The sequence below is a fragment of the Bidens hawaiensis genome, unplaced genomic scaffold (genome assembly GCF_021521415.1).
Source record: "Bidens hawaiensis isolate Kalapana, Puna unplaced genomic scaffold, B.hawaiensis_p1.1 tig00021674_1, whole genome shotgun sequence".
NCBI lineage: Eukaryota > Viridiplantae > Streptophyta > Magnoliopsida > Asterales > Asteraceae > Bidens > Bidens hawaiensis.
Genome location: NW_027493365.1, coordinates 33,545 through 105,633, shown reverse-complemented (window position 1 = coordinate 105,633; position 72,089 = coordinate 33,545). Strand labels below are relative to the sequence as shown.

At 35.3% G+C, this 72,089-nt stretch overlaps 6 protein-coding genes, 4 non-coding genes and 1 pseudogene across 10 annotated transcripts; 9 read left to right on the top strand and 2 right to left on the bottom strand.

Moving 5' to 3' along the window:
- The first annotated feature begins 8,584 nt into the window (after positions 1-8,584).
- Positions 8,585-9,028, top strand: LOC143563951 (uncharacterized). The gene has a single exon (XM_077051366.1). The coding sequence runs from the start codon at positions 8,585-8,587 to the stop codon at positions 9,026-9,028; it is 444 nt and encodes a 147-aa protein (XP_076907481.1).
- Positions 9,029-17,052: 8,024 nt separating this feature from the next.
- Positions 17,053-21,294, top strand: LOC143563958 (protein HLB1-like). Its single transcript, XM_077051373.1, has 12 exons — positions 17,053-17,355; positions 18,386-18,505; positions 18,742-18,811; positions 19,066-19,179; positions 19,255-19,338; positions 19,413-19,493; positions 19,580-19,642; positions 20,244-20,309; positions 20,401-20,553; positions 20,640-20,759; positions 20,830-20,961; positions 21,028-21,294. The coding sequence occupies exons 1-12, from the start codon at positions 17,093-17,095 to the stop codon at positions 21,136-21,138; spliced, it is 1,377 nt and encodes a 458-aa protein (XP_076907488.1). The 5' UTR covers positions 17,053-17,092; the 3' UTR covers positions 21,139-21,294.
- Positions 21,295-38,503: 17,209 nt separating this feature from the next.
- On the top strand, positions 38,504-39,216 carry LOC143563950 (uncharacterized; annotated as a pseudogene).
- A 2,799-nt stretch (positions 39,217-42,015) lies between these two features.
- LOC143563957 (early nodulin-like protein 8) lies at positions 42,016-43,292 on the top strand. Its single transcript, XM_077051372.1, has 2 exons — positions 42,016-42,258; positions 42,809-43,292. Exons 1-2 carry the CDS (start codon positions 42,084-42,086, stop codon positions 43,213-43,215), a joined length of 582 nt encoding a protein of 193 aa, XP_076907487.1. The 5' UTR covers positions 42,016-42,083; the 3' UTR covers positions 43,216-43,292.
- Positions 43,293-44,191: 899 nt separating this feature from the next.
- TRNAV-AAC (transfer RNA valine (anticodon AAC)) lies at positions 44,192-44,265 on the top strand. Its single transcript has one exon. It is a non-coding gene; the product is annotated as a tRNA-Val (tRNA).
- Positions 44,266-45,380: 1,115 nt separating this feature from the next.
- On the top strand, positions 45,381-45,454 carry TRNAV-AAC (transfer RNA valine (anticodon AAC)). Its single transcript has one exon. It is a non-coding gene; the product is annotated as a tRNA-Val (tRNA).
- A 1,607-nt stretch (positions 45,455-47,061) lies between these two features.
- On the top strand, positions 47,062-47,135 carry TRNAV-AAC (transfer RNA valine (anticodon AAC)). Its single transcript has one exon. It is a non-coding gene; the product is annotated as a tRNA-Val (tRNA).
- A 497-nt stretch (positions 47,136-47,632) lies between these two features.
- Positions 47,633-49,295, bottom strand: LOC143563955 (protein LEAD-SENSITIVE 1-like). Its single transcript, XM_077051368.1, has 2 exons — positions 49,202-49,295; positions 47,633-48,360 (listed from the first exon to the last, which is right to left on the bottom strand). Exons 1-2 carry the CDS (start codon positions 49,293-49,295, stop codon positions 47,651-47,653), a joined length of 804 nt encoding a protein of 267 aa, XP_076907483.1. The 3' UTR covers positions 47,633-47,650.
- A 2,381-nt stretch (positions 49,296-51,676) lies between these two features.
- On the top strand, positions 51,677-51,750 carry TRNAV-AAC (transfer RNA valine (anticodon AAC)). Its single transcript has one exon. It is a non-coding gene; the product is annotated as a tRNA-Val (tRNA).
- Positions 51,751-51,954: 204 nt separating this feature from the next.
- LOC143563956 (protein LEAD-SENSITIVE 1-like) lies at positions 51,955-53,655 on the bottom strand. Its single transcript, XM_077051369.1, has 2 exons — positions 53,551-53,655; positions 51,955-52,708 (listed from the first exon to the last, which is right to left on the bottom strand). Exons 1-2 carry the CDS (start codon positions 53,642-53,644, stop codon positions 52,005-52,007), a joined length of 798 nt encoding a protein of 265 aa, XP_076907484.1. The 5' UTR covers positions 53,645-53,655; the 3' UTR covers positions 51,955-52,004.
- Positions 53,656-61,804: 8,149 nt separating this feature from the next.
- On the top strand, positions 61,805-62,616 carry LOC143563949 (protein LEAD-SENSITIVE 1-like). Its single transcript, XM_077051365.1, has 2 exons — positions 61,805-61,910; positions 61,982-62,616. The coding sequence occupies exons 1-2, from the start codon at positions 61,805-61,807 to the stop codon at positions 62,614-62,616; spliced, it is 741 nt and encodes a 246-aa protein (XP_076907480.1).
- Positions 62,617-72,089: the final 9,473 nt, after the last annotated feature.

Here is a 72,089-nt window from a genome sequence, read left to right as displayed (position 1 = left end):
TTGAAATCAATATAATTAAATACTCTCTAACAAAATACTCTCTAGTTATGACACGAACATCTAGATATAACAAGATCAAATCACTCAAATAAATCATATTAGAGTCATGTGTTTTCAGAGCAAAGTGTCATTTTGGTTCTTAAAATTTGATATGCTATGTAACTTTAGTATAAACATTATACTTTTTATAGTTGACCCTTTGGGTTTTATAGTCTTGTCATTTTTGTCCATTTCATTAACCCTATTAATTGTTTAATGTTAAGGTATGCCCTTTAACCAATTTAGATGAAATAATCAATTGTGACCATTCCTGACAAATCTCACAAATAATAAAGCTATTGAAAGCTATTGAAAGAGTTTGTGAAGGGTAACTAGGATGCATACAGATCCCCAACACCAGTAACAAACATTTTACAAACCACTAGACCTAAAAAAACTTTTGAATGACATCCAACATGAAATCCATGGATAAATATGTATGTAAAACCACTTTTTATTTTAAACTAAACGATCGTAGGAACGTATGTATGAACTGCTTTATCAACAACATGCGTTTCTATAAAACAAACCGCACAAACAAACATGCAACCTACACGCCCCGCAGTAACGCGCGGGTACGGTTCCTTGTTATTTATTATATTTCAAGTTATCTTATTCAAAATAAAGAATAAAAACTTAATTTACGTCAGTTTCAGGCAAAAACGTATCTATATATAAACTATCAAATAAGTATTAGTATTAATAAAATCTTTTAACATAACAATTTCTAGCCATGATGCTCACGGGCAAAGTTGCAGGAAGTGCGTTCCTTAATTCAGTCATTTTTACCAAAACGTTAAACTGGTAACATTTAACCAAATCATAATATTATATAAATACTAACAAACACACCCCCTTATATCCACCTTTATGATCGTTTTATGGGAATTGAACCCGCTCACTTTGGTGGAAATAAACACATGATGATACTATATGCAAGTAGACAAAAATATGTAGTGTAGAAGCATCTCTCAACTTACAAATTGTTTTCCACTATTGTTTTCCACCTACGCGTTGGGACACATGGATTTTTTACGTGTTTTTTCATGGTTCATTGCCTTTTGTTGTCTAAATTGATTTCTGCATTGAATGATACAATGTAATGTATTCCTAATTTGGTTAATGAAAATAATGGAATCAGTTTTAATCTTGGTCTACTTTTTTTAACATGTCGCTACGATCCTTACTATCCCCCAACGGCTCGTTTTCTCTCTTTAGATGGTGGCGGTGATTGCTTGGTCTTTCTCTCTGTAAATGATGATGGTGATCGCAATGGCACGCACACCAACAACATGTGGTTTTGCAATGACTTGACTTTCTCCGAATGATTAATAATCTATAATATATATAAACGAAAACCTTAAAATCTTATGTGTCGCAATGTGGTCGCCCCCCCCCCCCCCCTCTTTATGGAAGCCACCAGATTGCTTGATTTTTAAATGAATGCCTCTCATTGATTTAACCCAAATTCAAGGGTATGGGTCTTACCAAAACCAAATAGCTCTTAAACGAGTTATAACATCTCATTAAATTAAAAATTAATCTTACCAATTATTTGATATGAAAATTCTATAAAATAGGGATATACTAAAATTTAATATCTAATTTAAAAAGAAAAAAATATTATTTATAATTAATAAACAATTTTATAGTAAAAAACATAAGCAGGTCATGGGTCACCAAATCTAAATAGCTTTTAAACGGATTATAACATATTATTTATTTATGACACCCTTTCATCATCAAACCCTAAATATATTATTGACTTTCTTACAATAAAAAAAATTAAAATCCAAAAAATAAATATTAAAAAACGAAAAATGTAAAACAACCAATCTCTCAAGCTATCAGATTGTTTTATTTGTAAATGAAGGCTTCTCAAGCATTTGACCCGAATTCACGGGTAAAGGTCTCACCAAACCTAAATAGCTCTTAAACGGGCTATAACATCTCATTATATTAAAAATTAATCTTATCAAATATTTGATATGAAAATCCTATAAAATAGGGATACTAAAAATTAATATCCTATTTTATTTAAAAAAAAGATATTATTATAAACATTTTATAATAAAGAAAATAAATGGGTATCACCAAACCCAGATAACTTTTAAACCGGATTATAACATATCATTTATTTGTGAATCCATTTCATCATCAAACCTCAAGTATATTAATTATTAACTTTCTTATAATAAATAAAATTAAAATCCAAATATACATATATATAAATATTAAAAACGAATAATGTAAAATAACCTTCGTAATACGAGGGATAAAATCTAGTAATTAGATAAAGAAAAGTATTAAATTGTAATTAGATAAAGCAAAAAAAAAAAAGAATGGGTCCGTTTCGTCGCCAACGATGGAGTCTACTGTCAAAACTATTTTATGAACATGAAAACAAGGTGAAAATTAGATAAATGGCCCACTCAGCATCACCCATTGGAATCAAGCAATAAGTTATGATTTTGTTTTGCTTTGTTTTTTTCAATTATTGCCGGCCCATGGAATTCTTTTGCAATTATACGAAAATTAAGAAAATCTATTATTACATAATCTAAAAAGTAAAGTTCTTTTTTCAGTTATTCTTTTACTAACCATGTCTATTTTGTTAATGTAATCTTGCTTAAGCGTGGGACCAGTTGTCGTACTTACAAGGCTAGGGGTTTTTTGAATTAATTTTTCTTCTATTCTTGTGTAATAAGGAATTGTATAGTTATAAATAAGGGTTATTTGTAATCAAGTAATCAAATGTCAAAAAATGAATGGAGTCAAGGTTTGAGATGATCAGTGACCTCGGGTTGTTAGCATTACTATCTTGGAATCGAAGTTAAACAAAACGATCATGCAATAATGTTAAAGCAAAGCGGTTATGCAACAAAGATCCTAAAAGAAGCAAATCTTTGGGAAGGTAACTCGACTCAGTTTCCAATGGAACCGGGCTTAAAGTTGTCAAGGGAATATGAGAATCCGAAGGTAGATCCGACCAGTTATAGAAATATAATCGGAAGCTTACGATGTTTAACTCATACGAGACTTGATTTGAGCTACTCGGTTGGTTATGCTAGTTGGTTCATGAAATCTACAACTCATGCTCATGCTTAAGCGATTAATATATTCTTCGATATCTAAGAGGTTCACTTAACCTCGGTATTACTTAATCGAGAGGCGGAAACGGTATATTACGCGGGTACAGTGACAGTAGTCACGCGGTGGATATTGATAATGGTTGAAGTACCTCGGGTCTGATTTTCTACTATGGTATATCACTTATATCATCGGTTTCTCATAAACAAGGAGCAGTGGCGTTATCATCGTGTGAAGCTGAATTTATGGCAGCTACATCGGCTACATGTCAACCCTTATGGCTTCGGCGTTTGTTGTCAAAGATGACATGAGAAAATGAGGAAATCGTGACGTTGAAGGTGGATAATTCATCGGCTTTCGCCTTGATGAAGAACCCGTTTTTTCATAAGAGAAGTAAGCACATCAACATGCGGTACTATTTCATTCGGGGGTGCATCGAAAGAGAATAAATCAAGGTGGGTTATGTTAGCGGGGATTTACAAAGAGCATACATCCTTACAAAAGTGTTGCCACGGTTGAAGTTCAACAAGATGTGAAGTTTCATAAGTGCCACAAGATTATGGGTGATTGTTAGTGTAATCTTGCGTAAGTTGGGGACTTAGTCGTCTTACTTACAAACATAGGGTTTTTTTAGTTAGTTTTTCTCATATTCTTGTCTAACAAGGAATTATATGGTTATAATAAATATTATTTATAATCAAGTAATCATAATAATCAATAGGGTCTGGTTATTTTACAAACAAGGACAAAAATGAGAATGATTTGTAACAACAAAAAAAACCTCTAGAAATTAATTAAAAAATCATAACTCAAAATTTAATAAAAAAACTGAAAAAAGTAAAAACACAAGAATGTTTTCACCGTATTCCTCGTTCTAAACACACAATTTTAGTGAAAAAAGATCATTGTGCCTTTTATTTATCATTGTGTTTTTGTTTATTTCCGTTATTAATTGTGTCTTTTTTCTTTGACCTTGTGTCTTTTTTTCTTGATATTGTGTTATATTTTGTTTGACATTGTGTCATATTTTGCGATCTATTGTGTTTTTTTTTACTTATAATTGTGTCTTCTATTAATTTCCATGCCCACAAATACTTCTCACACTTCTTATTTGCGCCTCCCTTTATATTTTAACTTTGCCCATAATCTTTAATACAATGAGGTTTAGAATTGAAATTCGATTGTTTTTGAGGTAAATAAGATGGAAAACAAATTTATAGTTATTGTTTTATTTAAAATGTATCTAATTATCAATTCCTTATGTGTTTTTTTATTTCATATAACGATGTTGGAAGTCTCAAGCTCACCAATAATGGTATAATAGGGTCGGTCGCGGTCTCTATCTAGATGGTGTGCCCCTTCTTTATACTGGGTTATCAGAATTCAGTATGTCGGGATAGCAAGTAGCTTTTATATGTTTCATACGGTTTAATAAAACAAACATATAATATTAACTTATGGAAAAAAAATCTGTGATATAAAAAATATAGTTTTTGATGACATGCATTCCGTGCCGTTAAAGGTACGTTTTTTAGTAGTGGTTTTCCAAATAAGCCAAAGATACACCATAATTATCGCTCACTCTCCTTTTTCCATTCCAATGTGTTTTTTTACCTGATATTCCAAGCTTTCTTGCATTGTGTTACAACTTAGAGCTTACAACCAACCATATGAGGCAGGTTCACCCATGATATATATTACAAGAGACCGTAGCATATCCAAGTAGTAGCAATTAATTAACCAGCTGATGTTTAAGTTCTAAATGAGGGTTGGAATGATAATATAACCTAGATATTTTTGTTGAAGTAGTTATGTTTCCCTAATGATTAAATTATGTAAACTTCCATTAAAGATGAAAATGTGTGAGTGCATGTTAAGATCTTGAAGTTTATATCTGAATTGTTGGTATGAATTCAGGAATTATGAATGTACGATGAAGTAGGTAAACTCTTAAGGCCTTATTTTGTGTTATGACTGTTGGTTATGTTTCTAAATTTTGCATTGAGTCAATATATAGAAGAATAAGATACGTAACCTAATTGGAAACTTGAGGCTTTTAAATAATGAATAATATTGGTAGAAACCATCTTTGAAATGCATAATTTGTTGAACTTGTTCATGTATGATGTGAATTAATATGTAAGGATCCCATTTAGTTAAATAAAAACTAGAAGTGGGGAGTTTGTATGGCCACATTGACACATTGTGATGATTCCGTGACACTATGATGACCCCGTAGCCTACGTTGGGTCTGGTTAAACTTCCAAAATAGACAAACTTCAATTCAGACTTGGTATATCTTATTTATATGCAATCTTAGATATTGGTAATACAAATTTATGGCGTTGTAATGTCTTAGTGAAGTTCACGAGTGGAATTGGAAAGTTGAAGATCAAGTACTCAATATTGGACATCAACACCCATCTTCAAGTTAAATTTTCGATTTTGTAAAATTGTTGGTTATGTTGGATTGTTGGTCAAATATTATTGGTTTTCAAAATTCAGACTCGGTATATTCTTATTTATATGCAATCTTTTATATTGGTAATACTAATTTATGGTGTTGTAGTGCCTTAGTGAAGTTAACGGGTGGAATTAGAAAGTTGAAAATCAAGTAATCACGATTGAACATCAACACTCATCTTCAAGTTTAGTTATCATTTTTGTAAAATTGTTGGTTATGTTGGTTTTCAATTTTCATTGACAAATATAATTGGTTTTGATTGGGTCGGGTTTCCTCGTGGGCCGCATACTCATCCAGATATGCTAAGAAACTATTCTGTAGAATGGATCATGGACTCATGGAGTCATGGGGATGTTTTCTGCCGGGAACCGAAGCCATAAAATCATTGTTTGGAAGTTACAAATATATGAAATAAATGTTCCTTTTTCACTGAATTTTAACAAATTTTGCCATAACAAATTCATTTTTATCAATAAATATCAAATCAATTCATTTTGATTAGATTGTTATGTTAATGGGACATTCTGGGAACATTCACAACGGGTGCTATGTGAATGGATTTGCTATAGCGTAGGGAGTGGTTGTGAGTGGAGTAAAAAGAAAATAATGTTAATGAATAAATTTTAAGAAATAATTTTCATAATCATTTTTTTAATATTTGTTGAGAGTGATTGTGAATGGAGTTAAGATAAAATGTAATAATAAATATATAAAAAACATTAATTTGAAAATGACAAAAAAGAAATATTGATTTTTATTGTACTTGCTAGGAATAAAGCATTTACACTAAAAAGCATTATATTTTCTTTTTTTTTTCAATTAAATAATATTTTTTATATTTTCATTATTACATTTTTCCTCTCCTCTATTACAATCACTTTCATAAAATATTAAAAAAATTATAAAGTGAATATTATTTCCGCAAATTTACTCATGAAATTTTCTTTTTCCTCCATTCATAATACTCTAAAAATTAGTAAACATGCTCACAATAATTTGGAGGAACTGCTAGAAATACTCTGAGTAAGTTAATTAAATGGAGGATGCCCACTTTGTTTAATAGACAGTCTTGATAGTTGATAAGGAGTTTGGGAATTTCAGTTAAAGGAATGCAAATGATCCCTACCTTTTCTAAACTTTTGGTTATCTTTAATACAAATAAATATCTTTAATAATAAAAATTGTAATGTAAAAAGAACATTTCTTTTTAACTATCAACAAAAGAATATTATTAAACCACTAGCAAGTAGCTAGCCAAAAACATAAAACCACCAACAAAACATCCACCCAATAACAACAAACGGGAACGAAAAAACATCAGAAAAAACGGACCCTAGACCCCCAAAACCTAACCTACCACCACTACACCCTAAAACCGCTCCACTCCTCCCAAGAGATCCCTCGCCTTCTCAATCTACTTTTTATCCAAAAAAATAACTTAAAACTTTTATTTTCACCAACAAACTAGCAACATGAATTGGCTTCCCACTATGTACCAAAGTTTTCCTCTTCTTCCACAAGCATCAGGCTTCCATAAGACAAACAAACATTTCATTAATTAAAAAACAAACATAAACAAAAGCCGAGCATGTTGGGTGGTGTTCCTTGCCGGCTTCCATAATTCCATGCCACAACACCCCTCCCCGCTCTGTTCCCAAAGCCACACCCACTACCCTAAAATGTTGTGTTAAAACATAGATCTAACAAGAGGCGTTTACTAACAATCATGCACGACCAAATGGTTTCGTGTGTTTTTATAAACAATCTTCCTATCTTCTTATATAATAAAAAATGAATAGGATTTTCATGAAATTTCTCCAAAATGACACATGACACTCATAATTATCTCCTTTGTTCACATGGTATTATTACTATTTTAGTTATAATTTAATTAAAAGTCTATTACTTATTTTGATGGGACTAACGAATATTTAGGAATTCTTATACCTAACAAATGTTACTTTAATTTTGGAATTTGGTTGGATTTTTATTCTTTTTAAAATTTTGGCAACTTAAATCATTATATTATATATACATATAATTAAACAACTATCATTTTTTTCACAAGATGCTTATCGAATTTTGCTCTATGCCATTTTTTAAAACTTTTAAATACCTATCATTTTTATAAATATTTATAACGTTACAATTTTCTATTATATATTAAAATCTTTCATAACTGCATTTGTTCTAACAAATCATTTCGCAAAACTATAAGCATTATTGCAATGTTATGTATGCAACACAATATTTGTTTTTTTAATAGGTTGGTGAAATAATTAGAGGAAGCCAAAGAAAAAAAATTACAAGAGATCATCAAAGAAAATTTTAAGAAGCAAACATTTCTCTCTAATTTTCTCTTTAAATGGATAATCGAAACTAAAAATTTGTTACGATGTTCATAAACAAAAGTTAAGGAAATATTTAGAGAATATTGTTTGTCTTTACTATTACATGTTGTTGCATCTTTTGAGATGAGGAGACATTTTAATGAGATGGTACAACTTTTTTTTACATGTTTGCATCTTTAGTTGAATTGTATAATTGCTTCTCTCTTGTGAACCCATTTATGTATCTTATTATCTATATTAGTAATTTCTTTTTATTTTGTTCTATTATAGTTTTTGACGAACCCGTGTATCACACGAATTCTAACCTAGTTATATATATATACGTAGTCCATTCATATCGACATATCCAAAACAAGTCACATGACTCACATCTAACAAAAATATGTCGGCTAGTAAATGTAACCACTTTTATTGCTTTTATTATTTTGAGTAAACATCTTATAAACACCATGAGTGTAAAACATAAATGTAGGTGGCTCACCACCCACGAACCATTACATAATTAGGTGAACAACCATCCCAACCTAACCACATTTAACCCCAACCCCTGCCCACCAACCCTTTTGGTCTATATAACACAATGCTCTTTCACTCTCTATAATTCAATTCCAAAACCAAGTCACACAAACAATTACAAAAAATGGCAGACGAAAGAGCCGGGGCCGAGATCGTGTATGGAGCCGAAGACTGCCTTCGTAGCTCCATCGAGCTTCTAGACGAGCTCGGTTTCCCTAGAGGTGTCCTTCCCCTAAAGGATCTTGTGGAGTGTGGGCGGGTTCGAGCCACGGGGTTTGTTTGGATGAAACAAAAGGGTCCATATGAGCACTTTTTCGAGGCAACTAACACGCGAGTGAGTTATGCTACGGAAGTGACCGCGTATATTGAAAAGTGTAAGATGAAGAAAATGACTGGGGTTAAAAGTAAACAATTGTTGATGTGGGTACCGATCGTGGAGATGAGTATGGAAAATGAAAATAGTTCGAAAATCTACTTCAAGGTCCCGGTCGGGATCGGGAAGTCGTTCCCGGTGACGGCTTTCATGACCGAGGAAGAAAAGAAGAAGTACATCGAACGATCTAAGTGAATGATCAAGTTAATATGAGTTATTGAAATTGTTATGTTATAACTTATAATAATGTATTTGTATGTTTCTTGGTTTCATGTTTTTCTTTTCATTTCGGGGATTTTAATATTTGTAATGTTTGCTTTGAAGAATTTATGATTAGTTTAAGATCAAGTGAGATTCAAATTGAGCCTTTTGTGTTATTAATTAGGAAAAAAATGGTTCATTTATATAATGGCAAAAGATATGCCTAAGTATGAGATTAAAATATCTACCTCTATCTATTCTAATAAAGTAAAATAAATGGAGACACTTGTCATGTTTTGGTTAATTCTCAATTTTTTTCCCTTCAAAACTAATATAGCCTAATATATGTAATAAATCAATAATTATTCACTTTCCTTTTACACTATATTTATATAATATCTATATATTTTTATAAATATAAATATTAACATATTATTTTACTATATATTTCAAAATACTTGGTGAATTCCAAATATCAACAGCAAATCATGTTTCTTAAATGAAAATTTTTTTGGGTTTTTTGTGGAAGTTAAATTTGATTTTATGGATCAAAAGTTAGAAAATAGATTGTTTGGTACAAGTTAACTACATTTAGGTCATATTTTGTTACGAGTCAAAAATGAAAATTTTGAGTATTTTTAAAATTTTGAGAATGCAAAATAGATTTAACATCAAATTTGTTATGGGTTCAAAGTGTCGACTTTAAAATGTCAAAAGTATGAAAGTTAGAATTTTAAATATGATTCGGGTTTCAAGTTTATTTTTAAGGGCATTTTTTGAAATAATCAAAAGGTTCGAGATTTGGCAAATTGACTATTTTTCCCTAATCTATTAAAACTTAAGAAAAGATTGCGAACACTTTCGACATGCCACCCCGATGCCTATCGATGCTTCCAACTTTTATCAAATTTCAAATATTTATGTAAACATTAATTTTTCCTTCAATGATGATCAGAACGTTGTATGGGAAGCATGTCATGCAAAACTATGCTCAAATGAAACAAAATATTCACAAAATTGAATGGGTTAACATGTTATTTTTTATGTTGTCATTATGACAAAGTCGATAAGCCCTCTGAAACTTATCAAAATCTTTTTTATAGTGTAGCTTAGAAAATCATAGTTCTTGAAGAACATCCATTGTTACAATTTAATATCATACTTTTTTTTTGATGGGTAGTAAATTGATAAATATATCAATAAAGGTAATGTCTCTTTTGTATTTATGTTGAGTGGTTAGAACTACTATCGTATGAGAAGTCTTATTTTCGAAATTGGTTCATAACCAAAATTCTTTCAATTATACATATATGACACCGAGAATGAATTTTTCAATAGAAAGAAGCATTCTCGAGTACGATTTTGCACGGACATTTTTTTATTAAGTTCATTTAAAAAAACCATTTTTTGATATAAATAAAATCAATTTATGTACACATTGTATAGATACAAGCATAGATGTAATACATTTTTTTTTCATATATGCCATGTAATTATTTGTTTTACTTAAAATTTTATAATTTGAATTATCTCGTGTGTAACACGGGCTCTAAAATTAGTAGTTTATATAAAGCAAAATTGCTGGAGAAGATGATAAAAGCAAACATGTATAATTTGTGGGTTAGATATATATTTATTGCAATAAAGTTGGAATGGTCTACCCATATAATTCTTAAATAATAGAGTATTTAAATAATAAAATATTGATTTGCCTATTATAAACTTTGTGATTTTAGAAATTACCCTAATTCATTTCGGTGATAAAGTATAGTTAAGGATAAATGAGGAATCTAACAATTTAAAAAAGAGAAAATTAGTGTTTTAGTCCTCGTAGTTTTTAGACGGAGTCACTTTGCGTCTCTGAAAAAATAAATAAACTGCTTGCATCCTCATGGTTTAAAAATTGAATCATATTAGTCCCTCAAACTAACATCTGTTAACTTTAAGTTTAAAATCATATATATGTAATATGGCACCTTACTCATATTACCCTAGAATTAAATAACCGGTCAAAAAAACCAACCCTTCATCTACAGCCGGCCACTTCAACCAGCAGCACGGCTCATCCTCGCCGCTCACAAACCCGTTCACCCTCGGCCTTCGCGACACTCATAGGCGTGACGGAATTTTACATTCTTTCGATGACCCGTGGAGTGTGGAGGATACATCTTCGCGACACAGTTAAGGTCAAAACAAATTTGATTTCATTCACAAAACTGATTTGAAAGACTTACACAACACAAGAATCGTCGGCCGGGGTTAGCATCCGTCCAGGATATACGATAGCACGCACCTGCACCGCATGAGCAAAACAAATCTGATGCACCGACACCCTGTGACCTCGATTTCACCGAAGAAGAGGAGGAGAATTGAGACATTTTGACTCCAATCAAAGATGATAGTTACCTAGGGCTCCAATCAAATCAAAGAGGAAGAAGAAGAAGAATCAGTCAATTACCGCTCCATATTACAAAGAAAGGAAGAAGATGATGTGATGTAGGGATTGTATACTTGTACCTGTTCGATGTGTTTGCTATGAATTAGGGTTCACTGGTTTCTCAACATATGTTATAATATATGAGGGTAAAAGAGTAAATGCAAATATTTTTGGATGGAAAAGATAACGTTAAACTAACATAAGGACGCATATGGTTCAAATTTTAAACCACGAGAATGCAAACAGTTCATTTATTTTTTCAGGGACGTAAAGTGACTCCGCCTAAAAACCACAGGGATTGAAACAGTAATTTTCTCTTTAAAAAAAATATAATAAATATTAAGATATGTGTTACTGTTAGGGGTAAATTTGGTAAGCAAGAAAGGTAATTTATAATAACTTTCTTTTTACGGAGTTCAAATACACTTTTACAATTTCATGTTTTAAGTAGGGGTGTTCCGGTTTAAAATCGCGAAACCGTCCAAGCCGGTCATCGGTTTGGCTTCGTGGTCGGTTTTTTTTTTTACATTCGGTCGGTCGGCTTCAAAATTTTCAAGCCGTAGTGAATGATTTGGCTTGCGGTTTTTATTGAAAACCGGCCGTAAAAAACCGGACCGGACTGTAGGATTTATTTATATATAAATTTTATATTAATTTATATTAGATTTATATAATTATTTATAATATCTCATATGTTTTAAAAATTGGGCTTCTTGTCTTAGCCCACTATAAAATGTTAGTGTGTAATTTAGCCAAACTTTACTAAAAATGCTAGTGTGTAATTATTTATAATATCTCATACGTAGTTTGTTTTGGACAACTTGTATTAAGCTTTTGTGTATTTTAACCACATGTTCCAGGCTTAAATTCTGGACAATATGATTAATTATGGGGAACTTGCCTTTTGGTTATTTTATTTTTGGACATCTTGAAATCTGAACTTGTGAATTAGAGATTAAGTTTTTGACAACAGCATATTAAAGCCTAAACCGTGAAACTGGCCGGAGCCAAACCGTTAGTAACGGTTCGGTTCAGTTTGATTTTTATTTTCAACGGTTTGGCTTCGGTTTTTGATTAGCAAAAACCGTACTAACGGTTTGGCTTACGATTTGACCCAAAACCGTCAAAACCGGACCGTGAACACCCCTAGTTTTATAATCAAATTTTTAAATGGCATGTTAAATTGCACGATTCCCTGACACTATAATAACTTTGTACCAAGTTTAATTTTTAATCATTTATCACTTGGTAACTTTTTAAGATTATATAATTTATTGTTTTGAGTATCGGAGTTTTAAATTTGATGCTAAATTGAATTATTTTGTTTGCAGAGTTTGCATAATAGCTTAATGGTTATACCATACAAAAAATAAATGAAAACTAACATACTCCTTTCTTCTCCGAAAACTTTAACGTTAAAGTTCATCAATGTATTATATATGAAAAATGGTGATTGGTTAAAAACATGTACTTAATACAGTGTGATTTTTCTTAAACCAATTCTTTTTACCGGCAACATTCATTCGTTGAGCATTATATTGTTCGAAATTAAAGTTGTGATGTCTTTGGTTGATTTCAGAGACATGCTTTCATAGCAGAAGACACATACTCGGTTTTGAATTTTCATGCATTGTCTGATTTAGATTTTAAACACCAACAAATAACTTAAATGTTCAAATTATTTACGTGATTTAAAAAGATTATCTATGAGCCTTCACTACTATGACACTTACCTTATACTTTTCATAATTCGGTTTAGCAAGTTAAATCCGTAAGTCAAATTTTCAATCATGTCATCAACGTGTCAACCTATGACCCGAACCTGTTTACTGCAAACCAACTTGCTTCACTTCATGCTAAGTCATGTTGTGTAAATGCGCTATCTTATAAATCACCAATACATGCTCCACTCGCTTTTGTAATATTTAATACAACTTTGTTATATTAAAACTTAAAAGAATATGGGGATTACGGGCCAATAATAAAACAAGAATCCTTTTGAAACCGACCAAACCGGCTATGAAAATCAAATTATGTATATATATCTCTTAAAGGCAAAGCATCTACTTTAACTTTTTAGGATTTAGCCACAAAATTTTTAAATAACTATATCTTAATCTCCTAACTTTAATTACAAACTTTAATCGTTACGCTTTTACCACATGAATTTCGCACATATACTTTTTGGTCACTCGTCTTTAATTTCACGTATTTACCTTTTCACCTCTTAACTTTTGTAATGAAACTTTTGTCACAAAACTTTTACCATAACGAATGGAACTGATACCAACCGACTTTTTGCTGAAACGCATGATGGCTTTTGAGCATATAATACATTTAACCCACTCTACTGCAACGTGAGGGAAAAAAAATACTTAGTGTTGTTGTATCTATGCTATAAGAGGCTTTTTTTAATAGTTTTACAATATTTTATTCATATGGTAAAATATTCAATGCATTTGCTTAAAGTAATTACAACTTTTTAAATGCGCAAAATTATTTTTTAATCACTAGTCCAATCATTCAATTAGGGGCGTCCATCATGACGGGTTGACGAGTTGATAGGTTTCGGGTTGACGAGTTGGCGGGTTAGCGTGTTGAAATTCTTCAACCCGAACCAAACCCATATTTTTAATTCGTGTCGTGTTGTGTCAACCCACTTAAATTTGTGTCGTGTTCGGGTTGTGTTTCGAGTCAACCTATTTTACTATGAGTAATACCTAGGGGTGTTCACGGTCCGGTTTTCGCGGTTTTTAGGTTAAACCGTTGCTAACGGTTTTTATTTTTGTAAACCAAAACCAAACCGTAGAAATCTTAAACCGAACCGAACCAAACCGTTGGTAACGGTTTGGTTTCACGGTTTGGATACTTTGGGATTTTATACAAGATGTCCAAATAAACGGTTTTGATAGAACTATCAACAGATTCTAGATACATAAGGGAATTCAAAAGGAACGTATATGATGTCAACATTAGTCACATGAAACAAAATATACGGGCATAAACACTTTGTAAGGATTTTATAACTTGAACATATGAGATTTGTTTTGTTGGAAACCTGCAAATTAGAAAGCACATTGAAGATATCTATTTACTATTGAGAATTGAAAAATAAGAAAATAGGTTTGCTTACTCTTAATTAACTTTAACTTACATAGAGTTAACACAATTTTAGTCTTAATTATGTCTAATATATATTTATATGTGAAATATTTCAAAACTTTAATATAATAATTTCTTACAGTTCGGTCCGGTTTTATACGGTTTGTTTTTGGTATAAACCGTAAGCCAAACCGTTCATTACAGTTTGAAAATATTGAAACCGACCGACCAAATCTTAGTTTGAAAAACCAACCGTGAAACCAAACCGATAACCGATTTGGGCGGTTTCACGGTTTGAAACCGAACCGTGAACACCCCTAGTAATACCTATTGACTTGGTAATAAATTAAACAATTAATTATTCTTATTCATAAAAAACTTGTTAATAATTTGTGATTGATTTAATTGTTTTTGTGTATTTATATCTCATTCTTAATTAACAAACTTAGGTTCACATATTTAGCTCAAGATAAGAACAAACGAATGAAATAACCAGAGAATAGATAGTTAGAACTAATAAAATGAAAATGTTGTAAATAAAAAGTAGATAAAAATAGTATAGAAAGAAATTAGTTTTACTTTTAAAAGTTAACTGATATATGAAAATTAAAAATGTATGTATTTAACTTTAAAATTTAAAACTTCTTATCTCTAAAATTAAAATATTAACTTCTCTAAAATTATTAAACGGGTTAACAGGTCAACCCACTTTTTAACGAGTTGGATTTAGGTTGACCTGTTTTTTAAATGTGTCGGGTTGACCTGCTTAAGAAAACAGGTCGTGCCAGCGGACCCAAAATCTATATTTTTTCGTGTCGGGTTCGTGTTAGGTTTCGGGTCGTGTCAGAAATTGACACCCATACATTCAATCCATATTTAATGTCATAAGTTTTTATTTATTTTATTTGTTAATCTGTATTTAATGTCATAAATTTTAGGGAAAATCCACAAAATAGTCAATCTACAAAATGAGATTCTAACTTTGTCCCCTAATCTTAATATTTCCAAAAATGGCCCTCTCTAACTCATATTTGACCATGTATTAGGAAATCTAACGCGTCTTTGACTATATGTTAGCATAACACGTCGTCAAAGACGCGTTGGATTTCCTAACACATGGTTAAAGACGCTAACATGTCGTCAAAGACGCGTTAGATTTCCTAACACATGGTTAAAGATGAGTTAAGCCTCCAAACACGTAGTCAAAGATATGTTAGCATCAAACGCGTAGTCGAAGATATGTTAGTTTTTTTGTTTGTTTTTTTAATATTATATTTTTATAACTAGTTTAAATTATATTTGTTTTTCTTTTATAAATCACTAGATTTCCTAATACATGGTAAAAAATATAATATATATTTTTTTAATATTATATTTTTATAACTAGTTTAACAAATGGTTGGCGTCTTTAACCATGTGTTAGGAAATCCAACGCGTCTTTGACGACATGTTATGCTAACATGTCGTCAAAGACGCGTTAGATTTCCTAATACATGGTCAAAGATGAGTTAAAGATGGCCATTTTTGGAAATATTAAGATTAGGGGAAAAAGTTGGAATATCATTTTGTAGATGGGCTATTTTGGGGATTTTCCCTAAATTTTATCATGCACAATAATAGCAGGCTTGCACTTGTTGGATTAGACGCAACACAGCTATCTGGTCGCGTAGCGCGTATATTCATGCTAATTAAAAAGAACAAGGGTTATGAAAATCTAAGGGTCAACAAATGGGTCTTACCGCAATACCATACCTAAACCCGGTTAATGGTATTCTCAAAATTCATAAACTAACCCTATTGCAAATAACCGGGTATGACTAGCTTGGGTTTCACGGGTCTTACCCGTTTTATGCTCATGGGGGCAAACGGGTCTTACCGGCCAGATCCGACCCAGACCCAATTAATGGCATTCTTATGACCCAAAGACAGACGCGTTGCAATATAATATAATATAATATAATATAATATAATAAGGTTAGTTTGGTTTGGGTCTCGCAGATCTTATGCGGTTAATGTCAAAAGCTAGCACTGCATTCTCGGGTTTAAAATACAAAGAAAATAAATGATAAGATTGGATAGGGGAATAAATGAAAAGAAATTATATATTTATAAGATATTCTCGAGTTAAAATAAAAGAATGGAAAAGAAAGTGTTAATTACATTCTTAAGTTATATAGGAAGGAAAAGACAGGAAAAAAATTATAACTTTACAATCATGTCCTTATTATTGAGTTAGATAGGATGGAAAATATGAGGTAAATTAGTAATATTATACATGACTATAAACTTTCCGTATTTGGCTGAAAAGTTTTGGAGGAAAAAAACGCTAACTTTTATTTCCATTCTTCTTTTTTACTTTTAATGAAAAAACCCATTTTATCTTTTCTTTTCTAAAACCGCAAATAACTCCTTAAAAAGCAATTTGCTGGCATCTAGATCTCTAATAAGCGGCAGCGCTTTAACTGCATCAATACTTGAATTCACAAGTTTTCACTGTAGATCCGAAGATCAATCCAATTATGTCTACAGACGATCAACGATCAGAATCACAGAACGGCGATGCTAAACCTGAACTGGGTGCCGATCTTAATGGACCGGAAACCAATCCGATCCAATCAACTGTAGATCCGAAACCGATGGAATCAAAGGACAACAATGAGCAGGTACAGAAAGATGAAGGTAATCGAACTTTTACTATGAGAGAATTGCTGAATGAATTGAAGAATGGAGATCAAGAATCTCAACTCTCTGCTACTGATTCTGCTGCTGAGCCCAGGCAAAGGTTTTAACTTTTTAACCTCATTTGATTATTATTATTATTATTATTTTTTACTGATTGTGGTTAATTGGTTATGTTTTAGTTCCTGCATGTTATGAATTGTAGTTTTAGGGCTTTGTTAGTTGTTCCACTTGTATAAATAGGGGTTTATTCAAAATTTCAAATTGAAAGGATTAGGTTTTTGATTATGTCAAAACTGCAATTTGTAACCACTAGGGGTGTGCATGAAACCGGAAAAACAGTACCAATCCTATATAACCAAATCGAAAAACAAAACGACAGTTTGGCTTTATGTTTTTTTTTTTTAAAACTGAAAGCTGAACTTTCGGTTCAGTTTTGCGTGTAATTAAAATCAAAAATTCCGAATGGAACTTATAGATTTTCATTTTTTAGTTTCTAATTTTAAGTAATGTATAATAATATAATATATAGTTCAATCCAAGTGTTTTAGCCCAAATGTATAATAATCAAATAAAGTAACGTATAAACTAACGAAAATGTTTAGACCTAAATTCTTTTTTTTTTCTTTGCCCAAAATTTTCAAGCTTGAATGTTAAAAACCAAAAAGACCGAAACCGAAAGGTTTTTGAAAACTCAAAAACTGAAATTTTTATTTTTGGTTCAGTTTTAGTCCAAAACCAAACCGAACCAACCCATGCACACCCATAATAACCAGAGCTAGGAAAGAACTATAACCGGAACGCCAAAACTTGGTGCCAAGATAAATTCCAATATTAATATTCTTGTGTTTAGTAGCAAGATCAACGCTAATAACAATATTGAATTATGTTAATTGTGTGATTAGTATCTCTCCAGTACTACATGTGACTTTTGGCTACGAAATATTATAAATTATGCTAGGAATACATTGTACAACTCATGTTATTTTACCTTTAGTGATACCTTGATCAAACTAAAAACTTCCATTGCTGTTTTTACTTTCACTCTCAGACTGTCAGTTGTATTTCTTTTCGGTAAATAAATTGTGTTAATATATGAATATTCTTTTTGTTATGTGTTTGAAATTCTGTAGTCAAGAGAACACGCAAAATACTGAAAAGAACAGTGCTGCCATGGAGTTGATCAATAGCATCACCGGTTCTGATGAGGAAGGTCGGTCAAGGCAACGGATTCTTACGTATGCAGCAAAAAGGTAGTACTTTTTTCATGTTTTATGTATGCATCCTAAACATAGTTATGCTAAATCTTGAACTTTGTATATTAAGTCTTCCATCTTCTTAGATCGCAAAGAATTCACGTAACTATTGTAGCAAGAACTGAAATTTATGAGAATAAATACAAATTGTTTCAACAATTCTTAGACGACAACAAAGGAAAAAAAGAAACACGCAACCATGTAATGTTTTTTATATGTTCTTTTGCTTTCAGGTATGCAAATGCAATAGAGAGAAATCCAGATGATTATGATGCACTTTATAATTGGGCACTCGTTCTTCAGGTAACCATGCGACCAAGTAATGCTCATAAATATATAGATACATGTTGTAGGCACCTGCTTTCTAGCTTTAATCTATTTCCCAAAACAATAATGAGTAATGACCTTCACTATGTTATTACTATGTGTGCTATATATGCATGTAATGCAATACTCTTTTTGGTATTAATGAGAACCTGATAGAGAAAACTCACGGGGCCCACCAATACCCTGCTGCATTATATAAATCGCTTCTTATCTTTTGCTTTCGTTTTTAGGAAAGTGCAGATAACGTTAACTCAGATACTAGTTCACCGTCCAAAGATGCTTTGCTTGAAGAAGCTTGCAAAAAGTATGACGAGGCTACACGTTTAAACCCTACACTTCATGATGTATGTATCGCAATCCATATAAAGTAGTTACACTGATAATGACTCATGGCATTGAAATCTTGTTTATAATTGCAGGCTTATTATAACTGGGCTATTGCCATATCTGATCGAGCCAAAATGCGTGGACGTACAAAGGAAGCTGAAGAATTATGGAAGCAGGTTAGAGCTCTTATTATAATATAATGAAGAATGTAAATACATGGAAATTGAATTTTGTATCTATAATATCGCAGGCAACAAATAATTATGAAAAAGCTGTTCAACTAAACTGGAACAGTCCTCAGGCCCTCAACAATTGGGGTCTTGCTTTACAGGTAATCTTTTAGCTTTAGTTTTATCAACTTATGTATTTATTTTCATTTCCATAATTGTTATTAATATCATAATTTGGTGTTTGCAGGAACTGAGTGCTATTGTTCCTGCACGTGAAAAGCAAATAATAGTAAAAAGTGCTATTAGTAAGGTACAATAATATCATATTAGCGCCATCATTTGGCTCATGGCTCGCTTGAAGTTCCTTCGAAAAAGCCTGTTTGTAAACGAGCCGAACCCGAGCCAGGGTTGGCTCGCTCGTAGGGCGCTTGATAACTGGCCCGTTGACTTGCTCAATTGGCTTATTTAAGTTAAACCCAAATTTTAATATATATAATAAAAGTAATAGTAACATTAACAGATAAAAATATTGAAGAAAAATTTAATAGTACATATAATATTTTGAATCTGCCTCTCGATTTTATAAATAATATAAAAGGAAAATGATACATATAGTGTTATAAGTTCTCTAATTTATATATTTCGTATTATGTGTATGTTAAAATAATATTTTTTGGTCATTTGCATATCGATTTGTGTAAAAAAAATAACGATAAAAAAGTTTAACGAGCTGGCTCGAGCTTTTTACAAGCCTAGCTCGAGCTTGATTTTTCAGCTCTAAAAGATAAATGAGCCAAGCTGATTCGGCTCGTTTCCGGAGCCCGAGTTCAACCTGGCGCGGCTCGTTAACAGCCCTAACACAGACCGTGAACATGTATCAGTCTCTTAATGACATGCTTTCTGTAATGCAGTTTCGTGCAGCGATACAGTTGCAATTTGATTTTCATAGAGCCATCTACAACCTCGGCACTGTTTTGGTTTGTCTAAGCTTAACCAACTTTTTCTTCCTTAATTTGGATATATATAAAATATAATCGTATACTGATTTCATTAAACTTGCTTTCGTAGTATGGATTAGCAGAAGACACATCAAGAACTGGAGGACATGATGCTACTTCAAACGAATTGTACAGTCAGTCTGCTATCTATATTGCTGCTGCTCATGCATTGAAGCCAAATTACTCTGTTTACACGAGCGCATTGAAGCTTGTGCGATCCATGGTTCGTGAATTTTACATTCTACCATATAGTAATAATAATCAAGGTTGTTATATAATTGCATTACTGAGTTTTAGTTTGTACTTTAGCTGCCTCTACCTTATCTAAAAGCTGGTTATCTAACCGCACCACCTGTGGGAAATCCAATCGCTCCACATTGTGACTGGAAACACACCCAGTTTGTTTTGAACCATGAAGGTCTCCAACAGGTATGCATGCGTGGGTGTGTGTATATATGTGTGTGTGCGTGTACTAATATTTATGATTAATTTGAGGCAGATACACAATAATGGCAGACCTGCAATTAAGATTGATATCCCGGATATTGTCTCGGTATCCACGTGTGCAGATTTGAGTTTGCCTCCTGGTCCTTCAATTTGTATTGATACAATTCATGGACCAACTTTCTTGGTAACGATCCATGGTTAGTTTTTAATGACAATCTTGAGTAACATCTAATTTTGGTTTATATCTCAGATTGCAGAGTCATGGGAATACTTGGATACATGGCTTGATGCTATTCGGCTTGTTTACACAATTTTTGCAAGAGGTAAGACCGATGTTTTAGCAGGTATAATAACCGGTTAAATTTTTATGTTGAGAGAGAGAGAGAGAGCTGATGCTTTATGGGAGTGTGGAAGTGACTCATTATAGATGTTAGATATTGTAAGATTTTTGTATATTATTATTGTTTGCCGTTGCCTCTGTGATCATGGGCGGATGTAGCTTATACCGAGCATGGTAAAAGTAGCAGTTTTTTGTGTTATATTTGTATCGACATTTGAGTTATACCGGCTGATGTCATGATAGGCTCAAAAGAAAGAGAAGTTGTTTTGAAGTTACTTTAAGTTAAATCAGGACATCACTCCAAATTCTATTAATTTTCTTTCTAAACGACTTAGTGATAAACCAGGGTTCGCCTAAATTGGTTCGGTTTTGAAGTATACTTACCATCCACCTTGAAGTGTACAAAACGGATTTTCAGCCCAACATTGGTTGGGTTTGGTAAACTTAAGTTAAAACCGGGTTTCGTCTAAATTGGCTTGGTTTTGAAACTGGTTTCAGATGGAAAAGGATAGTTTCCGTTTGAAACCAATTTTAAACCGGTTCAATTCACCTTTTATTGGTGTCAACATCGGTTTTCCTCAAGTTGGTTAAACCAATTATGATTTGAGGATTTTTTTTCCCAGCTCTACATCCACCCTGAAAAAAATAAATAAATAAACATGACATGACATGGGTAAATTGGAACACTAATGAATATAGGGAAATTGGAAATAAATAATCCCACCTTTTGTGTATTGGCCGATACTAATCTCATCTTTCAAAATCACTAGCAATGGTCCCACCTTTTAATTATTTTTGTCTCACTGGTCATTTGTTACAAAATACTTAACGTCGTTATGTTTTTTCCCTAGTTTCAAACCGATTTTTCAGGGCTTTTGATCGGAAGAACGATATGAGTCGACTGATGTAAAACTTATTTCAAAACGATGATTCAAATGGCTTGATTTTTGTTAATGGGAAATTCAAGCACCCGAATTGAAACATTGTTTCGTCGTTTGGATCACCATTTCGAGATAAGTTTTACATCGGTCGACTCATATCGCTTTTCCGATCAAAAGCCCTAAAACATCGGTTTGAAACTAGGGAAAAAACATAACGACGTTAAGTATTTTTTTACGGAGGACCAGTGAGACAAAAATAGTTAAAAGGTGGGACCATTGCTAGTAATTTTTAAAGGTGGTATTATTATCGGCCAATTTTTAAAAAATGGAATTATTTATTTCCAATTTTCTATAAATATATTCATACATCTAAGATAAGTTCACATGTAAAAAAACATCAACAATCACTCATGTTCTTGTATGATATGATGTCACTCTTGTTTTCAAGTTTTAAACTTGATGTAATTTGAGACTTATGATTCAGTAATTCATGATTAATTTCCAAAAAAGTATTTTAAATGAACAATCACTCTCCGTTTGATGCGTGTTTAATATAATCTCTATAAATAAATTAATGACGTTGAAACTGTGATATTTTATTAATTTAGCGAGATTATTATATTGATAAATTAATAATTTATTAATTTAAAGAGGTTTTAGTTATGACGTTTAAATTTCCAAACGCAATGTGCATTCATAAATCAATTGAATTTGTCAAGTTCATTGTTGTTGAACAAGTAAAAAGTTAGTTCATGGTAAAAAAAACTAAATTGCAAAAACAAGTTTCAAAACACATTTCTTCTCCATGTACATTAAACATGATTAGAAATTGATCACTATAAAATGTTAATTGATCACAACTTTTTGTTGCATTACGAGAAGACAATGCCTAAACTATAAGTGCAATACGGAGATTTAAAGATGAACTCACTATAGATTTGAAGTTTAACAAAAAAAAAGTGACTATAGATTTATTTTTTACTAGACAGTCTTAGTATTTGAAATCTTTTAATAACTATTAATTTATAGTTTTATTGGGGCCAATATATATACACGGGAATTTCAAAAAAAAATTATCTTATTATGTTATCAACTGAGATTCTATTTACACTTGTCCCAAGTTGAGACTTGACAAATTATTGATTTTGTTAGTTGAAGAGGTATGTACCCGCCTCAACACCAAGCAAGGCGGGTCAACCCACAAGATAAAGACATTATGAAGGCACAAAGCCAAAACCCATGCGCATGGCGCATACAAAACATGCTCAGGCATCATATGCTCGCGCATCACATATGCGCGCGGCGCATATCGCATGCTCTTGCACATCACATATGCTCGCGCGTCACATATGCGCGTGGCGCACCAGCGCGCGGCGCATATCACACGCTCGTGCATATCACACCTGCGCATGAAATATCTGCGCGTGAGAATAAAAAGAAGACTTCGCGCATCCTCAGGATGGGCGCATATCACACGTACACATAATCAACCTCGTCCTTATCCAAATCAGGATCAGGGCAACCTTGATTGTGCACGTTAGGCACTCTTCTAGAAGGCATCTTTTTAAGGAGTAAGAATATGCTGATGTTGACAGCTGCCAAATGAAAGGTCGACAACTCAGCATGACACATGTGCTACCACATGATTACAACCAACGAGAAAGCGCCAGGTGTCCCAGAGGACACGTGGCGCAGTGCGATTGGAGGAGGCCAACGAGGCTGAGCCCAACCAGTGGAAACCCTAGCACTATAAATACAGCATCAACTCCACTTTGATGACACATTCATTCACACTCAATCATTGACAGTTACAAGCAGTGATATCACATTCAATCATATTGAATTATATTCACTCACAGTCAGTTACAGAAAAACACACAGTCACACAATCAAGAGTATTCAGCGATTCAGCAATACTCTTGAGATTTCACTGACTCACATTTTATTATCTTCTCCACAAAGATACTGATTCTCACGCCGGAGGGTTACCCCAAAGAGGACCCCTCTGTCCCTTTCTGAGGGGTAAGTAACGGCGCTGTTCATTTTGTAGGTGGAAGAACTCGGATCCAGAAGAACCATCGGTGAAACAGTTTAATCATACCCGAGGAGAGTAGATCTGCTACCAGTGAGTAGATCCACGTCTCTTCATTAGTGTTATTAATTTATCGAGTATTAACTTATAGAAGTTTTACTATATATTGGGGTGAAATAGTCAGAAACCGTAATGTAACTTTTAAAAAGTTTACAACTAAAATTGGAATTTTCATGTCTTGAATATGTATAATTTTCATGTCTAGAGTATGTCCAAACATGTATATTGGGTGACTAGTTATTTATTTATGTAATTTTCATGTCTAGAGCGTATAATATTATTCTATCTTGTGATGTGATGGTAAAGGTGTTAGTTTTACCCGATAAAGGTTGGCATTCGAGCCTCACCTGAGGCAAAATATTTAAAATAATACAAAAAATAGCTGTTAAAAATTTAAAAGTAATATTATTCTACCTTATATATATATATATATTTAGGAGAAGTATAGTTTGAAAACCCTCTTGAGTTGAGAAAACCCTATCTAACATCGTTTTTTTTTGTTACATGTAATATATATTGTTACATTTAATACAAAACATCGAAAACATAAACAAAAATGTTTTGCTATTTTTTTTTATATTTTTTTAGTAATTTTTATATATGTTTTCAGGAGAGAGAAAATGTAAATAAACTTAACATTTTTTATTAACTTTAATTAAGGACCACAAGATTTAATCTTTAATTAAAAACATATGATTGAGAATGGGTTTCTAGAGTTTTCACAACTCAAGTGGGTTTTTATTCTAACCTAACCCTATATATATACATACTAGTTTTTGAGCCCGTGTCACACACGGGATAATTCAAATTATAAAATTATACGTAAAACAAATAATTACATAACGTATATGAAAAAAAATGTATTGCATCTATACTTGTTCTATACAATGTGTACATAAATTAATTTTATTTATATCACAAAATGATTTTTTTAAATGAATTTAATAAAAAAAATGCCCGTGCAAAAACGTACCCGAGAATGCTTCTTTCTATTGAAAAATTCATTATCGGTGTTATATATGTATAATTGAATGAATTTTGGTTATGAACTAATTTCGGAAATAAGACTTCTCATACGATAGTAGTTCTAACCACTCAGACTAAATACAAAAGGAGCGTTACCTTTATTGATATATTTATCAATTTACCACCCATCAAAGGAAAGTAGAACATTAAATTGTAACAATGGATGTTCTTCAAGAACTATGTTTTTCTAAGCCACACCATGAAAAATATTTTGATAGTTTCAGAGGGCTTCTCGACTTTGTCATAATGACAACATAAAAAACATGTTAACCAATTCAATTTTGTGAATATTTTGTTTCATTTGAGCATAGTTTAGCATGTCATGCTTCCCATGCAATGTTCTGATCACCATTGAAAGAAAAATTAATGTTGACATAAATATTTCAAATTTGATAAAAGTTGAGCATTGATAGGCATGGGGGTGACATGTTGAAAGTGTTCGCAATGTTTTCTTAAATTTTAATAGTTGAGGGGAAAATAGTTAGTTTGCCAAATCCCAAATCTTTTGATTATTTCAAAAAATGTCCTTAAAAATAAATTTGAAACCCGAATCATGTTTAAAATTTTAACTTTCATACTTTTGACATTTTAAAGTCACCACTTTGAACCTGTAACAAATTTGACGATAAATCTATTTTACATTCTCAAACTTTTAAAAATACTCAAAAATTTCATTTTTGATCCAAACAAATTTTGACCAAAATGTAGTTAACTTGTACCAAACAATCTATTTACCAACCTTTGATCCATAAAATCAAATTTAAGTTCCACAAAAAAACCCGAAACAATTTTCATTTGAGAAACATGATATGTTGTTGATTTTTGGAATTTACCAAGTATTTTGAATATATAGTAAAATAATATGTTAATATTTATATTTATAAAAATATATAGATATTATATAAATATAGTATAAAAGGAAAGTGAATAATTATTGATTTATTACATATATTAGGGTATATTAGTTTTGGAGGAAAAAAATTATAAGAATTAACCAAAACATGACAAGTGTCCAAATTTATTTTACTTTATTAGAATAGGTAGATATATATATATATATCCAGTGAAAACTCTTTTTTAAAGAGAAAACTTAAAAACTCCTAAAAACCGTTTTTAACTTTTAAATTTTTTTTTTGAAATTTCTGTTTTTTCTATTATTCTTATATTTTGTTATTGGTTCCAAAAAAAAAAACCTTGTCGGTAATCTCGTCGGTGTAGTGCACATGTGTAATGGTGTGCATTGCATGTATGCAAAAGTGTTTGTATTGCATAGTGTACAACACTATTGCACATATTTGATACACATTATTGTATATATGCAATATAAGACTAATACGTACATCGATTACACATTAGTACGTATGTGGAATACAACATTAACGCATATATGCACTACATCGACTTTTATTTTATTATTATTTTTTTCCATATAATACAACACTACTACACATATACAATACACAAATATTGAATATATACAACTATATACAACTAAACACTATTGAACTTAAAAATACATAGTAATACACATGTGTAATACAGTGGCTTCGCACAGTAATACGAATGTGCATTACAACGGGTTTTTTTTTTAACTTTTTTAATTTTTTTTATTATTTTTTTCGAGTGAAGGGGACCAAAATATAAGAATAATGGCAAAAACGGAAATTTGAAAATCTTTTTTTTATATTTAATTAAAAATAATTCTTTAGGAGTTTTTAAGTTTTCTTTCTAAAGATGAGTTTTCTCTTGATCCCCCCCCCCTCTCTCTCTCTATATATATATATATGAAACCAACCGTGAACGGTGTTAATTTACGATTGGTCCATGTGGCTAGATTTCATTAGTACTTCTTTTAGTTGATTTTCTCTCTCTCTCTCGACACTTCGCTCCAACATTTATGAAATCAATCAAAAAGAGGGGGTAAGGGTAGAAACGGTGGGTGTGAGTGTGTGGTGGCGGTTTCATATCTGAATCACTGGTGGTGGGTGGTGGTGGTAGTGGTAATTTTAGCGACATGGCGATGGTAGCGGTTGCATGACGTCGGCGATGGTGGTTCTAGTCGTACCGAAAAATTTGCAAAGTAGAAGTCGTACACAAAAGGTACCATTACGTGGTGGTGATTGTGTTTAAGTGGTGTGAAGGTGTCGGATGGTGGTTGTGTTACAACCTTAAAAAGAGATGGGTTGATGTGGATATGTGTGTGATAGCGTGTATAAGAAAAATATCTTAATACCATTTTAATAATACATGTTTTTATATATTCTTATTTTTACCATCATTTAGGTTAAAACCGAGAACAAATATCCTCGTATAATATCGACGCAAAGTGCGAATCCAATCCGTAATTAAAAGAAGCACTTTGCTTTGCATTTCTCCTCGGATACATAACAATCATCACATGGGCACAAAGGCTTCTTACAACAATAAGATGTTTTTTTATCACAGCCACCGCATTCACATATACTCATAGCTGCCATTGTTCCCTCGACTTCAGTTACGGAACCGACAAGATAAAAAGAAGAAATATTGTATGGTCATTTCACAAATAATTTTTCTACGTTTTTTATTTTGAAAGTGTATGTTAAACTCACAGTTTCTTAATTATAAAAATTTATTATCAATAATAATCACACCTGAAAATGGTTTTACCACTAGTCCCACTTTTTCTACTATATTTTCCCATTGGATTGCCATTAAAAAATTGGACTTCCTTAAGTTTTCTTCGAATTTCAGACCGATGTTTTAGAACTTTTTATCGGAAAAAGAACACGAGTCAACTGATGTAAAACTTGCCTCAAAACGATGCTCTAAACAATGATCAACTTGATTAATTGGAAGTCTAAACATCAAGCATCATTTCATAGTTTGGAGAACCGTTTTAAGGTAAGTTTTACATCAATCGACTAGTATTCTTCTTCTAATCAAAAGCCCTAAAACGTTACTTTGAAATTCGGATGAAACTTATTTTTATCATTTTCATCCATTTTCCTCCGTGACCCTTCTTCCTTACCGACTTGATTTAACCCTTTTAATGGGTTTTTGGTCGTAACAACTTTGTCTACTCACTTTTTATAAAGCCCGAACGTCACTCGTTCGTCCTATATGGCACTCGTTAAGTCGCGGCTCACTAAGTTCATGTGTTTCTTACATCTTACAGCCCGACATACTATTATACCAAGTTGCATGGCAACCCAACTTCAAACACTTAACCTTTTTAACCGGAACATACCTTACGGGTTTGGGTTTTGGTTCGGATCTGAACCAGCCCGTTAATCGAGATGTGTTTCTTGTTGTTTGATGATGCTTGAACACGAATCTCCTTTGTTTGATAATAATCACACCTGAAAATGGTTTTTGTCACACCCCGCCTAGCACAATGCGGAAGCGTAAAACGGGAATGTAACAGACACCTCTGATATCAACACATTGTTTATAAAGAAACATTACAAACTAATTTACAATATATTACATTTCTTTGTTCTATCATTGTTTTACAGTCTAGGTGATACAAACAAAACTAGTTCGTTAACTATACATTCTTACTACTAACACCCTTCCTTCTATTCACATAGCATCAACCACACACCTCAGGCAAGTAACAGGTCACCAAATCATTCCAATTTAGGTACACCTGAAAAGCAGTTTAAAATGGGTCAACTACTAGAGTTGGTGAGTTTCAAGAAAACAGTAATGAGTATTCACAAGTCAACACTTGTAATCATGAAATAAGTATGTATGTATGTAAATGATGTATGTGATGTAATTATTCTAAGCTACAGTGAAGCCTGGACTGTTCGTGCTGCGTGCCTCCATTTCCCACGCTCAATCAACCACTGTGGCCCCTTTCCGCCCACAACATGCCCCGGTAGCTATGTCTAACACTACATAGCCTATTTGTATAAATATGGTCATGTGCAAACGGCGCTATGTGACACGGCAACCAGGCCGATTTCGTTTGGGTTTGTCAAACCAATAGCACTATTCACAAGCCACTGGCTCGAAGTTAATCACTGTGATCGTGGGGACTTTCGTGTGTTAGCACTTAGATAATTCATGTCACACCCCGACCAATGAAGGCGGAAACGTCGAGGCGCGACATGATTGTTCATTGTACAATGACACTATAAAGTTAGAATATTTAAACAACTCATTTAAATCCATATCATCGTAAATAACACAACAATTGTTCATACAAAATGCCAAATAGATAGATAAACAAATAACTTGTTCTTTTATTTTCTAATATCCTAAAGCCAAGATAATAAGTTTCTTCAAGTAATCCAATCATCCTAACATCAAACCTGTAACATTGCATAAAATATAGTTTGTCAACACGAAGGTTGGTGAGCAATTTTCATAGTTTTGGATAATAAGTATATAGTATGAAATCCACAACTAGTATATGAAAACAATAAATAATAGCAACAATTTAGAAAATAAAACCGTCAATAAGAATACATTGACGACAATAATGAAATCGTTAATAAGAATACATTGACGACACCTTTCTATATGGGGATACCATATATACTCGGAATTAACGTATGATCATACTTTGATGAGGCTACCCGCCTTAGCATTCAAGAGGCTACTCGCCTTAGCCTTCAAGAATTTGCACATAATCATGTAAAGCATATAACACCAAATCGAGCATTTATTTAAGTAAACATATACAATACGTGTTGTGGTTTAAGACTCAAGTATAAATCATTTGAATTTGAATAAGTATGCAATGCCACCCCCAAAACGAAAGATGGAAAACGGGGGATGAAAAAGTACTCACATTAACAAGTAACTTGAAAGATAGTGTCGTGAATAATCGGAGAGATCGGTTTAACGAGCAAGACCTATCTTAAACGGGTCTTGTGTTAGTAGGTAGTCTTGGAAGGGTTTAAAATAAAATACATGACAAATAAAGTAAATAAATAAAGTTTAGGATTTAAAATGTAAATATTTGAGAAATTAAAGAAACGAGTTTTGTAAAATAAGTTTACTCGAAACCGGGTCTCGGTATTCTATTCATTAGTTTTTTTCTTTTTTTACTCAACCTATGTTAAGTAATAATGTGGGTTAAAATGCGATATTGCAAAACCTTTGGTTATAAGAATACAAAAACGAGGTTTAAACGAGTGTTCGGGTTTGTCGGTTCGAGACTTGATAATTGACCAAGCTCACAGTTAACTTCCCAAAATAATAAATGTTATGAGATAACTCAATAAAATCAAAATAGACTTAACCAAGTATGTAGTTATATTGTGAAGAACCTTAACGTTCGTTAAGCGAGTATACGACCTTATCGGTTCGAACTTGTTATAAGATCAAGTTGGTTACCGACATGCCAAGTATGTTTAGAAATTAACTAAAATTGATTTAAAATATAATCTTGAAGAAAAATATGAGTTTTTGTGGCTAAAAACACACTTGTGTGTCTTAAGCGAGTGAACTCGGTTTAGTTCGGTTTTTGGTTCGATTTTGACTCGGAATAAGACCGAGGATGGTTACCACATACCCAATTACCATGGAACTTGTAAAATAACTTATAAATAATAATACTCAAGTTTTACATTCAAAAAGTTAACAATAAAGCTTTTAAACAAAAGTTTGGTTTTTGGTTCGGTCCTTTACTCGGAATAAGACCGAGGATGGTTACCACATACCCAATTACCATGGAACTTGTAAAATAACTTATCAGTAATAATACTCAAGTTTTACATTCAAAAAGTTAACAATAAAGCTTTTAAACAAAAGTTCGGTTTTTGGTTCGGTCCTTGACTCGGAATAAGACCGAGGATGGTTACTACATACCCAATTACCATGGAACTTGTAAAATAACTTATAAATAATAATACTCAAGTTTTACATTCAAAAAGTTAACAATAAAGCTTTTAAACAAAAGTTTGGTTTTTGGTTCGGTCCTTTACTCGGAATAAGACCGAGGATGGTTACCACATACCCAATTACCATGGAACTTGTAAAATAACTTATCAGTAATAATACTCAAGTTTTACATTCAAAAAGTTAACAATAAAGCTTTTAAACAAAAGTTCGGTTTTTGGTTCGGTCCTTGACTCGGAATAAGACCGAGGATGGTTACTACATACCCAATTACCATGGAACTTGTAAAATAACTTATAAATAATAATACTCAAGTTTTACATTCAAAAAGTTAACAATAATGCTTTTAAACAAAAGTTCGATTTTTGGTTCGGTTCTCAACTCGGGATGAAACCGAGGCTAGTCACCACATACCCAATACCATGGAACTTGACAAATATGAAAAATAAACTAAAATATGTAGAATTTAAGCAAGTATAACAAGTTATATGGTTAGATTTGTTAAATATATAAACAAGGACTACAAAGTCCTCCATGTAACCTTGCCTTACTAGTCCGACATTTCAAACGGCCGAGACAGGAGAAATGAAAGACCGAAGGTAAACAAGGAGTGTATATTATATATATGTTGTAACATCAAGCTTTAAGTATTGAGAAGTTAGTTAAAATGAAAGATTAGCTTATGAAGAACAACCTTAGAATTCAAGAATTTGAGAGAGAATTGAAGAAATGAGCAAGCACAAATGAAGAAGATGGGTGTGTATATATGGGGTAAGTTGAATGGGTCTTTCATAAAGGGTGTTTCATGAAAATGGGTTGGTTATAGACCCAAGAAAGCACAAACTACAAATGGGTCATTCAAGTCTCCATTTTGGTAGTTTTAGTCCATGGAGTTCGTTTTGAGCGTTTTCGGGGAATTTTAAGAACCGAAAAGGGTGTTTTTTTTATCCAACAACTATAAAACAAATATTTAACATACAATTCATCATTTTGATTATATCAAAAGGTTCGGGATACAAAACGGGTCGGGTTTACATTAAGAATACAAGTATAAAATAACACGAAATTGACAAATGTCACAATTCACATCAATACATGTTTCAAGTATTTATATGTAATCAAACATGCTTTTCACCCCAAAGGTTCGTAAAACAGTTTAAAAGTGGGGTCATGAAACTCACGGTTTAGTATATATTCAGTACTGTATCAGCTCGTGGTTTGATCGGTCTGCTATCAGTAGTTCCTATAATTAATATTATAATAATATTAATATTTTAATATTATTATAATCTCAATACTAAACTGGGCTATATAACTAATCTGGGTGTAGCTGGAACGCCCAGAAAGTGGCAATAAGCTTAGGTTGTGATGTTGTTCAATGTCTAATACTTAAAACCGAACTTAGCTCAGACTCCCGTTTTCCCAGCTGGGCCAAGTTGCTCGTTTACGCGTTCAGAAAGCAGTTATGGGAAAATAAGCTTGAGTAAATGTATTGGTTAATAAAATGATTAAATTATAAAGAAGGATCACCTATTAGGGTCCCGGATTAGCCACGGGGCCCGTTTCTGTTTATACAGTTTGATTTGAGAAAAAACGCGCACAATCCACCCGGATTGTCCAGGTTTCTCATAGAAAAGTTCATTTTTACTTAATTAGTCCAAAAATATGATTTTTGATCACTCTTGGTGTTTTGATTTTTCCGCAGGTTCACCTGTCGCGAACTTGCCGGTTTTTATAAAAACTGAATTTTTTTAATATTCAAATTAGTATAATTAATTAACCGTTAATCATTAAATTATGAAAATTTAACCACTTATCAATTAAAATATTTAGATTTTTATAAAAATATTTCTGGAATTTATTTACTGATTTATTAATTTATAAAAATTTATTTTATCAGCTATATTTCGCCTAAAAATCGTCCGTTTACCCCAAACAATTTCCAAAAATTCCACAAAAATTCCTGAATACTTAAATTATGTTCCAAAACAACCTGTATCAATTCCAGAATATAAAAAGCTCGTGCAATATTCTTTTCGGCCCAATTTCAGCTGTAAAAATTCACACGAACGCAAATAAACAAAACACCTTTAAGCTTCTCCAAATGATCCCAAAATTCATATGTGATCAACATACATCAAATCTGAGTTCCCAGAAAATGTTCATAATTTTTGAAGTATTTTAGCTATTTTTCCCAAATAAACGTCCCAATTCGGTAATAAACTCGTCAAATATTCTCGGATGGTCGAAAAATTACCAAATTTGAACAGGGACTCATTGACATGATCCCTGATGTCCCTGAAAAATTTCAAGGCCTAAAAATATGCACATCACAACCTTAACCTAAATAGCCCGTAAGCGAGTGTTTCGGCATTACCTTAGCGGGTTTGGCTCGTTTTCGACTTTTTAATCAAGCTTTCAGGTTCTTGTGCTTCTAAGAAAGCTAGGTACAAGTCCTATATCACAAACCAAGCAATATTTCATCAACATAACAACCCTTAACTTAGAGTTTCGGCTATTGCACAAAAACGAACTTTTGAACCGTGAAAACGCCGTTTCAACCATTTAATCCGTGTTTATGGCCAAAAAACTATCAAAACAGGTTCCTTACCATGTGTATGATCAAAACATGATTATGGAACATTTTTAGGATTTTTACACGGTTAGGAATGATTTTTAGTAACCAAGACATGTTTTTATGGTATTAAACAAGGTTAAACAAGTACAAAAGCTACTTGTTTAAGCTCTTTACCTTAGGGTTTGAAAGTTTTTGGATGGAGCAGCAATTATGTCCAGAGTTTTCAAGAAAATGAGGCTGAAAATATCTTGGATCTAGTTTAAATGTGAAAGAATAAAAGGGGGGGGGGGGGCTGCTGTTTGCGATCGGAGGTCCATGGGCCCATTTTGGCCCAAGTTTCTGAATTCTCAAGCCCAAATACGAAAAGCCCGGTCCAAATTTAGTTCGGGTTCGGTTTTTGGCGCGAAAAACTTATCGGGTGCGTTAATCAACGCGAAAACAAGTGTTTTTCGGCTAGTTTTGAGTAAAATTATAAAAACATACTATATGTTTGTAAAAATCAAAAATATTTTCACGGATCACTTAAAACATTTCAAATAAGTGTTTGGTAAGTCTTTTTCGGCTTAACGGATGATACAATGCTTGGTTTGTAACTATCTTTCGCGTTTAAATCTATAGCGGGTAGTTAAACGAGCATATTTTCGTTTAACTTGTTTGCTATCAAACTAAGGCCATATTTCTAATGTTTTAGCTTGTATAGATCGTATATCACTTATAGATGCCCCCCGAGATATCTGGGTCATAACCCGACCCGTTCGGTTAATCGTTCATTTGTTACGCAAAAGACGTTTATTTGCTTAATCGGTAAATACGTACTGAGGTCTACCTTGTTTTGGCTCAAATGTCACGGTTTTACCACTAGTCCCACTTTTTATACTATATGTTTCTCTTGGATCTTAGAAAAATATGAGAGGAAGAGAGTTTGTGTGGAGTATGTGTAGGGAGGAAGAAGATGGAGAATGAAAAGTGCTTGGGTGATAAGGGAGGGTTTGAGGTTTAAATACTCCAAACCCATGGGCCTAAGGCCCGTAACCACTCTCAAGTCCATACATAAATCCTAAGCCTACCACTCAATCCCTTTATTACTTACTAAATTTAAATAACGACACACATGAAATAATAAAATTTTCTTTTATTTATTATTCTCAAAAACACGGATGTTACATGACTATAGATTTATTTTTTACTAGACAATCTTAGTATTTGAAATCTTTTAATAACTATTAATTTATAGTTTCGTTGGAACCAATATATATACACTGGAATTTCAAAAAAAAATTATCTTATTATTTTATCAATTGAGATCCTATTTACACCGGTCCCAAGTTGGGACTTGACAAATTATTAATTCTGAGTATTAATTTATTGAAGTTTTACTATATATTTGGGTGAAATAGTCGGAAACCGTAATGTAACTTTTTAAAAGTTTACAACTAAAATCGGAATTTTCATGTCTTGAATATGTATAATTTTCATGTCTAGAATATGTCCAAACATGTATATTGGGTGACTAGTTATTTATTTATGTAATTTTCATGTCTAGAGTGTATAATATTATTCTATCGTCTCACCCCTTGTGATGTGATGGTAAAGGTGTTGGTTTTACCCGATAAAGGTTGACATTCGAGCCTCACAAGAGGCAAAATATGTAAAGTAATATAAAAAAATAGTTATTAAAAAAATAAAAATAAGTAATATCATTCTACCTTATATAATCATATTTTATATATATATGAAACCAACCATAAACGGTGTTAATTTACAATTAGTCCGCGTGGTTAGATTTCATTGGTACTTCTTTAAGTTGATTTTTTTTCTCTCTCTCGACACTTCACTCCCACATTTATGAAAATCAATGGTAGAGACGGTGGGTGTGAGTGTGTGGTGGTGGTTTCATATCTGAATCACTGATGATGGTTGGTGGTGATTTTAGCGACATGGCGATGGTAGTGGTTGCATGACGTCGGCGATGGTGGTTCTAGTCGTACCAACAATTTTGCAAAGTAGAAGTCGTACACAAAAAGTAACATTACGTGATGGTGATTGTGTTTTAGTGGTGTGGAGGTGTCGGATGGTGGGTGGTGGTGATTGTGTTTTAGTGGTGTGGAGGTGTCATATGGTGGTGGTACAACCTTAAACAGAGACAGGGTGATGTGGATATGTGTGTGTGATAGCGTATATAAGAAAAATATCTCCATACCATTTTAATAATACTAATGTATTTATATTTAATACATGTTTTTATATATTCTTATTTGTACCATAATTTAGGTTAAATTCGGAACAAATATCCTCGTTTAATATCGACGCAAAGCGCGGACCCAATCAGTAATTAATAGGAGCACTTTTCTTTGCATTTCTCCCCGTCTGTATAGCATTCATCACATGGGTACAAAGGCTTCTGACAACAATAAAGTTCTTTTTTATCACAGCCATCGCCGCAGTTACATCTACGTGGTATTGTTCCCTCGGCTTCAATTTTGGAACCTGCAAGATAAAAAGAACAAATATTTTATGGTCATTTTGCAATAAATTTTTCTAGGTTTTTTCTTTTGAAAGTGTATGTTAAACTCACAGTTTCTTAATTATAAAAATTTATTATTGTATTAAGGCCGATAATTATTTTATGGTCAGTCCGTTTTGCCTTGTAGTTACCGGTTTGTCTAGTAGTTACCGGTTTGTTTATACTGTGAAAAAATAATGGTTATTTAAAAAAAAAAAAAAAAAAACCGGTTAACCTAAAAACCGGTTACTAAAAAACCGGTTAATAAAAAAACCGGTTTATTAACCGGTTTCTAAACCGATCCTAACCGGTTAGACCGGTTAGGGTTTTGACATACAAAAACCGGTTATTAACCGGTCCGGTTATTAACCGAACCGGTTTTTTTCCGGGCCAAAAAAAACCGGTCCGGTTAATAACCGAACCGGTTTTTTTAAAAAAACCGATTTGTGCACCTCTACCACTAGTCCCCCTTTTTATACTATATTTTTTCATTGGCGGTTAGAAAAATTGAACTTCCTTAAATTTTCTCCGAATTTCAAACCGATGTTTTAGGACTTTTTATCAAAAGAAGAATACGATTTGACTAATGTAAAACTTACACTGAAACGGTATTCTAAACGACGATCAGCTTGATTAATTGGAAGTCTAAACATCAAGCACTGTTTCGTTGTTTGAGGAACCGTTTTAATGTAAGTTTTACATCAATTGACTCGCATTCTTTTTCTGATCAAAAGCTCTAAGACGTCACTTTGAAATTTGGATGAAACTTAATGGAGTTAATTATTGGATTATTATTGGCCATTGCAAAGAATGAGATTATTAAAATCAGTTTGTCATATTTTTTTAATAACACCTCAAGTTGTTAAAAAACCGAACCGGACGAGACTTTTTTCGTGTTCGTTCGTTAAGTTTTTGTCGAACAAACAGACGTTCTCGTTCTTTAAGAAAAATTGAGTTTGTTCGTGTTTGTTTGTTAATATTGTAAAAGAACGTAAACAGATAATAATAATAATAATAATAACAACAATAATAATAATAATATAGAACACTATCGAACACAAAGGGATGTAACCGGACACTGACTATAGTAAAATTTAATAAATGCATAGTAAGCAACTTACGTGATATGAAATCCGAGTTCATAAAGCAGGGAACGGGTCGCCAAGGAGCTCGATGTTTGGTGGAGGAAACCGTCTGTGAGTCGATGAGGGCAAAGGGAGGCGTCTTAGTGTTGGCTGCACATGAGATTGAAATAGATTTAGAGTTTTATTCTTTTAACCCTTCAAAATGGTTTATACTATGATTTAGTGTCATAGAACAGAAAATATTCCGAAGTTCTCATTTTTGTTTTGAAGGTGTATATTAAACTCACTGTTACTTATCTATAAAAATTTATTTTTGCATCAAACGTAATAGTTAAAAGAATCATCATACTCATACTGATTAATATTTTTTAGTACGCCTATTAAAAGAAGAAAAAAGAATAAGCTTTTTTATGTGTCTGTCTGCACGTGTATGTAGACAGATATGCACATGTACCTATAGCAATCACGATCGAAGTAATAATAAGAAAAAGAGTAATCATGTACATGTTTTTCATGATAAACTATTTGAACTATTAAGTATATTAGTCGAGGAAGAAAGAACTACGATTTATAGCAACTTTTTAAAAGACAAAAGTGAAACTCTAATCTTCACAACTTATGTGTGACAAATATTCGAGGTAATACATGCCGATTATGTGAACTATGACACACATATGTATGTATAAATTTTACATGTAAAAAACTCCATTTACAAAACAATATATAACGTATAGAACTTCTGGAGGACTTGTCGCCCTATCTTTTCAATCAATTAACTTCTAATTTTATGAGTTGTTACAAGAAAAGACTTCGCTTTTTCTTTACTTAGAACAACAATTAACATAAAATATAATTTTTTGATGATTATTAACATAATGAGTAAATTATGGTTTTCATTCATTTAATTTCTTATTTCAGCCCAAAAGTTTAAATTTTGCTATTTTCGTTTAGGCTATGTGTAACTATGTGTAATGGAGAGGTTACATTTGGGGGCAATTTTTGACACGTGACGTCACGTCGGCGAGGGAGACGATTTTTATTTTAGGGCGTATGGTTTGTCTCGTCGCTTCATATACCCCCAATTGAGAGACGATTTTTAACACGTTACTATAAAATAAACAAAGATATATGAAACTAACGAGACACAAATATCCCATCCGGAGTCGCACACAGAACTTGCTCTTTCCCGCAGCAATTTCTCTGTTGGCGCTAACTTTTATCGTTTACTCACCGCCTCACAAACCGTGTGCACCACCCCTTGTTTTCTTCTTCCATCCATCATTGACCAAACCCATATAATAGCAAACTAAATAACCACAATTCACACCACAGTTTTCATTTCATTCATTAAATTAAATTAAGAGTATAATATCATATATATCAAATATGTGCCGTGGGTTTCAGCCAGCTGCTGATCAAACTCAGCGTCTCTTCAAACTCAAATCCTTTCACATCATATTATCATTTACTCGTCCTTACCCAAGTCCCTCACGTTACACTACCTCCCCCGGATCACCGGGGGGCCGTTGGAGGTGAACGGGTCCGTTATACGACCCGATGCACCGGTGTTTGTGACGTTGCATCGGGTCGTATCGGGTGATGGGGAGGTAGTGTACGGGAGTAGGGAGCGGGTAAGGGTGAGTGAGGGGGTGAAGTTTGAGGTTTATGTGAAGGAGGATAAGGTGGTGAAGGGTGGGTTTAGGAGGGATGGGAGTGGTGAGTGGAGGATGGAGTGTAGGTGTGGGTTGGAGGAGGGTGGTGATGGTGGGGTGGTGGAGGTGGTGGTGGTGGCGGAGGAGGCGGTGGTGATGAGGGAGAAGGTGGAGATAGTGGTGAGTAGGAGGAAGAGGAGGTGTTTTGAGGGTTTGGAGGAGATACCGGAGCAAGAGAGTGAGGAGGAGGAGGTGGTGGTGGAGTGTGGTTGTCCTGATTGTGCCGGTGGTGATGCGGTGGAAGACGGTGGTTGTGAGGTGGAGGTGGAGGGTGGGCGGTGGATGTGTGGGATATGGGTGGTGTGTTTGGGGGTGGGATATTTGGTGTCTAAAGCATCCTCAAAGAGTGGGAGGAGGAGGAGGAGGAGGAGGAGGAGAATATTATAAGACATGGATTCATGTGTAGATTCATGTGTACAATACATAGTTGTGAAGTTTTGTATTAATTGTCTTTGAATTGACAATTAGAATTGATGGTTGTAATAATAATTAAATGTTACAATACGAGCTTAGCCAAGGTTCTTTTTGTACTTGGTGTGGAAGTTCATAATAAACCACAATGTTATGAGAAATTTAATTAATCATCTCTCTATTTAACTTAGTGAGAAAAGAATATTATAAATGATGGTTTCTTCCCAGTCTAGACACAAGGAAATCACTATATATTTTCATGTTTGATTGAAGACGTCTATTTGACTCCTACTTTCCTCATAATCATTGCTCAAAACTATGGTGTTGATAAATTAACATTTTACTATCTAATAATCTAATTGAGTTTCTGAAACCGTATTGACAACATAACAATCTATAGTATCCACCCGGCCCATGATATTTCTCTATTTGTTGTCTTATAAATAAAGTGTATTATACTAAAACTTTGCAAACCCCCAATCCAATCCAATCCAATCCAACGCATTAATATAGATCTAGCGAAATAACTACACCTTTCATCACAACACTTCTTTATTTTACAAATATAATCACGTAGGCTATCTTTCATAACATCCTTCACCCTTATCTTTTACGTATATAAGACAATGATACATAGTTAAATGATATAAGTTTTAAGCATATAAGACATACAAAAAACACTTATATTTGGTATGTTAAAATACGAATTCGACGGCTAAATCCAGGAGGCTAAGAGATAATGTTGGAGCAGGCCAACTCATTTTTTCAGCCTACGAGCTGTAGCTAAAAGCCAGAAGAAAACATAGGAATTTATGGAAATTAAAAGTATAACATAGGTGACTTCCGAGCCGCTTACTTTAGTTATTTAATATTTAGCCGTTAACTTTTATTTATTTACTTTTTTACACGATAGAAATAAAGCATTACATGAATCTGGATCAACACATTTATACGTAATTGAGTTAAAATTGGTAACATGTCATATTTAAAACATTTTCTTTTCTTTTTTTTCCTTTTGATGGTTGATGCATAATGCATTTCCATTCTTCATATGTTTGGAATGTGTACTTGGTTCCTCTTCATTGCATTTATGTTGCAAGAACGCCTTTTGGTGGTTGCACAAAGATCATGTGTGTTTTCTTTTCCATCTTAAATAGCACCGAGTTTTTTTTTTCCCTAAATTCAGAAAAAAGTTAACTCTTGAATGCATTAAAGGTGAACCACTCAATATCTGAACACACGATGAAAGAAACAGATTGATTTTAAAAAGTCAAAAGTCAATTTATTAGATAGGAGCAGAGTAGAGGTGGGCAAATAAACCGGTTAACTGAACCGACCTAAAAACTGAACCGAAACCGAACCGATTTAAAACCGATTATGGAAACCGGTTTGTGCACCTCAAAACCAGTTTAGGTTAAAACCAGTTCGGTTTGGTCAACAAAAGTCAAACCCGGTTTATGATTGGTTTCGGTTCGGGTTGAAACCAGTTTCTTACGATGTTGCGACCGGTTTCGGTTTGGGTTTTGACCAGTTTTTGCCGGTTTCGGATCGGTTAACCGGTTTGGAACCGGTTTTGGTGAAGAAAATTACAAACCGGTTCCGAACCTACGGTTTCAATTGGTTCCAAACCGGTTCTACGTAATCGGTTTCAAACCGGTTCAGTTTTCAGGTTGGTTCGGTTAACGGTTTATTTGCCCACCTCTAGATAGGAGATTATGCAATAATTTTTTAAATCTTTTTTGTGCCAAGTTTATTATTATTATTATTTGTTTGAAAAGCAATGTGTAAAGGGGTAAAGAAGCTATGCTATTTTGATAGTTGACTACTTTTTGGTAACTGTAATGTGTTTTTAAATGGGCAGAGATTTCTATAAAAAGAAGGCTCCTGTTAATTTTTTTACGGATCTGCTTAAATGGAAGTCTACTTGTGGAAATCGATTTAACCATAACCCCCGGTCGAGATATTAGCTTAATCTATCTAGATTGAACTAGTGTTTCTTCATCTATATTGGTTATAAACGAGCCAAGGCGATCCCGAGCTTGACTAGACACAAGCTCGTTTCAAGCTCTATTTCTAAAGCCCGACGTCAGCTCGTTAGTAGTTTGTTAAGCTCGAGCTCGGATCGTTTATATTTATTAGTTAAACTGTATAAAATTTATAATTATTTTTTACATATATTTTAGTTATACTATTATAGTTATTAAACAAACTTGTTTTTTAGACACAAGCTTAGGCTAGAGCTCTTTTAAACACTTCTCAATTCATGTTTTTAGTAAGCCGATCTTAATAGCTTACTAGTGGATTGACTCGTTTACACCCTTAACTATATATCAACTGTAGTTTTGAGAAAAGTAAATAATAAAAGAAAAGGGAGAATATTGAAATGTCGGTTAAATGAAAAAGCATACATCCACATGTTTTCCCATAACATATGCAAGTTTGCATTGCCTCCATGTTGAGCTGCATCCAGTCTTGTATTGCTCTGTAGACCAACTGTCCCACGTTCATTTGTTTTCTTTAAATAATTGGTCATGTCTATTTTAATCATTTGATATTTTATTTACACATAATTATCTACTACAAGTCAATATTTACTAAATTCCTTCACAGATCTACCTTGGCTGCACTCTTCAGATCATAGATCCTTAGTCAAAAAGCCTTGTTTCCTATTGGTAACAACATGAACAACAAGACTTAAAATAATATAAAAGGAGGGCATTTTAGTCTTTTAACATAAATCCTGTCTTCCTTTTATAGATCTACACATATTTGATGCTTGTCGCCCTAAATTCTACTCTCTCTTACTAAATTTGAGTAACAGAAAGCAGAGAAAAGCCGGGGAGATGGCGGTTAAGTTGTCGTGTTTTATCGTGTTCTTCGTGTTGATACAAGCAAATGTGTTTGCATATCAATACCAAGTTGGAAATCTACAAGCTTGGAATGTACCCACCTCAGCAGATCCTAAAGTTTACACAAATTGGCCCAAGAAACTCACTTTCAGGATCGGCGATTCGCTTTGTAAGTTCAAAATCATTCATGATCCAAATTAGGGGTGCGAGTTTTTGACAGGACATGAACCTAACATATAGTTCACGGGTTTGGGATTAATATAAAAGAGTTCAGGTCAGTTTCGGGTCCAACCCACGAACCCACTTAGCTAAATGGTAGTGTTCGTCTCAATCTGGTAGGTCATGGGGGTTGACACATTTAACCCATTTATTTTTCATTTTATTTTTTAATTGTGTTTTATATTATAAATTAAACTGGTTGGATAACTTATAACAAAATTTAAAGAATAAATAAAATTGTTTATATACATTTATGTTTCTTTTTAAAATTGTAATTCCAAAGTATTAATGCGAAAAAAATTAAAGAAAAATCATCGAATGGTCATGTTTTTGTCACCGTGAATATTCTTGTCATGTTTGAGTTCATATGTCTAACACGATTTTTGGGTTTGTGCCAGGTTGGATTGCCAACCCTCAAACACGACCCGTTTAGCACCTCTAATACAAACAAGAAAACTGTTTTCGGGATTCTTGAATTAAAAATGTGTGTAATTGTGCAGTATTTTTGTACCCACCAAGCCAAGACTCAGTAATTCAAGTGACAAAAGAATCCTACAACACTTGCAAACTTAAAAATCCAATCTTGTACATGAACGACGGAAATTCTCTATTCAACATCACTTCCCCGGGTGTTTTTTACTTCACTAGTGGTGTGTCGGGCCACTGTGAAAAATCCCAAAAACTTCAGATTTCTGTGTATGCAAGTGATGGGTCGTTACCTCAACCACCCGCCTCCAGTCCCAGTGGTGCATTGGCTGACACTGCACCTTCGTACCCGACTGTTTTTGGCGGGATACCAACAGGACCATCGCCATCATCATCTTCGTCGTTGCACATTAAAACATCAGTTTTGTTTGCTGCAGTTATTGGAGTTTTGATTTGTGCTTTATTTGGTAGGAAGATATAGGAACAAGTGATATGGATTTTGTGTAATTGAGTTAAAGGTTACATTATTTTTTTCACAATTGTTTAAAGGTATGCAGTGATATTTATTTGTACCATATATAAAAAGATTTTATGCTTTGGAATTTTTACTTTTTTGGAGTATCAAGAAGGACAAGCAGCAGCTTTCATGCATTATTGAATCAAATTATGAAGTATTAAAAAATGGATATTAGATTATACTTTAATTTATTGTTATAGATCCACATTTCAATGTGACCATGTCCACCGTGTCCAGTGTTGGAGAGAATAAAAGAAGGAATTATTGAGTCACTAACTTATTTCAAAATCAACTTGATTTACTTAAGTAATTAACTTATGTCTTACTAAAAGGCTTTAAACTTTTTTGGTTCATATGATTTGATATGAAGTAATTTTGCATGCATTTTATTAAGTAGATTTATAAAGAATTTGTTATCAGGTTTTGAGATCGTAGCAAATTTAAACAAGTAGATCTATCTCTTAAGTCATTTTTGTTAGCTATAGAACTATTTATATCTTTTTCAGAACAATCGCATATATACAAGAAGTTGTGGCAGACCCAGGAATTTTGTTGTGGGGGGCAATTAGGTATCGGTATTCGGCCAAAATAAGTAGATTATTCTTCGTTTTGTTCGAGTTTAGTTACATATTATCCAATCCCAATTCTGTTTTACTCAATTTGAACAAAATTTCTTATGTTCAGACTATTAAACATTTAAACTCTTATACTGCCTTGTGGTTACATTTTTGCATGACAATGATATCAATTATGAATTGTGGTTTCGCTAAGTTTTAGCAAAGGCGAGACTCACCAAACACAACACATTAAAGAGGGGTTGAACTAATCAATTTCCACAATGTCAACTATAATCATAAGAATAAAAATGATCCTGGTTGGATCATGCATGATTTGTCTAACTTGTATTTATGTAATTAATATAATTAACATGAACTATAATGGTTTCGTGGTGTAGTTGGTTATCACGTCAGTCTAACACACTGAAGGTCTCCGGTTCGAACCCGGGCGAAGCCACACCATTTATTAATTTTCACGTTTTTAAAATTTTTAATAATACAAACTTTATAGCAAATATTAATCTCAAACTCTTATGATAACATATTCAATCGTGGTTGCAGGGCAGTTTGTCTAATACCCTGTTACTAAATACAATGCTCTTTAGTACAAAGTCGAATAAGTGCTTCAAAATTAGTTGTATCTTGATTTGCATAACCAAGCAGCCACCTCAGGGCAGAAGTATAATGATTGGATGCTTATCACGGGGGATGATTATTTATTTATTTTGAGCTTTTTACTTATGCCTGCATGCAAAGCACATGGTGAGCAGTGTGTTCTTTTGACTACGTTGCACGAAGTTTTGGTAAGCGCTTTGAAAGGGTTGTCTAGAAACTTTTTATAGGAGCATTGTTAGTTTGTTACAATTAAGTATATTTTACCAAGTACTAATGTGATATTTCTTGCTGCAAGGCTTCTATACAGTTCATGCACAATCTTTTCAAGCGCTTATTTGGGAACTTGTTGTAACATACCAAGGAAAACACTCACTAGTCACTTCTCACCATGTGTTTCATGAGTTAAAAGCTGAAAAAGAGAAATGATGATTCCCTCCTAATACAATTGTTATACTTCTTTCATGAGTTGGCTGCTTCTTGTAATTCATGAAATCATTTTTCGGCAATGGAAAAAATATGCACTACCAAAGAGTAATATGAAAAATATCCCCATGGAAAATGCCTTTTCGACCTCTATAATATTGACGTTTAACAACGTGCATCTTAAAATACATGCATATCACTAGCTTTTATTAAAAAAAAAGATCAAATCTGATAAATATTTATTTCTTTTTTCAACTATTTATGAAGGTTTTGTCTTAAGGTGATTTTAAAACCTTAAAAACATAATTGAAAAAGAAAATAAATAAATATCAATCACTCTTTTGTAAAAGCTAGTAATATAAGATTCAAATCATATCATAAAGCACTCAATGATGATTCATTACAAACAACCTTTTGGATCTGTATTTAAAATCCAAAATGTTATCATCTCAAGAAAGCAAAATTTGTTATCATAAACAGAAAACTGAAACACAATAGATTAATATAATAAACACAGTCGCATTCAATAACAACGGTTTCGTGGTGTAGTTGGTTATCACGTCAGTCTAACACACTGAAGTTTTCCGGTTCGAACCCGGGCGAAGCCATCTGTATATAGATTTTTTCACGTTGTTTGTTTGACTTCAACCAATATTTGTGTTTTGTACTTTTGTGTGGATTTGAGTCTTGAATCATCGGAACAACTAATGGTGCATTATAGAGTGGCGAAGTGGATTTAGTCTATTGTCCACAAGGGTTAAATCACCAGGTTCTTCAAGCTTTGAATCGGTTAAAAATCTACTAGAGTACCCGACGAAGCTTAAGAGAGGCAAAGAGGAGTGTTTACTAATACAAGCAATCTCTTTTGTAATGTGCTAGTTGATTTGGACTTTGGAGAATGAGAAATGATATAATTTTCAAGAACTGGTCTGTCTTGGTGGATAAGGTGGTCATTGATATCAAGGCAAATTCCTATCCTTGGGGGATGAATAGGAGTTGAATATCAAATGTAGATGGGAAGATTGGTGCATGTTCAACTTTGTTAATTTCCCTTTTTGTTAATTGTATCTCCAACTTTCGGGCTCCTTGTAACAAAATCTCAAGTCCTTACACAATGTAACCAATAACATCAATTCGCATCAAAGACCATAAGCTTATCGGTCACATGACGTGCCAGTTACATTCCACAGGATTCTTAATAGCCACGAGAAATCATAAACGATTCAACATCTTCCACCCCAACCTTAACAACATCATCTTGAACACCAATGTCGTTTTTATATCTGTCACAATTATTCCACCCAACTGAGACAGTTACTGTGACTAGACTCTTAGGGGCGCTAAACACAACCTTTTGAAGCATATGAACAACAACGGTGTTCCATGGTACATTAATAAAGAATTCACCTGACCACTGCCTCCAGTAGCGGGCTTACCATGTATCAAAAGCCCTGTCTTGCAATACAAAGCAAAATCCTCACAGTTGTTCCTAACCACATTATAACCTCCAAACCCCTTTGGCTCGCCCAACAGATAGATGGAGTATTGTTACAGTTAGGTATTTTACCAAGCACTAATGAGGTACTTCTTGCTTCAATAAAGTTCACACACAACCTTTTAAAGCGCTTATTCAAGAACTTCTTGTAAGTTACTAAAGAAAACACTCACTTCTCACCATGTGTTTAACTGCCAGCCATAAATTGTTATTATCTTTCATGAGCTGGGTTGCCTGGTTAAGCAGCTCAGGATGCAAGTAACAATGTAAACCATAAAAACGTTTTTCGGCATTGAAAAAATATGCACTACCAAAGAGATATATGAAAAAGATCTACATAGAAAACGCCTTTTCGACTAGCTTAACCATATATACGCATATCACTAGCTTTTATAAAGAAAGATCAAACCTGATTGATATTTATTTATTTTTTCAATTATTTATGAATTTTTTAAAAGACAGAAAATAAGGTGATTTTAAAACTTTTAAAAGAAAACAAATATTAATAAGATTTGATCTCTTTTATAAAAGCTAATAATATAAGATCCAAATCATTATCATAAAGCACCCAATGATGATTCATTACAATCACCTTTTTGGATTTGGATTTAGAATCCAAAATGTCACCATCTCAAAAAAACAAATTTTGTTTCTAGTCATCAAGAGATAATTGAAATAAGATCGATTTATGTAAGAAACACAGTAAACTCTAACAACAACGGTTTCGTGGTGTAGTTGGTTATCACGTCAGTCTAACACACTGAAGGTCTCCGGTTCGAACCCGAGCGAAGCCATTTGTACATTTATTTTTGCACGTTGTTTTCTCAATATTACATTTAAAGGTCTTGTAGCAAATGCATCAATTACATGTTACATTTCCATCATGCCATTCATCTCCCACAATCCAATATTATTATTTATAACCAAAAATTAACATTAACATTGACAGTTCAGTTCTTTTTGTACGGCCGCATTTAAACCAATATGCGACTGATAATGGTGTTCTAGATGACGCGGCTAAGATTAAGGCGAAGGATTGTTTATTCATCAATGCAGAAACATAATGTATAATATTGTCCAATTTACAAAAATACTTGGGGTTGTAGGCATCACATACTAAAAGAGTATATGCAAATGATATCGTTAAAAAAAAGATACAATCACTAAAGCAACAAAGATAATTAAAAACCTGTCTTAGATAACATCTGAAACAAAATCCCAAAGTCCTTACATAGCGTAAACAATAACCCGTGTCAAAGACCATAAGCTTATTGGTTACATGACGTGCCCGTTACATTCCACAGGTTTCTTAATAGCCACGAGCACACATAAACGATTCAACATGTTCCACCCTAACCTTAACAACATCATCTCGGACACCAATGTCGGTTTTATAACGGTCCCAATAATACAGACCAACTGTGGCTGCAACTGTGATCGGACTCAGAGAGGTGCGTAACACAACTTTTTCAAACATTTGAAGAAGAACGGGCTTCCATGGGGCACTAGCGATGGAATTCACCTGACCACTGCCTCCTGTAGCGAGCTTGCCATAAACCAAAAAGCCCGTCTTGCAATACAAAGCGAAATCCTCACAGTTGTTCTTATACACATCATAGTTTCGAAATCCGGTTTCTGATTTGAGCAAATATACGGCTCGGTGGATCACATCAGCAGGTGGGCTTGATGGTTTAATGGTGCATATGCCGCCTCGAATTTTGGAAATATGTGCCCATTTGTTTACTCCATATTGATAAATGTACAGTGACCCGGTGCCAATAAAACAATTCAAACACGAGAGTGTTACTCCACTGTCTGGTTGATGAAAGCCACAGGTGTAAATGCATAAACATGAATCGAAATCACAATTGTTTCCGCATTCGGGTTGTGAAAATCCAATGTCGATAGAGGTGAAACATGAAGATGGAACTTGAATACTAGAAGACACGTTCCATACAGAACTCGCAGTTTCTTGATAGTTCGTGAAATGAATAACCTTGTTTTCACCAACATAAATACCTGTATTGTGTATTTCATTACCATAATTGAAGATCTATTAGTAAAAAAACACATAAATATTTAAAAAAAGATAAAACATAGCTTTCACAAAATTTGATAAATATTAGAGACTTTATTTAGATTGAAACAATAAACAGTTGGTTTTGAGTGTTTAGATAAACCTATCACAATCATTTGATGATAAAATAATTGTAGCAAATATATAATCTGATTCTAAATAGCTTATCCGAGAAATTTTCCAAACACAAACATCCGTTAACCTCACAACTATAGTCCCGAAACAACGATACTTATATTTTCCTAAAAAATGAATTTTAATAAACTATTGGCCGATAATAATAATAATAATCCATACTTACACTTTGACCAATGATAATCCTAACTTTCACTTGTATTGCACAGAGCAATCCCAGTAGCATATTCATCATAGATTTCACACTCAATTACACTTTATTTATACTCAGTTTCGCTACCACATTTCTCTGTTCACAATCTTTAATGTGAGAGAATCGAGTGAAAATCATATATTATTTGATTATGACTATGCTACCAGGATTGCTCTTGGTAACAAAAATTAAAGTTAGGATTATAATGGTCAAAATGCAAGTCCTGGATTATTATCAACAATAGGTCATAGGTAAGAATCATAAAATCAAATTTTATTTCATAAATAACTGTAAGCCCTAATTACTAATTAGTATACAAGATTAAAAAAAGCAAACTTTGATAACTTTGTCTGTTTGATTCCCAAATATAACACGATAGAGTTGTTCATCAATGCAAAACATAGAATGTATATAATAATATAATAATGTTTGAAATGTATGAATAAAATGCAGACCGTGGTGGGCGTAAGTGAATGCAGTTCTCCAGGTGTAAATGTGATCACCGGGCTTGATTTCATCTGGATCAACTCGGTGAGACAAGTAACCCATTTTTTATGATTCTAGGGTTTGAAGGAGCAAGTGTAAATATTGATCGGCTTCTACGCTTTTTTTTTCTTTTTCTTTTTTCTTTGAAAGCCCGACAATGTTTTTTTTAACCAGGTCCACCTAGCTTCAGAGTTTGGCTTGGACTCGGGATACCATACAGTCGGCTATCACTTAACAATTGTTGAGTCATCAGAAGAGCAGACTGATGCTAGACTGTCGCTATCTAGTCAAAAACAATATAAATTAGTGTCCTAATCACCTTAAACTAGTCATGGTAAGTAGGGGGTCGAACCACGAGGAGTATGTGGTCAGTGTAAAGTGTAAACGATTCCTAACATTATGAAGTAATTCAATTAGAGTGCTGACCACACTAGCAAACAATTTAGTTTTATAGTAAACAAACAAATAATCAAAGATTCAATCAGTCAACAAAGCAAATCACACCCGGGAATTCGAGTAAGCAAACTAACAACAAACTCATGCACATAACAGATAAACTATCGTGTGTCAACTACAGACTGACTAACTGGTTAAACCTTAGGCATCCACGCTCGCTAACACACGGCACTGGTTATCAAACGGTCCCTGCCAGTGTGACTCAACTAAGGGCAAACGTTTACTTTCTCACAATTAACATGTCAAAACAATCATATAAGCAATTATCATAGCAACTGGCACACTAATCGTTCTGATCGAAATAAACCTAAACTGATGTTGTGCACAATAATACTAGACATCAATACTCATAGATTAACATCAAAATAATTACAATCAATCGTTCTAGTACATGAGAAAATAACTGAAAGATTACAAACTATACATCCCGGGTATGACTCGAAGGATCTAGCCGCGTCTCGGCATCTCTCGGGCTTTGGTTATGATGTGGTAGAACATGTATGATGCCTTGAGATGATTGGAAGTGATGGTGGCCCTCCTTGCTGCTCTCAAAATCTCCTAGAAAGTGAATTATCTCGTCTAGGGTCGTCAAAACGCAATAAAACATCAAACCCCAACTTTCCCAACTATGGGTAGCGATGGTAGGTAACCTCATTTTTGGATTCCTCTTGTTGAGAAACCCAAAATTCATATATTATGGGTCCCGTAACTCATTTTCTAGCCCAGGTAATGCTCGTTTTACTTCCGGGTCGCTTTCTGTGAACCCATCTTGTTTAGTTTTAGCATCGGCTTTAGTTTTCTCATCCAAACTCCTCCCGAATCCTTCTAACACTTCCCAAGACTTCAACTTATGCTCCAGTCTTCCCAAGATATCATTCCATGCTCGTACAAGTGTCCAATTTAGCATTTTTAACGATCAATGACCTGAAATACAAAAGCACGTATGAAGTACCAAAGTTCTAACAATATACTAAACAAAACTACATAATAAACACACTAATATATATACAAAATACCCGAACATCACAGACCTCTCTGACGTAACACACGGTAGGACGAAAACCCAGTTGGGATCGAGATTCGAGTTGACAGCGTTCCACAAGGCATAGCTCAAATCTTTCATTGCCTTAATCCATAAAAAATGACACAAGTGGGGATCGAACTTTTGTCTCCACTAGAGAACACAAGCCTTCAACATACTACATTGTAATTTGTATAATGTTATTTTTGTTTGAAAAATGTATTTATAAATCATACTTATGGATCATGTGGGGGGGGGGGGTGTTATGGTGTAGGACGGGTATTATGGTCGGGCCGATATAAACAAAGTTAATAATTGGAACCAAGTCATTGACTTCTTTGTGGTTAGATTATCTCCGTGGAAAGCTCATTCTCTAACTATTGGAGGTAGGGTCACTTTTATCAAATCCACCGGGGGGGGGGGGGGGGTCTCAGTTAGGTTAATTAAGCGTATCTTGGTTTCTTTCAACTATGCTAGTCAGATATTTGTCATGAAATGGAGTTAGCCGGTTGTTTAGGAGGAACATTTAGGTGCACTCTCTCAGGTGTACATGTGATTTGTGACTTGGGTCCTGATTCGATTGAACACATATTTTCAGCATGTCTTGTGCATCATAATAGTGTTTGGCGTAGGGTGTCCCTTATCTTTGTGCACTTGATGAGAGATCTGTTGAACCTTCACGAGAATGTGGGTTTGAGAGGTATTATAAAAGAAGTGTTTCATGACATTGTCATCATAGCATGTTAGAGATTATGGAAAGCGTGAAAGGAGAAGTTCCATAAGGGCAAGGAAGTCATGATTGAAAGCATTATTGGCGATACAAAGATCTAAGAGTTCTTGTGGTTTTAAAATAGATCAAAATGTAAGATCATTTCTTTGCCAATTTGATGTAATTTTGTCTTGTTGTTCCCTCTTGAAGGCTGCTGTTTTTGTATTTGTTTCGTAAATAAAGCCACACAAAAGAAATGGTTTCGTGGTGTAGTTGGTTATCACGTCAGTCTAACACACTAAAGGTCTCCGGTTCGAACCCGGGCGAAGCCATAATTGTTTTCTAAACTTTTTTAATTAACAGCAACTTTGTTTATGTAGAACCAGAATGTTTATAACAATTAACATTGTCATCACATGTTAACTGATATTGTCAAATAAAAACAAGGATCCAATCTCACGAAAGCAACAGAAATAATTAAAAACCCGTCTCAGATTACAACTTTTGGAACAAAATTCTAAGTCTTTCAACAAGAGTAACAGTTGGCCTCAACGGCCATAAACCTATCGATTACATGATGTGCCGGTTACCTTCCAAAGTGTTCACAAAACGATGTAAAATCTTCCACCTGAACCATAATAACATCATTTCGCACACTAATGTCGCTTTTATATCTGTCCCAATAAGACCCCCCAATATGGACAGCTAATGTGAGTGGACTCATGGTGCCAGTCACAGCTCTTTGAACCACTGAATCAAGAAAGCGCCATGATGCATTTGCGAAAAAATGCACCTGACCGCTGCCCCCGGTAGCGAGCTTGCTATAAACCAAAATACCCGTCTTGCAATACAAAGCGAAATCCTCACAATTGTTGTAACATATATTATAGTTTCCAAATCCGGTTTCTAATTTGAGCATATATATGGCTCGATGGATCACGTCTTGGGGTGGGTTTGATGGTTCCATGGTGCATGTGCCGCCTCGGATTTTGGACATATATGCCCATTTGTTTACTCCATATTGATAAATGTACAGTGACCCGGATCCAATAAAACAATTCAAACACGAGAGTGTTACTCCACTGTCTGGTTGATGAAAGCCACAGGTGTAAATGCATAAACATGAATCGAAATCACAATTGTTTCCGCATTCGGGTTGTGAAAATCCAATGTCGATAGAGGTGAAACATGAAGATGGAACTTGAATACTAGAAGACACGTTCCATACAGAACTCGCAGTTTCTTGATAGTTCGTGAAATGAATAACCTTGTTTTCACCGACGTAAATACCTGCATTGAGTAATGTATTACTATAATTGAAGATCTATTAGAAAAAAAACACATATATATTTAAAAATAAAAAAAATAATAATTAGCTTTCACAAAATTTGTCAATATTAGAGACTTTATTTAGATACAAGCAATAAAGTAATAAACAGTTAGTTTTTGAGTGTTTGGATGGAGGCAAGCCTATTGCAATCATTTGATGATAAAATAATCTGTTTTGAAGTTGCAAATAAATAATCTATTCTGAATTGCTTATTCGTGAAATCGTCCAAACACTCATTTGATTATTTCAAATAGCATAAGCAGTCTAAACAAGCAATCCGAAACACACCCCTTAGTACCAAAACAACGATACTTGCATTTTCTTTGAAAAATTGGATTCTAATAATCCTAACTATGACTTATTGGCCGATAATAATAATAATAATCCATACTTACACTTTCACCAATGATAATCCTCGCTTTCACTTTTGTTGCCAAGAGCAATCTCGGTAGCATAATCAAATAGATTTTACAGTCAACTTACATTTGATTTATACTCGATTTCACTAGAAATTGAGTGAAAATCAAGTATATATAAATCTATGACAATTATGCTACCGGGGTTGTTCTGGGCAACAAAAGAGAAAGTTGGGATCATCATTGGTTAAAGTGTAAGTATAAATTACCACACAAAATTAAAACAACAAAAACTTAAGGAAAGAAAACTAAACTATGGCCCTATTTTCCCAATTATATATATATATATATATATATATTATATTTGTTTATCAATGTACAAAATAAATGGGAGAAAATACAGAAGCATAGACAAATGGGATGAACAGTTAGCTATAGGTACAAACCGTGGTGGGCATAAGTGAATGCAGTTCTCCAGGTGTAAATGTGGTCTCCGGGCTTGATATCATCTGGACCAACTCGGTGAAAAAGATAACCCATTTTATGATTTCTCGATTGTTAACTCAGGATAATTTTGATTCTAGGGTTAGGAAGGCAGGTGCAAGTGTCTGCGTAAACTATACTATACTCCTGCTTTCATGGGCCCATTTGACAGGTGTCCAAAGTATTTTATTAGATAAATAAATGGAGGCGACGAGTTGGACTCTTGGGCCTAATGGTATCTAGTTTAAGGAAAATTGAATTTAAACCATACTAATTATTGACTATTTGCAATCCCCAGGTGGTAGTACCAACTAACGAAATGTTTGCTAGTAGTTTTATCGTTTTTTGCTGGAAAACTCAATATGAACACCACCACCACTTGAACACCGCACGCTGACCACCACCACCACCACTTGAACACCGTGCACTGACCACAGAACCACCTGAACACCACCTTACTCACCAAAAAACAACCACCGTCACTTGAGCACCACCGCTAACCCCCACCACTTGAACACCACCAAAAACCAACACACCAACTGACACCGATTATGGTTTTAGGGTTTCGGCAACCTCAATAGCTGGGGCTTTTACTAGAAAAAGGTTTCAGACGGTACGAGCTATGGTTACAACGAGGTTTGGAACGAAAATGTTGAGTTTTCTAGGCAAAAAAGGAGTTTTCCTGCCAAAAACGTTTTTCAACAACTAACAACGTTAGGATTCTATTAGTCAGAGTTCGTTGGTGGAAAATATATTAAAAGATGAGCCATCCAGCAAAGATTTCTTAGTCATAAGCGCTATTTGCCAATAATCAATAACTGAATAGTTGGGATCGTTTAAATCCAATTTTCCTTTATAATATGACCATTACTATTTCCAAAGGTTTTAACTTCACATTTAGGAGGTGTTTGGGAACCCGTATTTTCATCAACTTATAATTTATAAACTTTTGAAAAGTTAAAAAGGTGTATAAGGTGTTTGGCAAACCATAAGGCCTTATGGATTTTAACTTACGGAGAAAACAAAATAAATGGGTTTTGAAAGGTTAGGAATATGTAACTTATTAAAAAAAATAGTGCACTTGGTTTTCCCTAACACATAAGTTAATCCAAACATTTTTTTAAAAACTTCTTTTAAGAAATTCATAAGTTAATAAGTCATTTTAACAAAAAGTTCTTTTTCACTTAGATAAGCAATCCCAAAGACACCCTTAATCTTTTTTTAACTCCTTTTTTGTTTGTTTTAAATCATTATAATAGCTATGTTGACTAAAATAAATATTAAAATAGCCTCATAATTCAATGTTTTAGAAACCGGTATTTTATTCGTACCGGTTTAGACTAAAAAATGGTACAACCGGTTGAATAAGATTGTGCCAGGAGGTTCAACCGGGTTGTATAGTTTACCTTATAATTTCATATAAATGCAACTTTAATTAAAAAAAATAAAAAATTGCATGATTCCATAATAAAATATCATTCAAAAGTTAATTTATGTTCAAAATGCAATACAAAAGCACTTGATTTTCAAACAAAATTTTTTTAAAATAAAGGTGCACAATTGATTTATGTCATCGGAGTGTTGCATGCATCGAGTTCATTATCGCTTAAAAGATGAAATTCACTCTCATGGTCATCCTCATCAACAAGATTATAAGTACTTTCATTTCCAACAATAATAAATATAAAGTTTTAGTTACCTATAATCATAATATACAAAAATTAAATGAAATAAGTAATATATACAAAAAAAAAAAATGGGCCTGAAACATAAAAAAATTGATAGGCTTTTAAACCAGTTATTTTTATGAAAACCGGCCGGTTTGATGTTTCATAAAACTGCTCAAATATACCAGGTTCAAAATACCGGGCTGCTCACCGAAATCCGGTTCAACCGGTTGAACCGGCCAGTTTTTAAAGCACCGCTTAGAATTTGTTATATTACTAATTAGCCAATGATTGAAACATGCCCTTTTAGCGCATGAGAAAAAAAAAGGGAAAATTCCCAAAATAGTCTTTTTTAGATAGAGAAGTCTCAAAATAGCCATTTTTTTCTTAAAATCTTTTATAATTTGGACTGTCAAGACGCATTGGGAAAAGATAAAAATAAATGCGAGATTTCGAAAGAAATTCAGGTAAAAGATGAGATTTGGGGAAATAATGTCGGTAAAGTCCAAATTATTTGTAATATTGGAGCAAAAGTTCAAATTTTTCAAAAAAATTTTTATTCAAAAAACCGTCTTGGGAGACTGTATTAATATGTTTCCTACCTTTCACGTCCATATTTTTAAATTCTTGGAAAAATTATTTTTTACAATTATACAACTAAACCACCATCACCCACTTGAACCACCACTGTCACACCCCGACCAAAGGCGGCGGAACATGCCGAGGTGTAACGATTGTCCATAAGCACATGACACTAATTAAAGTGACAGCATTTAATAAACTCATTTCATTTCACAACATCGAAAATGTCACATAACAATTATCCATAAAATAACCATAAACAAGATATCACAAAATATGACAAATTGATATTGTTCATTTTTACTAATATCCTAAGGTCTTTGATGTCGTTTTCTTCACAATCATAAATCAACCAAGATGCAAACCTGCAACATTTCATAAAATAAAGTTTGTCAACACAAAGGTCGGTGAGCAATTCATAAGTTTAATCATATCAGTATATAATAAAGATAGCCACAAAACTTGCATACGAAACGATAAATAAAAGTGATAATTTGGATAAATAGATATCGCTAAACACATTAGCGACACCTAGCTATAAGGGGATGCCAAATAGTCTAGGATTTTATAGTTATCGTTAATTGCATTACGTTAACGACACCTTGCTATAAGGGGATGCCAAATAGTCTAGGATTTTATAGTTCCACCAACCAAAAGCGATAAACACATAGGCATATAAGCATAGAACACCAAATCGAGCAATTATTTAGGTAAAGTATACAACTACGTTTGTGGTTTAAGATTCAAATATAAAGCATTTTGTTGAATAAGTATGAAATGTCACCCCCAAAATAAAAGATGGAAAATGGGGTATGAAGTACTCACCTTCAAGTGGTAAACTTGAAAGATGATAATTTGGAGATTTGTCGGAACGACGAGTTTAACGCACAATGCCTAAAAAGAAAAGAAGTCTTGAATTTAGAAAGGTTGTCTTGAAGGTCTTTAAACAAAATAAATGTTGAGAAATGTAAATAATTAAAGTTCAAGGTTTAAAATGTGACTATTTAAGAATTTATAATAATAACCCTTTAAAAATGTAAGTTTGCTCGAAACCGGGTTAAAGTATCTAACCTTAATATTTACTCAACCTATGTTAAGTAATAAGGTGGGTAAAATGCAATAATGCAAATCCCTTTGGAATAAAGATACTAAAGCGGGTTTTTTTTTATCGAGTGTTCGGGTTGTCGGTTCGGGTCTTGATAATTGGTCAAACCCAAAGTCAACTTTCCAAAATATTGAATGTTATGAGATAACTCAATAAAATTTAATAAGACTTAACCAAGTATGTAGTTCCATTGTTTTAGAACTAACAACGCACGTCAAGCGAGTGTTCGGTTTTGTCGGTCCAAACTTTGTTATGAGATCAAGTTGGATCCAACATTTCCAAGTACTTAATAAAATATTTAAAAATCAATTTGTAACTATTTGTAAAGAAATATACAAATCTTGATGGCTAAAAAAAACACACTTGTGTGTCTTAAGCGAGCAAGAATCGGTTTGGTTCGGTCTCCATCTCACAACAAGTTCATAGATGGTTTCCACATGTCCAAACACTAAAGAACTTGTATAATAATGTACAAATAAAAAAATACCAAAAGTTAACAATAAAGTCTTTAAACAAAAGTTCGGTTTTCGGTTCGGATCGTGTTTCGGGTTAAGACCGAGGTAAGATTCTACAAACCCATAACCATAGAATTTGTAAAAATGATTTTAGAAACTTAGATCTAACACTAAGTATGTTTAAACAAACAAAACTAGTAACAAAGTTCGGTTTACGGTTTAGAGCTATTTACGGTTAAACCGAAGCATAGACTTTTAAACCCATAACCATGGAACTTGTAAACATGACCAACAAACTAAAATAAGCAAGATTAATATGTATGAACAAGTTATATAGATGTATATATATCAAGGACACGAAGTCCTCCATGAAGCCTTGCCTTATGGGGTCCGAAACCTCACCGACCGAAATTGGAGAAGTAACTACCAAAGGTAAACAAGGGGTGTATATTATATATATGTTGTACAACCATAAACAAGTATTAATAAGGCTACATAAACTAATTAAGATGAAAGACCAAAATCCTTCAAGAACACTTAAGAAGATAACCTTGAATCTTTGATGTTTGAGAGAGTTTTTTTTTTGGAGTTGTAGCAATGGAAAATGAAGAGGAAATGTGGTGTATATATAGGGTAATGTTGGTGGTCAAATATGGGTGTAGACACAAGAGTTTTCATGCAAAATGGATCAAGACAAAAACACAAAACAACAAAAAATAAATAAATAAATAATAAATAAATAAATAAATAAATAAATAAATAAATAAAAATAAAAATAAAAATAGGATGTTTTCAAGACCCAACAAGTGTGAAACAATATTGTAACATAAATCCATCATTTTGATTATAACATAAGCTTCGGTTTACAAATCGGGTCGGTTTACATAATAAACAAATACAAAAACGAATACAAACAAGACCCGAAATTGACGAATGTCACAACCACCACCACCTTGAACCACCACCACTACCGTCACCACTACCGCACCCATCACCGCCGTTGCCCCCACCCCATCACCACCACCGCTGCACCCACTCTGGAAACAATAACCGTTTGCCACCATCATCTTTACCGGAGAGCACTTTTAATGTACACATCTATGGATTTTTCCAAGAACTTTTAATTCCACCTATACTTCATTTATGGGTGTAATGGTGGTGTGAAGTAAGGTAAGCATACAAGAACTTCATTCCACTTTTAATAACCGGTGGTGGTGATAGGGTGGGGGTGACGGTGGTGATGGGTGCGGTAATGGTGGTGGTTCAAGGTGGTGTTGGTGGTTCAAGTGGGTGATGGCGGTTTAGGGGTATAATAGTAAAAAATATATTTTTCCAAGAATTTAAAAATATGGATGTGAAAGGTAGGAAACATAATAATACAATCTCTTAAGATGTTTTTTTTGAGTAAAAAAGTTTTTGAAAAATTTGAACTTTTGCTCCAAGATTACAAATAATTTGAACTTTACCAACATTATTTCCCCAAATCTCGTCTTTTACCTGATTTTCTTTCAAAATCTCGTCTTTATTTTATCTATTCCCAATGCGTCTTGACGGTCCAAATTATAAAAGATTTTGAGGAAAAAGGGCTATTTTGGGACTTCTCTCTCTAAAAGGGGCTATTTTGGGAATTTTCCCGAAAAAAAATGGCGCATGATAATGAAGCTGTTTTTTTTTTAATTCTTAAAATAGTCATTTTTAGAGAGAAGTCCCAAAATAGCTCTTATTTGTTGATTATTTTCAGGAATTTGTACTTTGAAGACAAATTGGGAGAAGATATAAATTATGAGGGAGCAGGCTAAAAACTTAAAAATATGTAGAAAGCAGATCAAATATGGGAAAATGTTGATGGAAAATTCCAAATTATTTCAAAAAATTGAGAGACCAGACCATATTTTTTCTTAACTTTTGTTCTCAAAATACAGTTTCCCAAGACTATTATTTTTATGTTTTCTACCTGGACCGTATATATTTTCAAACTCTAGGAAAATGAGCTTTTTAAATTCGTACTGGGAGACGCATTTAAGAGACATTTGTTCTTAGAAGACGAGATTATTGTATTTTCTTCATTGTTCATCCAGATCTTATAGTTCTTCATCTTCATATATATTTTCAATCTCAATTATCAAATCATCCGATCATCTTTCTTTTCTTCAAATCTCGTCTCCTAAGATCTGGACGAACAAGGAAAGAAAATATATACTCAGTTGAGTTGTACATTTTGCATATGTTCTTGTACTCAGTTGATGCAACAAGTTGGGTAATTGGGGCTTTGTTTTCTTACCAAATTTGTCTAGATATTAAATTGAATATTGACCTTTATTTAGTATCGATTTAATTATTTTTTTATTAAAACGATTATTATACCTAGTTGGTACGCCATACGTCTACCTATATGAATTTATTGAGGGTAATTACGTCTTTTTGCAAACACAATTGTTTCACATTGACCCGGTTAGATAAGTTGTCGTAATCAAAGACCAGACGTTCAGTGGTAGTCTCATGACTTATTTTTATAAGAGGTGGTGGTTCGAGTCTCACCTAGAGCAGTTTGTTTCGGTTGAGCTAAGGTTTCTTCCTCGGTGAGAATGGATGGGCCAAGTCATCATATTACGTTCTTCGGACGAAATGGTGATTTGTTTGCAAGGGATCCCATTGTGCGGCCCTTTGGTGTTTTGAAAGGAAAAGATACATAGTTGTAATAAGTAGTCAAACGCATTGATGGGAATCACATTCTATCGAAACATTTTTAAAACGTCACTTTATAAAAGGTGTATAGTTGTATTATAGTTTATTTAATGTAATTAAAATTATCGATTTTATGTTATAGTTAAAATATAAGGATAACAAACTTCTTGAAAGTTATTTAATAACAAAAAAGAAAAAAGTATGACTATCCAAATTGAAAAAATATATATGAAAGATGAAGAACTACAAGATCTGGACGAACAAGGAAGGAAATACAATAATCTCGTCTTCTAAGAACAAATGTCTTTGAAATGCGTCTCTCAAGACGAATTTTAAAAAAGCCCATTTTCCTAAAATTTGAAAATATGTACGACCCAGGTAGGAAACATAAAAAAACAGAAATAATATGGCCTGGTCTCTCAATATTTTGAAATAATTTGGACTTTTCCATCAACATTTTCCCATATTAGTCTGCTCCCTACATATTTTTAAGTCTTTGGTCCGCTCCATCATAATTTATATCTTCTCCCAATGTTTCTACTAAGTATATATTCTTGAAAATAATAAGCAAAAGAGATATTTTAAGAATTCTATCTCTAAAAAGAACTATTTTAAAAATTTTTCCTGTTTCTTTTTTCCCTCAAAATCGCAAAGAAGGCGAATGGTTGACGATGGAGATAAATGGTTGAGACATGAGCACAAAGTCAAACATATTTAGATAATTTATAAAAGTTGATAACTATTTTCATTCCTTTGATCAATGGGTTATTTTGACTATTTCCTTCTTTTTTTTTAATTTAATGAACTTAAGCTATTCATTGCGACTTTCATTAGATCCTACACCTTTCATAGGTATATAACCTACGCAAGCCGAGCAAAAGTCAACTCGTTTTAATCAACATAGTTCGAGCTCCAGTCATGTAACTTAACAAATTTCAAGCTTAAGCTGGCTCACATAGAGTTCTAATTTGATTTGCTTAAAGCTTCATATATATCCAAAACTTGAGAGCTTGGCCTATGAGAAAACTTCAATCTCGATTCGTTTATTATTAATTAATGATTTTATTTATATGTCTAACATAATTATGTGAAATTTTATATATACAGTATATATAATATGTATTATTTAATTATTATTTTCATCATAGTTATATAGAATTATTTATACCTTAAGCAAAACGTATTTAATATTGAATATAAGTAATATGCTTGATTCGTCTTCGCAGCTAGCGTAGTCTTATGACATATGAAGCTAGGTCTCATTCATTAAATTCAAGGGTTTATTTTAAGACTAGACAACTTGAGCCCTTGTATCTCGGCTCAATTCAAGGTATTAGCGAGCCTGTCTTGAGTCGTTCACTAGTCGCTCAGCTTGTTTAAATCCCAGGGGTTTTCTATTAGAACCCAAGGCAGCCCTAAATTTTGTTGCAAAGATAAGATTCATGTGCTAGTTAGTGGTCTCGACAACTACCATCCAACTTGATCCGTATATCAAGAATTTTTGTGAGTCCCATGTTTTTTTTTTCGTTTATTGGCTTGACTTTTGGAAGTTTGGATGCACCTACCCTTCTCATTCCACATACGTAGTTTAAGTTGACTCACATAAACAGAAAGACTGAACATTCAAAAGTCGATGAAAGCACTTTCACCTCTTTTTCCTCTGCATGTGTATATATGCATATAAAATACAACCTTGAGCAAATTTTAATCAACGCATGAGCAGATGGATCTATTATCCAAGGATCTGTTATCCCAGAAAATCGAAAGATCCGAGCTCGAACAAGGAGATCATATATATAGTTGGAGGAAACCAGGATACACACACCATGGTTAGTTCCCTGATTCAATTATGCATTAATTTAACAATTAACTAATTTGCTAAAAGTATATATGTGCCCAGGCATCTATATAGGAGAAGACAAAATTATTCATTTTGTGAGATCCAAAAAGAAGGCTGGGGGTGATCTTTTATCAAACTTTAGAGGATTCACAACGAGTAGTGGCGGTGATGGTGAAAAAACACACTGTTCGACTTCGTTTTGTAAGTTGGAGAAAGTGGCCGAAAGTGGAGTAAAATTGTCTTGCATAGATTGTTTCCTTAAAAAGGGGTCATTGTGCCGGTTTAAATATCAAGTAAGCCGCGAGTTTCTTCTAGCAAAAATGGTTGCTGGAACATGCACCACTGCGGAATCTGATCCGCCAGAAGAAGTTATACATAGGGCTACTTATTTGTATGAAAATGGGTATGTAAAGTATCATCAGATGGATAATAATTGTGAAGATTTTGCACTTTACTGTAAAACTGGTCTATGGAGCAAGGATACTAGATACCAAGGGAGGAGTAGTCAAGCGAATATGATTCATCGAACAAGCCACGATAAGAAAGATGCGGACTGGGGGGAGAGAATCCATCGATGTGCAACCGCGATTCCAAGAACATTCTTGAAGAGAGAAAATAAAGACTTGGGTATTCGCCAGGATGTTGAGAAGGTACCGGTAGAGAAGTTATCGTCCTTTTGTGCTTCTTTGAAGTAATAATGAATAAACAACGTACACGCAAACTTCGACTGTTTCACAATAATTTATTTATTAGTTCGGAATGCCTTTTTAAAATGTGATTCAAATGCTAACCTTGCGCACATCAAGATTTGATAACGTCATTTGCTTTTTGAAATAGAGCCGATTTGGCGAAGTCTTGAAGAGGCCAGGAGTCTAGCTTTTGGATAGTTTGTTAGTCTATTATTGTTTGCCTATTTAAGGTCTTTCCCATTTCACTTGATGTATGCAATTTTATTCAGTTAATCAAGAAGAATCATTTGAGTCATTTTATGTTTTGTGTTTCTGAAGAAACACTAATTGACCCCGGCAGATTACGGATAATCTGGGGGTTAAATAGATGTTTCCCACGAGGGTTATGTCCGGCAAGATGGTTATTTTTCTGATGACCTGCAAAACAGACACCGTGAGCTCGTCACTGAGAAGGGGGGGGGGTACCTCCTTGTGACCACCCTCCGGCGTGAGAATCAGACTAGATTGCTCTTGAATATAAGTGTATATAAAGAGAAATGACTAGAGCAGATATCAGATAATATATGGAGATATAAGATAAGATATAAGATGATAATACCGTTCCAAGGTGTTGGAGTATTTATAGCCGAAGGTAGGTTTCCAAGCAGGTACAGCCGGCTGAATAGTATTCCTGTTCTACCAACTGTGGGCTACGCACGTGCCATGCTGATGGTTGGTGGGTAGGCAGCGGCTGATAGTGACCAGGCCGGCTGTGTACTATTCCTTTTCCACCAACTGCAGGCTATGGACGTGCCCCGACAGGGGTTGGTGAGTAGGCAGCGGCTGATAGTGACTTTAAGTACTAGAGCGTGCTGCCTGTCGTACTGTTGTCAGTGAGCTGTCGCAGCTTTGGTCAGATCTTTTGTCCATACCTTGGCAGGTCAGTACAAAAGATCCTCCAGTATCGTACGGACTGGCTCATTTGGGCGGGAGTATTCCCGGCTTTGGGCGGGAGTGTTCCCGACTTGCTCATTCCTTCTTTAGGTGACATTACTGAATTATTTGAGAGTTAGTGCCTTGTGCGTGTAGCCTTGCTGTGCGGGTAGCCTTCCCTGATGGCTAGTATCCGCAGCTGCGGGAACAGGCGGAATACGTCGACCATTGGGAGGCGTTTCCTGCGGGAGCAGCTTGCGTACTGCGCGTAAGGACGTCGCGTCTCTTAGCATGGTGGGTCCTGCGGATCCAGTTGGTCTTTGCGCAGACGTCCCTCTAAGGTGAGTCTTGCGGGTCTAACCGCGCAGACGTCCCTCTTTGAGGTGAGTCTTGCGGGTCCGACTGCGCAGACGTCTCTGTTTGAGGTGAGTCTTGCGGGTCCAACTGGGCTCTGCTGGGACCTACCTCTTTAAGTCCCCCCAGTCCAATGTTCTTCTCATGAATTATTAATAAGTGAGGTGAACTTTTGGACTTAAGCAAAGGGGTTTTGAAAATGGTTTAGTTTTAAGGTTCTCCGTGGGGATTCTTCCCGCGGGTTTCCTAATGTCACGTGCAGAATTTCCCACTGTTCTGCTTGATCTTTGGGTATGATGCGGGTAGGTGTGTAACCTCCTCGCAAGTCGGGAGCGTTGAGTTTCACTTGTGTAGATTCTTCACGGGGTTTTGGTAGTTTTAAACATAGTGATCAATTATGTTAAACAACCAATTCCATCTTGGAGCTTCCAACAATCTAGTTCTCAACGTTCCCGCTATGCGGGGATGTTATATCCCTTTCCGCAAGCATGGCCCAGAAGATCCTTCTTGGTTTCAATTCCCTGCGGAGTGCTAAGTATGTGAAGGGTTTCGCCTTGACACTGTACCCGCACTCGTCTTATAGTTACTTTACTTCCAAGGTATTCCTGGCTTCAATTCCCTGTGGGTGCTAAGTATGTGAAGGGTTTTGCCTTGACACTGTACCCGCACCCGTCTTATAGTTACTTGGTTGCCGAGGTATTCTTGGCTTCAATTCCCTGCAGGTGCTAAGTATGTGAATGGTTTTGCCTTGACACTGTACCCGCACCCGTCTTATAGTTACTTGGTTGCCAAGGTAAGGGGGTAAAGTCCCGCTTACTTTTGAATCTTTTTGAATCTTTTTGAATTTTTTTTTTTTTTTTTTTTTTTTGAAATTCGAAAAGTTGGTGAAAGGATAAGAACAGTCTAACCGTTGAGGGACGTCAGCGTGGCCTGACGGTTTCTTCTGACAGTTTCAGGACGTGCATGAAGTTATGGCGATGTGACAGTATATGGTCGTTCCAGACGCTTTTTCAGGCGCGTGGGCGCGAGTTTTCGGGCACGTGGCCGCGAAGTTTACGGCGCGCGTCCTGTCGACAGCTGTTGCCAGCTTGCTTTTTCCACGTGTCATAGTTTCATTGCACCTGCGTTTTCCTCTCTCTTCCGCATTAAATTCATCGCATTCATTGCGATGAGTATATAAAGGGGGGAGAGGATGCATCTCAACTCACAGTTTCACTTCCTTCTTCTTCTAAGCGATTTCCGGCGAATACTCTAACTTTTCCGTCGAGCATTCTCCTGAAATCGTTCTTCTTTCCATCCTCCAAAACATGTCTTCTACTCATGATCTTGAAGTTACTGCTGAAGAGTCGGACGTGTATTCCGAGAACCCGACGTCCACTTCTGATAAGGACGATAAGAATACTGCTGGCGAGTGCCAGTGTGCTCTTCCCGTCGACCTTTTTCAGTACATCGTCAGGAAGTTCATGCTCGAGCCTTTCGAGCCTGAGTTTCCTGAGTCTCATCAGACGGTGTACGATGCCCCCAAGGGCAAGATAGGGGTGTATGCTGCATTCTTCGTCTATGGGAATCTCAGGTTCCCATTGACGAAGTTTGTGTTTTGGAGAGACACGGTGTACATCTGACGGAGGTGCACCCGATGGCGATCGCAAAGGTACGCCACTTTGAATGGGTGTGCCATATTCTAGGCGTTGATCCCCGCGTCGACCGCCTGATGACCTTCTATTCCTGGAGGTGCATCCAGGGCTGGTATACCTTGGTCACTCGGATCAAGGGTTTGAAGATCTGCGCTACCGAGCGCAGTCTTCGGTCTTGGAAGCGGGAGTTTTTCTTCATCTCTGCCCGTGTCGTCCCCATTGCAATGACGTTCAAGAACGGTAGGGTACTCCCTAGCCTTCACGCCTCCAATTACCAAGAGGCGGAATGGTTCGCCAAGATCTCCCAGATCCAGACTCCGGTTTACCGCTTTGCGGAGTCTGGGATGGTGATGCTTGGGATGAGCCGGGTATGGAAGGATGCTGGGGCAGAGGCGCTGCAGATTCCCATCGTCCTCGAATACGGTTTGAACTCTATCCCTTACGGTACGCTTCATATCTTTTTGCTGATTTAGGGTTTTTCTTCTAACTGCTTTTCTGTTTATCTTCAGAGGGGAACAATTTGCAGTCGCTTATGCAACCGCGTGTGAGCGGTGGTCCCGCTCGGCTGGGTACTCGTGCTCTCGACGAGAACGAGTTGCCCATATTGGAGCAAACGGCGGATAGGTTTGTGGAGGTCTATCCGCCAGGCCACGAGATTCTGAGCGCCAGGCGGCCAGGTAAGGGATTATTTAACCCTCGCCCTCTCAATGCTCAAACCTCTGCTGGAATTCCTCTAATTATGTCATCTTCTGATGAGGAATCCGCATATGGTCCTTTCTTGGTGAGGAAGAAGGCTGCTGGCGGGAAGGGCAAGGCGAAAGTTGCCTCCACCGCCGATCCGGGGAACCGGTATGACTCGGAGTCCGAGAGCGAGGAGGCGGCGGGGAACCCTGGTGGTGGTGAGACCACTGTTCCGGAGGTTGAGACAGCGGTCACCTCCGAACAGCCTCGTACGACGACGGTGACCGGCGTGAAGAGGCCGGATCCATCGGGTTCGTCCCCGCCTGTTCGCACCTTCAAGCTCAAGAGGACTCGTAAGTATAAACTTCATTTACCTTAACTGCATATCTTTCCGCCATTATACTTATATATCTTGTTTTAATGCAGGCATGGATGCTACCGCATTCCAGAGTGGAGCGGGGAGGAGCGTCTCTCGACCTATGACGGTAGGTTTGGTCAACCTACCCGAGGCGATGACCCAGGCGGCCGCGCCTGTTTCAAGTGTTGGTCAGTTGCTTACCCGGTTGAGGCAACTGTTCCAATTGTGACGTCGTCACCGCCGGCTGTCAGTGCCATATTCACTGCGTCCTTCACTGAGCCGGCGGTGAGTTTTTCTGCGGGTTCCTCCGCAGAGGCGGCCACGGTTGTGAGTTCACCTCCAGTGAGTTCACCACCGATGGTCTCTACCGCGGCGGCTTCAACCGTGCCTCCGGCACCGGCGACTACCTCGCCCCCGGCCGGTTCAGCAGGTATGTTTGGGGCTTCTAGCCAATCTCTGTCTCCTTTCCATCTGCCTGACCTCTTGGATGGATATCCGTTAGGTTCGGGTGATGGGTTTGGCGGCTACCGGCCTGTTGTCGACCCTACAAGTGCGTAGGGTTATTTTGGCCTTTTATTTTTTTTTGTATCATCTTTTCCTAACCGCCTTTTGTCTTTGCAGTGTCGGATTCGAATGAGGTGTATGTTCCACGGTGGAACATCCGCCGGGGAACAACCCTTGGGACGGCTGTGGACTGCGTCGAGTGGGCGCGTCACGCGGCCCCAAGTGGCGCGTTGGGGGAAGCCATGTCTAGCTACCAGGAGGGTAGGCTGACAAATGAGCTTTGGATTCTCCTTGCCCGGATGCAGCCGCGCGTCGAGTTGCTTTGTCGTGAAAACGACAAGTTAAAGGCTGCGCGTATCCAAGAAGTGGCTCAGGCGCGGGCTATCCGGGAGGAGAACAGGAGACTTTCCGCAATTGCTGCGGAGAAGGAAAAGGCCTTCAAGGCCCTCGAGGTTGAAGTGCAAGCCCGGCTCGAGGCCCGTTCCAAGGCTGCCCAAGCTGTTAATAAACAGCTTCGGTTGGCTAAGGAAACTGCGCGGAAGGCGAACGAGAGGGCCACCAAGGCTGAAGCCGTTGCTGAACCTCTGCGCGCCGAAAATGAGGAGCTTAAAGCCAAACTAGAGAGGCTTCAGCAGGCTCATGATGCTTTGGCTATGGAAGACGCCAAGAAGCTTCAAGAGATCTTGGATCAGAGGGGTATGCTTGACCATACTGAGCGTAAGCTGAAGGGCGTTGAAGAGGCTGCTGCTAAGGAAGTGTTGCTTGCCAACCTTAACAAAAATGAAGCCGAACGCGCCCGCAACCAAGCTCAAGCTGCCCTCCAAGAAGCTCTGATTACCAAGGAATGGCTTCTACGAGAAGCGTTGTCGCAGGTATGCATAGCTTCATAATGTCTTTACGCTTTTCTTGATACTTAGAAAAGGTTTTGACACTTGTATTTTTTTTTGTTGTAGGTTGTGCATCGAATCTTCACAAACACATCTTATGATGATGCCATGAGTGCAGCCCTCAACGCTTCTCATGAGGATGGGGAAAAGGCTGGTTTCTTGCTTGGTCTGGGGTTTGTTGAGAAGGGCATCCCGCCTTCCAACTTCCCTCTTTATGACATGGACACTGAAGCTGCCTATGACCAAGCAGTGAACCAGTATGCTGCCTTCCCGCATCCGGTGGTGGAGAAGGTGAACGAAATTGCTGCTGCTGATGATGGGCTAACCATTCTCAAGACTTTCCTTGAACCGCCACAGCCAACTGATGGTGCGGGTACAAGTGGGTTTGGAGGGAGTGGTCCTGAAGTTTGAACCTTGAGATCCTTTCCCACCGTTAGGATAGATTTATATTTCTGTAGGCGGGTAGGTACCCGGCCATTCTTGTAATGCTTGAATTTTTTATGAAATAAATGTTTGTGCGGGTAGGACCGCCAATTTCACTGGATGACTTGCTTTATAAACGTTATATGACTTGCTCATGCATATTATAGCTTAATTTGGCACTTGTTTTGCCGCATAAACAATATATGATTCGCTCGTGCATACTTTAGTTTAACTTAGCAATTTTCCAAGTGTTTTGAATAAGTTAACCGTTCGACGCGCGGTTGTCAATAGGTTAGTGTTCAGTTTCCTCTATCATGATTGTGCGGGTAGGACCGTCACTTTCATTTAGTGGGATGACCAATCTTCACCTATAACTGACCTGCGTGAAGGTTTGCCGTTTTTTGTGTTTATGCGGGTCTTGCCGCCGTCCACACGCAACGACTTCCCCACTTATCTATGCGGTGAATACCGGCATATCAGTGTTTTGGATAAGTTAAACCTTTCGACACGCGGCTGTCAATAGGTTAAAGTTCAGTTTCCTTTATCATGATTGTGCGGATAGGACCGGCACTTTCATTTAGTGGGATGACCAAACTTTACCTATAACTGACCTGCGTGAAGGTTGTCCTCATCTGTTAGAAATTTTTGCCGTTTTTTGTGTTTATGCGGGTTTTGCCGCCGTCCACACGCAACGACTTACTTCCCCACTTATTTATGCGGTGAATACCGGCATATCAGTGTGGAAAGTTTATAAGTATAAATGTAAGATCATCAGCGTCAATGTGATAAGGAGAATCATTTCCATTAGAAGTGGCTCTGGGCCTTTTCTTTACAAGTTTGGAATTGATCTACATGCAGCCTGTGTAATTGAGCTCCCTTCCATGTTCTTAGGATGAGAGTGTCATCGAGCCTTTCGAGCCGATATGCACTTGGTTCGGAATCTCGTTGTTTACGCAGTATGTAGTCTCCAACATTGAAGCTGCAGTTTCATTCGTGTTTTTCCCAACTGGGGTTCAACACGCATTAGCCTGCTCAGCGTTCATTACGCCACGAGGTGCGTGAGCGTCCCATCTCTGACAAATGCTTCGACGATGTCCTTCAAGTCTAAGCATTCCTCGGTGGTGTGGCCTCTTGTTCTGTGGAAGTCACAGAATTTGCTTTGATCAGCGTTTGGACGCTGTCGGATAATTGGAGCTTCTGGCCATGGGAGCCTCTCGGTGGCGAATATCTCGGTGACGCTTTTGGTGAGTGGCGTCCATCAGGAGTTCCGGTTCGACGACTGCATGTTGTCCTTTCCGCCTAACCGAGGGTGCGAGCCGGATGAGATGTCAAAGTTTACCCTTGACTGCCAAATACCTAGCTTCCTCTTTTTGTTTAGTCGGGCGGTAAGGACGTTGTTTTCTCTTGTTTTCTGGGTGTAGAGGTTTGTGCTTTGGGGAAGATCTCTACCCAGTTGCTTTTCCGTTTCCGTGAAGCGTTTAGCTGCTGTCATGATGGCATCCCATGTGGATGGCATGCCGTCTTTACCCGTTAAGGTGCGGATGAGCTCTGGATCTTTCGCGCCCTGGATGAAAGCAGCGCGAACAAGATCTTCGCTAATAGCGCCCAGACTCAGCTTCTTTGAGTTGAAGCGAGTGATGAAGTCGAGCAAAGATTCATCTTCTTCTCGGATGCAGTTGAGGATCGTCCATTGCTCTTCAGTGTACTTTCTTTGTTGACTGAAGTGTTGGCTGAACTTCTGTTGGAAGTCTGCCCAATCGTAGATGTGGTGGACCGGTAGACGGTCAAACCACGCTCTAGCCGCTCCAACCAGCGTCATCTGGAACATATAACACCACGTGGGTTCCGTCCAGTTGCTGACGGTTGCCCCTGCTATGAATCTGTTCAAATGATCATCTGGGTCAGATATACCATCATAAGTGCCGATGTTGGACATCTGTTTGGCACTTCTCGGGGCGATTGCTTCCGCAATGTCCCTTGCAAACTTGGATGTTCCCGCATTTGCAGCAGTTGGTCTAAATGTTTTGGAGAAGTCACGTGGGTTTCCCCCCGCGTTCCTTGGTTTGAAGGTGTCTCCGAAATTCCTTCTCGGTTGGAAGTCCGTTTCCTTACGCTTCCCTTTTGCCCTATGGCGAGGGTTTGCGTCGGTGTCTGATTCCTCCCAATCATCGTCCGAGTACTCGCACTCACTGCTCATGTTGAGCTGTTGAGTGCTTCCGAATTCGTCAGCCTGTTGGAGTGAACGCAAGCGTTCATCCAACTCAGCTTGGAATTCATTTTGACGTGCTTCGGCCCACGCTTTAACTTGATCGAGTGTTTGGCGGGGGAGCCTCGTCTGTTGTCTCTCCAACTGGGCATCGGTGAATCCCAGTGAAGGATTGTTTACTGCACTTGCCCTGGCTCGGGTAACCGGGGTAGTATTCGTAAAATTTACTGCACTTGCCCCGGCTTGGGTAACCGAGGTAGTGTTCGTAAATATTGTGTGCTCGCCGGTGTTCCCCCCAGTAGCTGGGGTTGTGGTTACCGGGGTTTCTTGGTCACTCGTTGGCCTTGGCAACGGAGTAACCTTAACCATCTTTCCAGAAGTTTGAAAAAACTGAAAAAAGAATTAAGTTCTATCTTTTATGCACGGATGGCGCCAATGAAGAAACACTAATTGACCCCGGCAGATTACGGATAATCTGGGGGTTAAATAGATGTTTCCCACGAGGGTTAGGTCCGGCAAAGATGGTTGCTCTTCTGATGACCTGCAAAACAGACATCGTGAGCTCATCACTGAGAGGGGGGGGGGGGGTACCTCCTTGTGACCACCCTCCGGCGTGAGAATCAGACTCGATTGCTCTTGAATATAAGTGTATATTAAGAGAAATGACTAGAGCAGATATCAGATAATATATGGAGATATAAGATAAGATATAAGATGATAATACCGTTCCAAGGTGTTGGAGTATTTATAGCCGAATGTAGGTTTCCAAGCAGGTACAGCCGGCTGAATAGTATTCCTGTTCTACCCAACCAAGGAGGCTTTAGCTAGACGTCATTTGCATTGTGATGATCATAGTTGCGCTTTATGTGAGAGTAATGAGGAATCGCTCGAGCACTTGTTAACCGGGTGTTTCATTTCTATGGCCGTTTGGAATGCGATTGGTTCATGGTGCAACATCCCTAGATCTTTTGTTTTCCATGTCAATGATTTGGTGGGAGTGCATAAGGTTAGTGGTGCGACGGGGAACAAGAGATTGATTATTCATGGCATTGTCATCATTACTTGTTGGAGGATTTGGCGGGCTAGGAATGAAAAGATTTTTTCGGGCAAGAACACTAAGGTGGTAGAAATGGTTGCGGATATAAAATCTTTGGGTTTTCTTTAGTATAAAAATAGATCTAAGATAGGGGTAGTGGATTGGAAAAGATGGTGTTTATTTGATGTAACGTGATTGTTGTTTTTGGTTTTTGGATTTCGGCGTCTTTCTCCGTCTTGGTGATAGTCGTTGGTTGTGTTTGTTTTTAATGAAAGTCAATTTTCAAAAAAAAATCTTCCTACATATAATCGTATAAACTTTCTCTTATCATAATCTGTTAGTCAAATTATACAACACGAAAGACAGAATAACATTTTTATCACAAAAAATTTTGAAACATATAATTTTCTACTTATTTTGACCCTTGTTATTTCGTTTCTCTCTATTTCTTTACTAGTAAAGGCATTTTCAAATATATACATAT

What these genes read in the sequence shown, in the direction of transcription:
- LOC143563956 (XM_077051369.1), bottom strand. Translation starts at nt 53,644, where the DNA reads ATGGGTTATCTTTTTCACCGAGTTGGTCCAGATGATATCAAGCCCGGA. An exon ending in ATTCACTTATGCCCACCACG is followed by an intron (nt 52,709 to 53,550) that starts GTTTGTACCTAT and finishes TACTCAATGCAG; the next exon opens with GTATTTACGTCGGTGAAAAC.
- LOC143563957 (XM_077051372.1), top strand. Translation starts at nt 42,084, where the DNA reads ATGGCGGTTAAGTTGTCGTGTTTTATCGTGTTCTTCGTGTTGATACAA. An exon ending in CAGGATCGGCGATTCGCTTT is followed by an intron (nt 42,259 to 42,808) that starts GTAAGTTCAAAA and finishes GTAATTGTGCAG; the next exon opens with TATTTTTGTACCCACCAAGC.
- LOC143563949 (XM_077051365.1), top strand. Translation starts at nt 61,805, where the DNA reads ATGGATCTATTATCCAAGGATCTGTTATCCCAGAAAATCGAAAGATCC. An exon ending in ACCAGGATACACACACCATG is followed by an intron (nt 61,911 to 61,981) that starts GTTAGTTCCCTG and finishes ATATGTGCCCAG; the next exon opens with GCATCTATATAGGAGAAGAC.
- LOC143563958 (XM_077051373.1), top strand. Translation starts at nt 17,093, where the DNA reads ATGTCTACAGACGATCAACGATCAGAATCACAGAACGGCGATGCTAAA. An exon ending in CTGAAGAATTATGGAAGCAG is followed by an intron (nt 19,339 to 19,412) that starts GTTAGAGCTCTT and finishes ATAATATCGCAG; the next exon opens with GCAACAAATAATTATGAAAA. An exon ending in ATTGGGGTCTTGCTTTACAG is followed by an intron (nt 19,494 to 19,579) that starts GTAATCTTTTAG and finishes TGGTGTTTGCAG; the next exon opens with GAACTGAGTGCTATTGTTCC.
- LOC143563955 (XM_077051368.1), bottom strand. Translation starts at nt 49,295, where the DNA reads ATGGGTTACTTGTCTCACCGAGTTGATCCAGATGAAATCAAGCCCGGT. An exon ending in ATTCACTTACGCCCACCACG is followed by an intron (nt 48,361 to 49,201) that starts GTCTGCATTTTA and finishes TACACAATACAG; the next exon opens with GTATTTATGTTGGTGAAAAC.
- LOC143563951 (XM_077051366.1), top strand. Translation starts at nt 8,585, where the DNA reads ATGGCAGACGAAAGAGCCGGGGCCGAGATCGTGTATGGAGCCGAAGAC.